This window comes from Terrapene carolina, unplaced genomic scaffold (assembly GCF_002925995.2).
Source record: "Terrapene carolina triunguis isolate 2854851 unplaced genomic scaffold, T_m_triunguis-2.0 Scaffold120, whole genome shotgun sequence".
Lineage (NCBI taxonomy): Eukaryota > Metazoa > Chordata > Testudines > Emydidae > Terrapene > Terrapene triunguis.
In genome coordinates this window covers 508,462-579,872 of record NW_020664471.1, presented here as the reverse complement: position 1 = coordinate 579,872, position 71,411 = coordinate 508,462, and the positions used below count along the sequence as shown (strand labels likewise).

General features: G+C 43.4%; 3 protein-coding genes across 3 annotated transcripts in view; 2 read left to right on the top strand and 1 right to left on the bottom strand.

Annotated features, from left to right (window-relative positions):
- LOC112105085 (putative deoxyribonuclease tatdn3-A) overlaps positions 1-11,847 on the top strand; it is a gene marked incomplete at its 5' end in the record, with an annotated part of 14,851 nt that extends 3,004 nt beyond the window's left edge. Inside the window, 6 exons of the mRNA XM_026652546.1 lie at positions 2,028-2,090; positions 2,878-2,987; positions 4,948-5,003; positions 6,064-6,176; positions 9,846-9,926; positions 11,666-11,847. Of these exons, the coding sequence (XP_026508331.1) occupies positions 2,028-2,090; positions 2,878-2,987; positions 4,948-5,003; positions 6,064-6,176; positions 9,846-9,926; positions 11,666-11,809 (567 nt within the window). The remainder of the gene's footprint in view (positions 1-2,027; positions 2,091-2,877; positions 2,988-4,947; positions 5,004-6,063; positions 6,177-9,845; positions 9,927-11,665) is intronic.
- Positions 11,848-13,521: 1,674 nt separating this feature from the next.
- On the bottom strand, positions 13,522-17,411 carry SPATA45 (spermatogenesis associated 45). Its single transcript, XM_024197753.1, has 2 exons — positions 17,171-17,411; positions 13,522-13,541 (listed from the first exon to the last, which is right to left on the bottom strand). The coding sequence occupies exons 1-2, from the start codon at positions 17,409-17,411 to the stop codon at positions 13,522-13,524; spliced, it is 261 nt and encodes an 86-aa protein (XP_024053521.1).
- A 5,434-nt stretch (positions 17,412-22,845) lies between these two features.
- FLVCR1 (feline leukemia virus subgroup C cellular receptor 1) lies at positions 22,846-53,598 on the top strand. The gene is made up of 10 exons (XM_024197733.2): positions 22,846-23,646; positions 36,456-36,600; positions 42,480-42,620; positions 43,617-43,684; positions 43,938-44,041; positions 45,334-45,444; positions 47,550-47,655; positions 47,907-48,018; positions 50,863-50,930; positions 52,262-53,598. The coding sequence occupies exons 1-10, from the start codon at positions 22,846-22,848 to the stop codon at positions 52,334-52,336; spliced, it is 1,731 nt and encodes a 576-aa protein (XP_024053501.2). The 3' UTR covers positions 52,337-53,598.
- Positions 53,599-71,411: the final 17,813 nt, after the last annotated feature.

The window sequence follows — 71,411 nt, the reverse complement described above, 5'->3', positions numbered from 1 at the left end:
GTTATTTTTAGTAAAAGTCAGGGACAGGTCATGGGCAATAAACAAAACTCCACAGAAGCCCGTGACCTGCCTGTGACTTTTACTAAAAATAACTGTGACAAAAGTTTAGCCTTATGCATAAGCCATCACCCCAGCACCTTGTCAATAGACATAAAGGCAGTTCCTTCACTGAGCTCCAGAGGGTGCTGTGTGATCATGATGGTCATAGTTCCCTTGTGCAGTGTAGTCTTAGCCATGTCGGTCACAAAGGTGCTGTAGTGCGCAGTGTGTCCACACGGGACGTTACCTTGGAGCATTCAGGGTGGATTTGGTTTAAATCACTAGTCGGGAAGACTCGATTTAATCATGGATGTCTACATAAAAGTGCATTCTTGTTGTTATAACCTTAATACATATTCTTCTCAACTCAGAGATAGATGTAGGTTTCATTTTTAGAAGGTACACACTATACATTTTTAAAACAGTGATTTATTTTGAAAACTTTTCAGATTAGTTTTACAGCTATATCAGAAAATGAATGATTGTTTGGTTCTTTAATTTACCAAAGGTAATTGAAGCAGATATTTATGAAGTCATTGGGAGGTGAACGATCTCCAATTCAACAGGTTAATCATTAATATTTGGAGGATTTTCTTGCCATGCTCTCTTAGGAGAAGAACATCACCAGACAGACATTTAAATTGTTTTATTAAACTAAAACAACAATGTTAAGTATTCTGGATTTTTTTTCTTCAACAGCAAACATATAATATTTTAACAAAACAAGCATATGTCCCTCGCTTCTCACATTTATCTCCAGACTTCTTCTCCTTGTCCAGATCTATTCCGCCCCCAACAATCTTCTATTCATTGAACTTTTTGAAATTTTGCACTTTTAGAGAGAGGTAAGGGATTGACTCTGTGTCCACAAATTTGCAGAGGGACAATAGGGTCGAGGTCTATTATTTCTCACCTCTATACATTATTTATTTATTTATTTATTTAAAAACATTTTTGCTGTTAACAAGCTTGTTACCTCTAGAGACACAAATCCACAGTTTGAGAACTGCAAAACTAAGCATCTCTGATGGTATCTTCTAGACTGAGCACTGAGTCCCATTGGGTAGATAGAAAGATTAACCTAAATAATCTATACAGAAGCCTGTGGAACCCCATAAGATTGGGTCCCTAATCCATGAACTATTGGAACTCATTTACAAAACTTTTCTTAAACATTATGTGAATATATTGTCTCACACTATAGAATTAGAATTTATAATCCCTATTCCATGATGAGATATCTTTGAGCTATAATGTATCTTAATTAAAAGTATCTTTAGATATGCTTTTGGGGGAAAAGAACTGTTATAGAAAATCAGATTTTTTAAAAAAAAATCATTGATTTTTATCCACCCTGGTAAATTCACACCCGAGCTTACACGCACTAAGTTCCATGTAGACAAGCCCTATGTGATAACAATGATGCCTTTTATTTATATAGCTGCGTTTGCACTTTGCAGACTGTGGCCTTGACTAATCTCTGCTGGCCCATGGGATGCAAATTGCAGCAGGAGAGGTTACATACTGGGGCATTCATCCTCAAGGGAGGACCTGTGCTATTCCCACTGCTGTCCCTGTTGGGGAGTCCATCAGTGGAGCAAGGCAGCTTTACACTTCCCCCAGGACTCCACAGGAGCCCTGCCATCTGAGGCTGCCTTGAAGATATGCTGAATCAACACATCTTCTGGCCATTATGGCCAAGCCCCATCCCAAGCCTGTACTCTCCACAGTAGTGAGGCTGGCTCTGAGCAGCCCAGCAGAATGATTGGGCTTTCTTTTCATTTTTAATTATAGTCATATTTAAAGAATGGGTACTTAAAACATTCAGTAGCTTTTAGACAATTCAGTATATAATTTTAATACCCGCCTTATACTGCTGTCCTCACCACAACTAATGCCTGTTTTTGCAATTTCATTAACATGCCAGGACCTCTTTTACCCCACTGTTATTTTAACAAAGCATGTGAGCTGTAGCTGGTTTATTACAGGACTTGGAACCTGCCCTTCCATTCTTTGAGAAGCACAAAGATAAGCTGGTGGCTATTGGAGAGGTAGAGTGCTTTATTTGATTTCATTAGTATCGGGGTTTTCTTGACTCAGCCATTGCTCTGGTAGGCCTGTGCAATATATTTCAATCTGCGGTTTATGGTGCTTACTTTTCTTTTTATAGACAGAAATCATATTTGCTGAGATTAAAAAAAAAACAAAAAACCCTAACTCCTCTCTTGGTGTGGGACTAGAATCAGGCCCCAGATGATCATTTTATGAATAACTATTGGAGACGGGTCACACAGATATGCTAGAATCCTGCAGCTAGGACAGTAGTAGGGAGACTAGATGAGCTGCTATAGATTTTTCCTAGCAAAGCATTTTTATGTTATCTTATATATAATATAGTTTATTCTGGATCCATGTACTACTGTACCCCCAGGTACAATACCTTATATAGAGATTGTAGTGCCTTCTAATCTTGTCTCAGTTATAGTGGCGTCTCATAGTAGCCTACAGCAGGGGTTCTCAAACTGGGGGTCGGGACCCCTCAGGGGATCGCAAGGTTATTACATGGGGGGTCGTGAGCTGTCAGCCCTCACCCCAGACCCTGCTTTGCATCCAGCATTTATAATGGTGTTAAATATATTTAAAAGTGTTTTTAATTTATAAGGGGGGGTCGCATTCAGAGGCTTGCTATGTGAGAGGGGTCACCAGTACAAAAGTTTGAGAATCGCTGGCCTACAGCATTTGAAGTTTAATGTACTGAAAGCAATAATCCTCCATGCATTTTGAAGTTTACTTAAGATTTCACAAACTCTATCATCCCCTAACTGATTCTCATTGCAGATCGGTCTAGACTTCACTCCATGGTTTGTGTCCACATCCCAACAACGTGAGGAGCAGCAAAAGGTCTTTGCGTTACAGCTGGATATAGCTAAACAACTAGACCTGCCAGTGTGAGTCAGAATCCCTCCAAGCAGAGTCTTCCTCATATATCAAATCTTAACTAAGCTCAGCATCTGTTTCCTAAGTCACAGCTCCTGGAGTGCAGGAGGGGTGGTAAAGCATATTAATAATGTTTTGACTAAAAATAATCCAAATATTCAATGGTTTAAGGTTAAAAAATAACAATAATAAAAGGCGGCTTATATCTGGGAAGCCTGAGCCTGTATCAAGAGATTAGGGTTGATAAATGTTCCTCTCTAACTGAGTCATCATTAAAATTGTGGGAGACTTGCTGGCATTTCTTCTGAAAGAGGAGTTGTTGAAAGGGGGTGTATTTTCCATCTGTACATGTTTCATCTTTTGGATAAGAACTGAGCTATGCTCCCCAAATAAAACTTCAACGGGGGTTAGACTTGTATTATTTCAAGGCATCATTTTATGTCGCACTTCTGCACAAATGAAGTCAGAGGACGACATTCTGACCCCTTGAAATGAATGGCAAAACTCCCCCGCAATTCATTAGGGCCAGGATTTCAACCAGAGAGAGATTTGCCACAGACTTCAGTGAGAGCAGGATTAGGCACATGCACCCACCACAGCAGAAAGAGACCCTCTTATCTAAACTCCTTGTTGTCCAAATTGAGGTTTCCTCCCTCTGTGTATGGCATTTACATCGCAAAACTCGCCCCCTTAACCAGAGCATTTATTGGAATAACTTCTATGGCTCAGATTCTGATCTCTGTTATGCAGGTAAAACTCCAGGAGTTACACTGGCATAAATGAAATCAGCATCTCTCCCAAAACTCTCTATTCCACTAGATAGGTGGTTTTCCACTGTATTTGGTAAGTGAACGTTTAGGGGGGAAATAAGAGTATTATAAAAATAAACTGAGATCTTAATTTGATGCTATCGAGTTCAGCATCAGGAAACAGGAAGACAAAGACCGTAATACTTTATTCTCTCCTCCCTACATGTGTAACTCTCTCTTAACTATCAACAGGTATTCAGCATGCCAACTGGTTGTGCTTGACCCCCTTGCAGCTGACTTAGCAGATAAAAGGGGGCATGGCTGGAGAAAGGAGTGGGGAGAGAAGCTAGAATGCCTCGGTGCCATGCTTATCCTGGACTACTGTTTTTTGCCCCTTATAGCTTTTCAGCTTAGGGATAATGGCCTGGACAGAGCAGCACCAGCACTGGGGCAGTGCAAAGGAGAACTTTAAACCACCTGTATCCCTCACCTCATTTTGCCCCAAAATGTTAGGAACTTTAAAAAGTGGGGATGGAGAATAAAATCTCTTAGTTTGTAATTCTTTCTTTGTTTCAATGAAAGTAACTTTGGCGTGGCAGGGTGCTGTGTTTATTTTCTCCTAGTGATTTCCAGAACAAATGTGTTCCGTTTACCAGTGAAAAGATGTTGGGTTTTTTTCCTAATTGCCAGCCCTCAGAGTCAACCCCTGACTTGAAAACCAAGCTGGGTTCTTTTCTTCTTTGCATCATCCCCAGTAATAAAAGTTCTGCAGGTCACACGATGCCCTCGGTGACTGTGCAGTGTCATTGTCTTCATTCAGTTTATGTCGGTGAAACTCGTTGGTACTAAGTAAACAATTCTGATGATGATGCAGTAGTAGGAAAGGAATCCAGCTCGCTCTCTCTTAGCTGTGTTGGCTCTGCATGGCAAACAAGAGTAACACCTTACTTTTGACACTAAATTCAGCAGATCTAACTCTAAATACACACGAGGAGCAGATCTAATGAGGAAGAAGGTGCCATTTTTCTGTTGTTGCTTTTTCAGAATAGAACCAAATCTCTTCACTTTGCCAGCAATGCCAGTTGTAACCCTTGTTTTCCTGAACAGTAATGTTTTCTCCTTAATAGATATCTTATTTTCTAAAAAGAAATCACTTTATATTAAAAAAAAAAACCACCAGTGTTTCTCTGCTTCTCTAAAGTATGTGTTTTGTAATGAACAGAAACGTTCATTCTCGTTCGGCTGGGAGACAAACTATTGCTTTTCTTAAGGAGCAAGGTAAGTCTCACTATCCATTCTGATCAAACCCTTAGAACCAGTACTGATGATTGTTGCAAGAAGAAATCCTTAACTGCTCTCTGGGCCTGTTTCTGCTCTTACACAAGTTATACGCTGGTGTACAGTAATTCAATTGATTTACCACTGTAACTGAGAAGAAAATTGAGTCCTTTACCTCAGTTTATCTGTTTGTAAAACGGAGCTAATAATGTTTCCCTACCTCACGTTTGGGTCATAGAACTCCATTCATTAAAGTCTGGAAACTATGAGTGGAAGATGCTCTAGAGCTGCCAAGTTTACGTATTATGCTCAAGGAGTGACAGTTTCTGCAGAGTGGAAAACCTCTGATGAAACATAGAATTGTTTCTTTTTTTTATTGTAACTTTTTTTGGGAGTGAGGAGGGAAGGAGTGAAGCAAAGCAACCTCTGTCAGCATCAACTTCCACCACACTCTTTTGAACAGAAGCAAGAAGAGTACGGTTTCCAGATAGATTTATTTCTCTTTATGATTTGTTTCCAGCAGATCTGTAGATTGAAAATTGGCCTATTTTGTGAAGAAAGATACAATTAAAATATGTTTAAAATATTTACTTATCTACATCTCTGTGCATATTACAAACACAATTAGTGACAGCAGGACAGAAATAAGCTGCTGGGGGTCAGAAAGGCTGCGGAGGTAGGTAATCGACTGTGGAGCCTTTCACCACTAATTACAGGCTCCAGTCTGGCCCCAGCAGATGCCAACTGAAAATTGTTACCACTGACAGCTCTCTGGTGCTGATATGAAGTGAATTTGGTGGTCTTGGTCTGGTTCCCAGTGGATACATGGGAATCAGAGTCTGCACCTTTGTTGGTAGGCCTAGCAGAGAGGTCACAGGAGGAATCAATTATGTTCTCACTTCTCAGGGAGGGATCCTACAAAGCCAAGGTTGATGCACATTTTGCTTGTGGATAAATAAAGGACTTCAGGACTGTTTAATCTTTACCGTGGTGCTGTTAAACTCTTGCAGCCTGGTTTTAGTGTCTTTAGGGTTTTTTGGGTTTCTTCTATGTGGTGCAGGTATTCGGAACGCACTGCTTCATAACTTTGCTGGCAGGCCCTCAGTTGCCCTGGAAGGAGTACAAGCTGGCTTTTGTTTTTCTTTTCCTCCAGCTGTCACAAGGAATGATCAGGTAAGTCCCTGGAAAGTTCACAGAATCTGCTTCAGCATAGTTTTAATTGGACTGCACGAGAACTGACGTTCTGCATTGGCTCAGATATTGGGAGATAGAATTTGGGCGGGTAGGGTGAGGCAGAGGGCAAGAATGACCTGAATTCTCATGCCCACCAAGGCCTCGTTATGCCACTCTGGCAGTAAATTGCCTTTGTATATTTATACCCACTTTAGGGCACATTTACTCCTCCAGAGCAATGTAGATGGGCCTTAGTGTAAAAGAGAATCGGGCCCAACGTGTGTAATAGGCACATGCGATACCCATACTTCCTAAGAGACACTTTCTCTATTATATATATCACAGCAGAATTAAAGACAAATGAAGAATGTCAGGTCTGTGCTCCAGGAAGCTTACAGTCTAAATCACACATAGCTCAGCAAGGGATGGGGGGAGGAACATACGTGGCCTTTTAGTTCTTGTTGGGGTTTTTTAAATGAGGAGTAATTAACTTACTATATTGCCGTGTGGAGCAATGATGGGGCTACAGCTAGAGTAGAACACTTAGCTGGAGAATGATGGTTGGGACATGATGATGGAGCTAGAGCTGGTGTTCGGGGTTAATGGCATTAATAATCTTTACACATTGATGTTTTAAATCCCTGACCTTTGGGTTTGGTTAACTAACTGCTGTGAGTTTGGAAGAGGGGTTAGAATAAGGAGGAGAGCGATGTGGCGTGGTGCACGGACTGGGTCAAGGATGGAGGGTGGCAAGAAAAAATGTGCAAAGCTGCTTCTGCAAGAAGGACACAAAGCCGATTCCCCTCTGGCTTACATGGATGTAAATCAGGAGTGAGTCCACTGAAACCAGTGAAGGTGCATGAGTGTGCAGCCAGTGTAAGGGAGATCATAATCTGGCCCAAAGGCAGAATCACCGTGAACTAAATTGGTCGTGGTATTGTTTGTGTTGCAGTAATGCTCCTAAGCACCAGTTAGAGGCTTTGCTGTGCTAGGTGTAACGCCGACAGACTCTGGTCGTCAATGGGCGGGATCGAACTTGGGGCCTCTGGAGCTTAGTGCATGAGCCACTACCTCATGAGCTAAAAGCCAACTTGCTGTTAGCTAAGGCTATAGAGCAGACTCATTTTATCTCTCTCTGTCTAAGTGGTCTCGGTGCCACTAGATGGGACAGAACACCACACCCAGAAGGTGTGTGGGTTACTTAAGCGCTATACAAATACATAGGGGGAGACAGTCCCTGCTGCCAGGAGTTTTACAATCAAAGGCCTTGTCTGTAGCACTCGTTACTAAGATCAGTTGAACTCTACTACACCTGCACTAGGTGTCAAGCCTGGAGGGAGGAATTAAAAGGCCTGAACATGGCTCAGTTGGGGACTGACTAGGAAGGAGAGCAGATCAGCAGGAGAAGGCTGGCCTGCTGGATCCTCTGAGCCTGGGACTAACTGGGGAAAAGGAACTAGCTGAAGGAGAAGGTGGCTGAGGCCCTGCAGTGGGCCTAAGCTACAAATCCAGCTCCAGAAAGGAGAGCTGGGGGAACTCCTGTCATAAGGAGGGAAATGAGAAGGACTGTTTAGCAGCAGCTGGGCTGTATTTCACAGGCTGGGAGCAACTTTGAGGAAGCTCCTTAGTAGCTAGCTGGGAAGAAGCTGTGGGGAGCCACAAACTCATGGCGGTGTTCCCAGATCTATGGAAGGTGTTGACAAGTAGGGAAAGATTGGGGCAACCCAGGGTAGTGGTGAGGGATTGAACGACAAGCCCTTAACCACTTAAACAGGGTCCCTGGGCTGGAAACCAGAGGAGAGGCTGGATTCCCCTACCTCTCCCCCAGACCTGGCATAGAGGCCACGAGACTTTGTGCTTTCCTGTTTTGAGGGACTATTGGTTTACTCCAGAAGGGGTGGGAGTCTAGGTGACTCAGCTGGAGGGTTGAGTTGCAAGAAGAAGCAGACTACTGCAGAACCAGACTGGTTGTCAGCTGGGGCCATTGAAGCATGAGAGCCTGCTACACCCTGCCCTGCCACCGGGGTGCCAGCTGGTGACTTAGGTGCTTACAGCACTTAAGTCATTTCTTGTGAGAATGAGTTAGGTGCCTGCCTCGATCCATGCAAAACCTGGGGCACTCCCAGGCTCACCTTATAACTTTTAGCCCAGTGGTTAAAGCACCCACTTGGATTGTGGCAGACCTGGGTTCAATTCCCTCCTCTGCTAGAGGGGAGAAAGGATTTGAACAGAGGTTGCCCCACCTCTCAGGAGAGTGCTCTAACCCCTGAACTATGGGATAGTCTGATGTGCACCTCCCACAATGTCCCTGAGTTTAGGTGCCCACAGTGTGTGGTGGGAGTTTTGTGAAGCATAAAACTGAGACTGAGGTGCCTACATCGGGGGATTAGGTGCCTATGTACCTTTGTGGATCTGGGTCTAAGAGCATAGAGCCCATGGGGAGGCGGAGCGGGGCAGACCCTGAAGGTCAGGAAGTAGGGTATGAATGTGATCCTATCTAAAGAATCTCAAACTTTGGAGTGGAGGAGGCTCTTTGCAGGTTGTCGTCTAGGGGCCTCATTCTGAACTCACTTAAACTGATTCTACCTCAGAGACACTCCAGTGGAGTTACTCTTGACACAAGAAGGTGTGACTGAGACATGCCAAGTACATAAGACAGGATTTGAGGTTCATTCCCCTCCCCGCATACACCTAGTACAGCAGCAGTAAAGCAGTTAATCTTTCATTTCTGTACGATGGGGTTTCCAAATCCCTTCCTGTTCATACGCAGGCCTGCTACGTAGTGCCAGCTGAGTTTATCCTTGTCCCTTGCTGCAGAGACAGCACACCTAGCTACTTGGTGAGAGGAGAGTGCCTTGACTTGCTCACAACCATGATTGATCTGATTGATCACCTACTAGTGTTAACTGACTGAGTCACGCCAGTGCATCTCAGACGGATGATTGGGCCCAAGCATCCAAGGAATCACAAGGCTGATCACTTATTGATTCCTACACCAAATGACCAATTCTTGTGCTGAGAGACTGGGCCCTCCTGCATTCAAGCTACCATCTGCCCCATTGTCCTTTCTCTGATCTTCTGGTGGAGTGAATCCCTTTACCTTCCACACCAGCCCTGAGAGGGGCTCAGATACCATGGCAGTGAGCATGCTATAACTGCCTAGATAAAGAGAGAGAAAACCACAACCCACCCCATCTACCTAAAGTCATTAGTTAATGGTTATGAGAACAGGAGTCCACAGGATGTTCTTGACTGTGGGTCTCCTACACTACCAGCCCAGCACCCGGTTGGCTGTTGTACTGTCTTTCCCAACCACAGTACCGTGTCATTCGGTGAGTGGATGTACTTAATAGAATGTTAAAGACAGCTTGCATTTAGAAAAGATTAATAGACACTTGAGGGGGGTGAATATTCACAATCCTTGTAGTATGGTAGAGGCTCTGTTGGCCCAGGACACTCTGCTTAACCTTTGTGTTTGCAGCTCACTGGAGACATAGAATTATCCCTAGTGGCTCAAACAGCCTATTGAATGCCAGTAAGGCAGACTTGTTACCCATTAATTGATTGTGTGTGCAGAATGTATAGTGTGCTCCTTTCTATATTGATTAGTGTGATGAGAATGGACTCTTACCTGTGTTATTTCTTGTTTTATTCTCCTGTCTTTACAAGCGAGCAAAGTTAATAAGACAGATTCCACTAGAGAACATTTGCTTGGAGACCGACTCACCCTCTCTTGGCCCAAAGAAAGAGGTACAGTAAGTAAAGTATGTAGCTTACTAGTTTAAATCCTAAATCCTTTCAACCTGCGTTTCAGAAATGAAGTGACTGACTCTTAGGGTTCATGCACTATAATGCATTAGGGGCTCATGCTCCCTAATGCCCTGACTACTAGCCATATGCAAGATGCAAAGAGAGGTCCCAGCTTCTCTTATTTAAAAAAGAAAAGCCAAAAGAAGTTGTCAGGAGAGAAAAATGATTCTTGGTGCACATACTATAGGATTAATTTTTGCTATCTCACTGGGTTTACATTGTTGTCGCTCCATTGACGCACACTAACAAATACACAGTTTAACCTAGAGCTCAAACACCACCCCCAGGCACCTCTGAGATCAAAGGGGCACTGTCATGTGAAATCAGATAATTAAAATAAATGTTTCCTTCTTTCTGTTGTTACCACCACAGGTAATTAACAGTACACATTTTAGAAATGAAATGTGTCATCATTAATGCTCTCTGTGTACATTTGGCACTACATTTAACTTGGAAAATAGACTAGTCAGTTTCTCGTTTTGCCATCTTGTGCTAATGCATGAGAGCCAGTGTTCAGGGTACCAAACTGCACAGGAATGTTTACATCCAAACTAAACCCCCCATTTTAGTTGGAATTTTAAAATTTTTTGTTGAAATCAATATGAAAATGTCTCTTTAATAAATTAGAGCCTGCAAGGGGCTGAACAATGTTTAAACCTTTTGTGTGTCATCAGTCCTTGTTGACTTCAGTGGCAGTTGAGATGTTAGGTACTGAGGGGGGCTTCTTACCAGAAGCATATGACTCCAGGATCTGCACTGGCTGTCCGTTGGTTTCCGGGTGGAGTTTAAGGTGTTGGTTATGACCTATAAAGCCACTAATGGCCTGGGACAGGCCTACTTGAAGGATTGGCTCTCTCCCTGTGCCATACTGCAATAGCTGTGGTTCGCAGGGGCATTCGAGATGGATCTGCCCTCATTATAAAAGAAAGAGCATCTATCTGAGAGCTCCAGGACTCTGGAACTAGCTCCCCTAAATAGTCCAAATTAGGTGACGTTCTGGCCATGCTTCAAAAGACATCGGTTTGATACGGTTTTTGGAGAGGGTTGAGGTTTTGCTTCCTGCAACACTAAAAGGGTGGAAAGGAGTTTCTGAACTCTGGCTGCCTGAGTTCCTGTGCAATGATTTTAATGCTGCTGGGATTTTATTGTAGCATCACTGATGTCAGAGTGCCTCAAGCCTTGGTTAGGTATCATGTTTATTACTTTAAATAAATAAATAACTCCCATGGGGTTTAGTTAGGCACTTGACATCTTGCAGGATCTAGGCTGATATATATAGAACTTCAAAGAATGCAGATTTCTTCCTGCTGATAATCTCCACAGAGAAGTTTCAGGAACTTCAAACTGTTGCTGAATATTTATTCTTTCTCAGCAATAAAGGAAGTAGCATTTCTTGAGCTTGATCCAGCCGTTGTCTTTAAAATGTAATGAAATTCCCATAGAACTATGCTCGTGTCCGATCCAAAACTGCACTGTATCAGGCTGACTCTTCCATCTAACTTATCTAAGTTGCTAACACCATAGAGCCTAGTTGTGGTTTAAAATTTGTAAATGCCAGTGATGACTTTTTTGAAGTAATTAATGGAAGGGAGGGACTCAGTCCTATGGGCCCTGGGTAAGCCAGGCTGATCTCACTTAATTTCTTGTATAGTGTAACCTTGTTGGCAATTCTCTTTTAGGAGAGAAATGAACCAGAGCAGATCAGGATTTCTTGTCAGTACATTGCTGCAGTGAAAGGAGTATCAGTAGAAACAGTCTGTGAAGTAACAACATGTAATGCCCTGAAGCTGTTCCCTAAAGTTCACCAGCGGTTGAAACAATGAACACTTGCCAAACAACAATAAAAAGAGAGCATCTGAAACACAGCTCTGCTCTGTAGTTTGTGGTTTGGGGCTTTATTTTATATTTTTTTTTACAGTGTACATGTACATATTTCATACTATGTATGATATCATCACAGGGGTATATGTGGAATTTTTGTATTACCAAAATGACATCTTAAAGAATAAAAGAAATCTTTGTTTGCCAATTAGTGTTGATAAGAAAATGCAATGGGCCTAATTTCTGACCTCCCATCAGTTTTGTACCAGGCCACATCTACCCTGCAGCTGTACCACTGTAATGTAGATGCTTCCCCTGAGCTGCGGGTGGACCACGGGGTCAATCAGAGGACTGCAGTATTTTTCCAACACATGCCTTTTGGAGGCAGTGCAGTCCAGTGGGTCCGGCAGTGGACTGGGAGGAGAGCTGAGTGCTATTCCCAGTTCTGCCACTGACCAGCTGGGTGACCTGGGGCAAGTCACTTCATGTTTCTGTATCTCCATTTCCCAATTTGTAAAATGGGATAATGATACTTATCTATGGATGACATGTGCTACATATGAATGAAGTAGTTTTAGAGATAACTGGCTGACAACTCCCCCCACCCCCACAGTGATTACCTTGCTCTACACCTTGTGGATCAGACAATTGCCTGGAACCCCCAACACTTGCCCACTCCCCCCGTTCAATGACTTACGCTCTAAACACCCCTCCACAGGAGGTGGGAAGTGATCGGTGACCAGATGAGTAGTGTGGAGGCTGGGCAATCAATGTCCTGATCAGGGAGGGAGTGGGAGGAAGAGGGAGGGCTACATCAGTCAGCAATCTGTTCCCCACCCACCCTTAGTCCAGGATATTGTACAAATTCTCTGGCTCTTCACTACATTTTTGTCACTTTTTTTATAATAAGCATGGCAGAAAACTGATTGTTAGCTAATATGAAATTTCAGGGGTTTTGTTTTAAAGTTATTCTGTTGCCCAAATTTGTTGTTTAAATTTAAAAAAATCACTTAGAGATAGAGGGAGCTAGCTGTCCAATGCATTTTTCCTGTACTATGTGACAGCATCCTGTGCACTGAAAACTGTAACAGGGAGTTGAATGGGGGTAGGGAGAGGGATAGCTCAGTGGTTTGAGCATTGGCCTGCTAAACCCAGGGTTGTGAGTTCAATCCCTGAGGGAGCCATTTAGGGATCTGGGGCAAAATCAGTACTTTGTCCTGCTAGTGAAGGCAGGGGGTTGGATTCAATGACCTTTCAGGGTCCCTTCCATTTCTATGAGATAGGTATATCTCCATATAAACATGCTTTGGAAATTAATTTTAACCTCTAGTGACTGAAATGTACAGCTTAAAATGCACATAAAATAAACTGGAAATCCAATCTGCACAGCACACACACATTATACTTTTTATTCAGTTTAGAAATAAACCGTAGGTTTCATGGTCAAAATTTTACAGTCTTAGACACAGTTCCAGTGAATCAACTTTTGTTCATTTCTGAGTCTTGTCCTGAGGAAGAAAAGTACATTATGTTGTTTTTAAAATGTACTTTAGAGTGTTAGTAATGAGTTTAATTGGGAACTGAGCTACTGTTGAAACAGTTTCTAGCAGTGTTAGATATCCAAACTCATTTTAAAAGCAGCCCTGTAATATCGGGTTTCTCCTTATTTTGTGAAATGTCCTGAGCTCAAACAAGAAGGCAGCTTTTTGGTGCTTCATCCAAAAATGGCATTATCTGCAAGATAAAAGTAAAGTTTGAAAATAGTTATGAAAACCAATTCCTCTCTTAGTAATATATATTTATATTACAGGAGGAGGAGCAGTAGAAGTAGCTGAATGTATAAGGTTGCCGTTTCAGTTGCTTTATAACTCTGACAAACTTGAACTGTTCGGAGTTAAAATGTCAGTGTTTGGTCTTTGATTGAGATTCAGTTGTTGTTTGGGATTTTTTTAAGCTTGAGCAAAAACAGTTCAGTGAAAGATAGGTTGTTTGGAAAAAAATCAAAAATTTAACATTTTAAAACATCTCTAGTACTTGTGGTCTGGAACAGGAACCTGACATTTAGCTGAGGGCTAGTTCTGAGGTTAGAGGTGCCTTTTGCTGTCCCAATGAAAATCCTTTGGAATGTGGCCAACTTATAAGCATTAGGGGAAAAAAGGCTGCTTGAATATATACGCTGGAACTTGTTCAGCTCTTGTCCCTTCAAACTGTGAACACTCCAAATGCACGTCACATGCTCCTAACTCCAACTACGCCTCCTCGCTTGTTCTGAAACAGAGCCTCACCCACACCTGAACCTCCATATGGGACACAGACAAAAGGAACAGGAGGATCCATATGTTCCCCCATCAAAATCCACTTTGTCCTTGGAGAAAGTGCCCTAAACTAAGAACCAGGAGACCGTGAGTTCTAGTCTTCCAGTGTCTGTAGTTGACTAGCGTTAATAAGAACTGCCTGACTAATGAGCAAATGAAAGCAGAATATGTAGTATTGGATAATTTTAATATAAGTGGTGTTATCATTCCACCTATTGCTCCTTATCTGGCAATAGCTACTGGGAATGATTCAGTAAAGGGTGTTACCAGAACTAAAGTAGACATGAGGAATGACTAAAAGAATGTGCCATTGTCTTGTGTTCCACAGATCTTCACTACATCATTTATCTGCTTGCACTCCAACTGCCATGCATTGTTAGCTGTAGCTGTATTGAATGGCAGAAAGATTACTTGGAGCAGGTTGCCAGAGCTGTCACTGTGATATGAGGAGTAGCTTGTACCCTATACATGTACCTTGAAGGATCAAGCATGCATCATTTCAGTGCTGAGTTGTATAGGTTGTATTAGTAGATGTGCACAAAATGTCTGCTTGCCATGGAGATTGTCAGCAGTGTGGTGGCATGCATGACATCAGTGTCTGGGGCTTAGTGAGGGGTAAGCGAAGGCAATGTCTCAGAAGGAATCCTTAGGCAAGGGTGAACCGATAGTAACATTTTGCAAGTCTGGGGTCATCTGTGTGGAGTAGACTTAGTATTTGGGTATAGACCAAGTGTAGGGAACTCCTGTTTGCTAAATGAGACCTAACTTGAGTTTTGCCTTAACAAAAAAGTGTTAGACTCTGTTGTATAGTGCTGTTCCCAAAGCGTTCTCGAGCACCTGTAAGGCTAGAGTGCTAGTGTGTGTGTTACTGGTGTGTTGGGACATGAAGACAGAGGTAAGATTGGGGGTGGGGTTGGTGTGTACCATACCTCATTATTTCCTAGTTTTCAGAGATTTAAGTGTAGGTGCCCTTGATCGTTCTAGAAGGGTATGAGGCACTGTCAGTCAATCTCAACTCTGTGTTAATGAAATATATGGGCAGTGAATAACCAATAGGTTTTGTTCTCTTTCATCCCAGAAAAGGAAAATATTACTTGTGGTGTGATCATTTATGGAACAACACCCATTTCATCCCAAAGAATCTCAAAGCACTTCATAAAGTTACTGTACATAGTGTAGCAGTGAACTAAAATCAGTTCACCAGCCACTGAAATACTTCCACCTTGGGGGTGGCATGAGGCGAGAACACCCACAATATCACCACTGCACGCTGGGGTGTTGTGAAGCTTAGCTCATTCATATTTGTAAAATTCCTTGAGTTCTTGGAAGGTCCTACAGAAGAGCAAAGTATTATACTGTTTACACACACAGGGCCAGATTCCATAGGTGCTGGAAATAGGAGTGCGGGGGTGTGTGTGTGCTGCAGCACCCCCTGGCTTGAAGTGGCTTCCACTGTATATAGCAAGGGTGGCCAACCTGAGCTTGAGAAGGAGCCACAATTTACCAATGTGCATTGCCAAAGAGCCACAGTAACATGTCAGCAGTCCCCCGTCAGTTCCCCACCCCAGTGTCTCCCACCCGCCAGCAGCCTCGCCGATCAGCACCTAACCCTCCATCCCTGTGCCTCCCGCCTGCCGCGATCAGCTGTTTTGTGGTTTGCAGGAGGCTCGGGGGAGAGGGAGGAGGGAGGATGGGGAAGGAGTGGAGTGGGGTCGGGGCCTGGGGCAGAGCCAGGGGTTGAGAAGTGAACACCCTGTAGCACATTGGAAAGTTGGCGCCTGTAGCTCCAGCCCCGGAGTCAGCGCCTATGCAAGGAGCCGCATGTGGCTCCGGAGCCACAGGTTGGCCACCCCTGGTATACAGGGTTTACAGTTTGGTCCAATGGCTCTCAGCACCCCCACTATACAAATTGTTCCAGCCCCCCTGACAGATTCTGGTCTGTCTGACTGACACCCATGCAAGCTGAGGCAGAATTTAGCCCAAAGACGGTAAGCAGCTTTGCTTTTTCAAAAACACAGCTTGAATTTAAACTTGGTATACAAATCTTCTACCTGTGGCTTAGGGTGACCAGACAACAAGTGTGAAAAATCAGGATGGGGGCGGGGGAAATAGGTGCCTGTATAAGACAAAGCCCCGAATATTGGACTGTCCCCATAAAATCAGGACATCTGGCCACCCTACTATGGCCTTTAAAAAAAAAAAAAAAACCCAATGAAGTGCTGTGGAATTCCAGGGGCTTATGATTTCCTATGAATAAAACTATGTAATAAAGTTTCTCATTGGATAACAGCCTCCTGCTCTGAAATAAACTTCTTGGGCCTGATTCTTATCTCAGGCTGATGTAAATAAGAAGTAACTCCATTTCAGTCAGTGTAATTATACAGGTTGAACCTCTCTAGTCCAGCACCCTCAGTACCCGGTGGGTGCCGAACCAGAGAATTTGCCAAACCATGGGTGGTCAATGCAGAGTGCCAGCGGGTCTCCATAGGCACAGGAAGTAGGGGTGCGGGGGGTGCTGCAGCACCCCCAGGCTTTGCGCCCAGCGTGGCCCCCTGCCCGGGGGTGCCGATGCTGGCCCCAGGTCCCAGCCACCGGTCCCTCGCCCAGGGTCCCAGCCGCCGGTCCCAGGTCCTCCCCCTACCTCCTGGAGCTTGAACGGTGTGAATCAGCTGTTTGTGGTGCTCTGGAAGTGCTGGGAGGGAGGAGGAGGAGTTTGTAAGCATGGGGCTGCCGGCACGCAAGAGGTGCCGGGGGGAGCTTGGCGCCGGTGGGTGCTCTGCACCCACTAATTTTTCCCCGTGGGTGCCCCAGCCCTGGAACACCCACAGAGTTGGCGCCTATGCCGGACCAAGAATGTTGTTGGATCAGGGAGTGCCGGATTACAGAGGTACCAGTGTGGCAGCTGAAGACATTTATCCTGTAACCTCATATTCCATTTGTCATAGTGGGCCAAATTAATCTCCGGTCTAAATTCACTGAGGTCAAGGAAGCTACACCAGGGATGAATTTGGCCCCAGGTGTTTCTTCTCTGTAATGCATATAACTTACTTCTTTCTGGAAAGTGCCTCCTCTCCTTGTGGTGAAGAGGAGTGAGTGCTGTCCAGGAGCTCCTGCCAGTGTCAAGCTCAGGCTCTTTTTCTCTGTAGGTCTCTAGTGAACTTCGATTACTTTGAGGGAAGTGTCTCCTCTGAGGTCTGAGCCAGGTTGAGTCACTTTTTCCTTCCACCATACACAAGGATTCCCTTGTCATGTTCAGTTCAATCAGGCGCTTTTTCTCTGCGTCACCCATTGTATCTAGGTGAGTGTCTTTCTTATAAGCAGAATTCCTAGTAAAAAAGCAAACAAATCCTCATGTAAACAGAGTATTTGGCTCTGTCTGCTTGCCATGGAAGTGAAACTTAAGATGTGTCCACAGTGACAAACAGCCTGATTCTGACTTTGCTTTGCTGGTGTAAATCAGGAGTAACTCTGAAGTCAGTGGAGTAACAATGGGGAAAAGCCAATCAGAGCAGAATCAGGTCTCGTATTTTCTTGAGCTTTAAAGATTGTGTCCTCGGATTAACATAGGGGACTCCCCAAACTTCAATGAGAACCACCCACACAAATTCAAGGGCGGAATTTGGCTAAATCAGATTAAAATATGTGAGTAAAATTTTCATGAGTTTAAGTGATTTAGGAGCCTATGGCTTGGCCTATGCTTAAAAGTTTTGCTGGCATAGCTATGTCTGTTACTAGTGTGGTAAAAAATCATACCCTGACAGACATTGCTATGCCACCAAAAGCCCTACTGCAGATGCAGTTATACCAGTAAAACTGTCTATTTGCCAGTATAGTTTACATTATTCAGGAAACTGGTATAAGCTGTATTGGCAAAAGCATGCTTTTGGCTATATAAGCTACGTCTCCACTAGAAGCATTTGCTGTTATAGCTTGCAAGTGAAGACAAGACCTAAGGCCTTCTATCAGTATATGCTGCATCTACACTAGGAGGCTATGTTGGCATAGCTATACTGACATAGACTCTGTAGTGTAGATATCGCCTATGAGTGCTTTGCTGATGAAGGTATACTAGTATGGTATACCAGCAAAGCACTCCCAATGTGGATGTAGCTTATACTGGCAAAAGTGTCTTTGATTTGAAAATGGGGCTTACATTCCTAAGTCACTTAGGTACATTTGAAACATTTACCCTGTATCTGTTTTTTACAAATCAAAATAGAAATAAACTATTCAACTACAGATTTTCTTATGAACAAAAAAAAAAAAAAAAAAAAAAAATAAAAATACAGATTTTAAAAAAAAAAAAAAAAAAAAAAAATCCAAGGTGCCTGATTCTAATCTAATTTACACAGGAGTAATTCAAGAAGATCTTCACTGAAGTCAGTGGAGTTAGACTGGTGTAAAACCAGAGTGAGTTTAGAATCAATCCTTAGAAGTCTAATAACATATTAATTAACAATACTTTGAAATCTTCAGATGGAGTCTCATAAATACAAAAAAGTCAATTGAAACTGCAGGGAAAACTTAGGCAGAATATAGTTCCTAGAGCTGGACAAATTATTAGTTTTGAATCATTTATTTAGTTAATTTTGCCTCTTCTGAATTGTTGGTGAGCAGCTTAATCCTTGAATAAATTTGAGAACAGCTTAACATTAAAAAATTCTTGGCTTGTAGCTTATTAACAAACAACTTGTACTTTATATTCAAAAATATTTAAGAATTGATTGGACACGTAGGTCACATGGTATTTTTTCTGCTCCATGATTGGATGAACATAATCTTTAAAGGTTTCTGATGCATATCTGTGTTCTATGAATTCATAATTCCCTTCCTCTGGATAGTCTCCAATATTCACTAAAAAGTCCTGGACTCAGCAAACATCCATGCCAGAACTTGTTTGCTAGAGTATTTTGGAAAAGCAAATGTAGCCAGAGAGTTAAAAAATTTTAATGCAGTATATATTCATAGAATTATTCTAGCTGTAATAATTACCTACATTTAAATAGTGCCAAAAAACCAAGGCTCAAATCCTTGATCTTGTCAAAACTGCCAGTGCATAAAATGTGAGAACTTAAAGGACATTTGTTGCAAAGAACATAGTTTCTTATCTAAAACAGAATGTTACTATTAGACCCATCTAAAAAGCTCAGAGGTAGCTTACAGAATATTATTTGATTAAATTCCTTCTGAGATCTTTCCAAAAAGCTGATCTAAAATTTCTAACATTACTCAAGCCTGGCTTAAAAAAAAATCTATCTTTCCCCTAAAAAAACAACAAGGAGTCTGGTGGCACCTTAAAGACTAACAGATTTATTTGGGCGAAAGCTTATGCCCAAATAAATCTGTTAGTCTTTAAGGTGCCACCAGACTCCTTGTTGTTTTTGTAGATACAGACTAACACGGCTACCCCCTGATACTTGATATCTTTCCCCTAAACTCCTTGGGGGTAGGGTCTGTTTTTTAAATCTGTGTTTGTATAGTGCCTACTTCACTGGGATCCTGGTCCAGGACTGGGGCTCCTAGGTGCTAACACAATACAAATAAATAATAATAGGGGGGCTGGAAGTGAAAGTCTCTTACAAGAAAAATATCTTAACAATATAAAAACACTACACACCTGAGCCTCAGCAGTGCTGTATTTTCTGGGGAGGGGGATCTATGTATGTGATGCCCAAGCCAAATTTCAGTGGTAGAGAGAAAAAACAAAGGAATGTTTGAACAAGGACTTTGGAACAAGGGGCAGTTGGTGAAGATCCATATTGCCTAGCAACTGACAATTCAACTGGTCATGGTTCCATCACCACTGCTGTCTCCCACCTATGCCTTAAATTACCAGGTAGGACCAGCTTTTCTCACTTCTGCATGGCAGCTACAATGAGCCAAATCCTGTAACTCCAATAGAGGCCAGTGAATTTCACTACACTGAGCCACAGCTAGGATACAGGTAGGCAGCATTGGAGTCCATGCACCTTGCATAATCCAATGATGTGCTATGTGGGGGAATGCACAGCACGGAGGAGTGATGGGGTCAGAAGGTCAGTGAGTACAGATCCAAGAACCACACCCTACTGGCACGGGTAGCTGCAGCCAAGAGCATTAGTATAGCACTGAGGATGCAGTGCTATTTCTGCTGAGGTTATGTGGGGGTTGTAGGTGACATTCCCCAGACTTTTGTCCATCACCCCCCATGCACAGCCCATATAGGCCCTGTTTAGACCAGGAAAAAAGGAGTGTTTTTTTAAAACATTAGCTAACATGTTTGAATTAACACTTTTTAAAACACCACTTATCATCTAATAGACAGGAATTAACAACTTTACAAATGTTTAAACACTGGGTGTTCAATATGAGGATTCTCCCTAGAAACTCTCTTTCCTAGGCTAGACATGCCCATGGAGGATTCTCTGAAGAACCAGCAGCAGGGACTGGAGCAAACGATGTCTCTAGAACTTCCCATCACAGTTCCAGCAGGATGGCCAGGGCATTCTCTGGCTACATTGTCACTTTTTCTGTGTCACTAGCAGGGCAGATGGCTCTCCCTGTTCAAGAGAGTTCTTTGGAAGGTGGAGAAGTTGACTTCTTTCCCCCTTCCTCCTGTGCTCTATCTCCAGGTGTAGGTCAGGAGCCCTGTGACAAGGCTGCTGAAGCATTGTCAATGATGGACATAAACTGAATATCCAGCCCGTTTACCTTAAGGAGTAAGCTAGAGATCAATATGGGTGCACTCGATCCGCAAGGAGGCTGCATCCCTTTGGGATTTGCCATGATGTGTGGTTGGCTTAGAGTGACCAGATAGAAAGTGTGAAAAATCGGGATGGGGGTAGGGGGTAATCATTGCCTGTTTACCATCTTTGCTGATCACGGATCCAAATTTTTGGATCCGTGTAGGGCTCTAACAGTGAGATTATGAGATAGGGTGCTGGTGCGAATACATATAAAAAGTGGGTCACAACTTTTAGTTACACACAAGTTAATTATCTCAGATGCGGATCCATTTTTTTTTTTATCTGCGCTGGGCTCTACACATACCTGGGAGGGATATAGATTGTAATGCACATCAACATGTTGTGCACTAACTGATCCATGCGGACCCTGCTGGTGCACACTGAAAGTTCTGTGGTGTGCATTAATGTAATCCTGTTTCAAACAGTACTATGTTAACATGCAGTAGGGAACTTTCAGTGCATGCCAGCAGGGTCCACATGGGCTAGTACACATTGGAGTTTACAACCTAATTAGTGTGGCACCATGTAGACGAGCCCTGACTCTTGGTTTTTGAATGCTTGGGATTAGCAATACTAGTGTGAGGGAATGGGACTGTCTCCTCTTGCAGGGAAGGGTGCTATAAGATAACAGGAGTGGTTCCTTGCTTTTTGGACTCTGGCTCTGCGTCTTGGGGAGATTATTTTGCAGAACTATCCTACATCTCTCTAGCTGTGCTCTGGCTCAGTGTATAGAGCAGAGGTGGGCAAACTACGGCCCGCGGGACCCTCCTGCCTGGCCCCTGAGCTCCTGGCCCAGGAGGCTAGCCCCCACCCCCTCCCCTGCTGTTTCCCCTCCCCTGCAGCCTCAGCTCACTGCGCCGCCAGCGCAATGCTCTGGGCAGCGGGGCTGTGAGCTCCTGGGGCAGCGCAGCTGCAGAGCCCAGCCTGACCAGGGGGCAGTCAGGGGCAGGGGTTCCGGGTGCAGTCAGGGGACAGGGAGAAGGGGTGGTTGGATGGGGCGGGGTCCTGGGGGGGCAGTCAGGAATGAGAGGAGGGGTTGGATGGGATGGTGGGGGGCAGTCAGGGGTGGGGGTTCCAGGGACAGGGAGCGGGGGGGTGGATGGGGCAGGAGTCCCAGAGGGGGGCATCAGGGAACAGGAGGAGAAGGGCAGGAGTCCGGGGGGGGCATCAAGGGGTGAGAAATGGGGGGGGGGGCAGGGGCTGGGCCACGCCTTGCTGTTTGAGGAGACACAGCCTCCCTTAACCGGCCCTCCATACAATTTCCGAAACCTGATGCGGCCCTCAGGCCAAAAAGTTTGCCCACCCCTGGTATAGAGGGAATGCCTTCTCTCATTTTTGGGGCTCTAGTTCCCCAAAGGGAGCAATAGGGCAGAGGGGTAGAACCTGAACCTGTCTCCCTGATGGGAGAGGGTTCCTGCAGGGGCAAAAAGGTTGGATCCTCTCCATTACTACTGGGATCTTCCTTGATGAGGCAGGGAGGTTGAAAAAGCATGTGGGCCAGACTTTCTTCACTCCTAGTCAGGCAGGATATACACTACAGTCAATGGCTACCCTTGCTGAAGCGCATCTCCCACCTGCTCCTGAGCATGGGTTGTCCTGGACAGTAGCTCTGCCGGCAGGCAAGAGGGGTTGGCACTTTCCCCCATCCCCATCTGGGCTCTGGCTCCCCCAGTTCAGAGGGTGTTCAGCAGGGAAAGGTCCCTGGCTCCTCTCCCCACATTTTCTGGGCTCTGGCTCCCTCTAGAGAAGTGGTCGTTGGGGGGGGGGGTGAGATGGGCTGGATCCTCTCCCCATCACTTCCATCTTCCTTATGGGGCAGAGACCATGAGCATGCGGGGAGGGGCTCCTCTCTTTGCGGAGTCTTGCTGCCAGGGTAGGGCGGCTGGAACCTCCCCCTCGTCCTGTGGGGGGCAGGGGGCTGGATGCTGCCTCCCTGCTGGGCTCCCAGCTTCCCCACGGGGGGAGACCACCTGCGCTCTCCATAGGTACCGTGAGAGGATGGAGTACAAGCTCCACCCCTCTCCTGTGATTGGACGACCGGCTTCGGAGAGCCTGCTGGGCCGGGGAAGAGCCGCGTGCGCAAGAGGACTGGTGCAGGGGCTCTCCCCGCCGGGCATCGGTGCCTTGTTTCCCGGCGAGCGGCGCGGGACGCTGGGCGGGGAGGGCGCGGCCATGGCTGGGGACGGGGCGGAGGAGGAAGATGAGGAGGGGGAAATGCCCCCGCCGCAGCCCAATGGGTTCCTCCCGGGGAAGGAGGCCGAGCGCGGCAGCCACGCGGCCGGGGCGGATGCTGGGGCGCTCCCGGAGGCGCAGGCCATGCTGCCTTCCCCGGGCTCGGGCTCGGGCGTGGCGCGGCCGCCCATCCGGCTCTCCCGGCGCAGGCTGGCCGTGCTGGCCGTGTTCAGCCTCTACTCGCTGGTGAACGCCTTCCAGTGGATCCAGTACAGCATCCTGAGCAGCGTCTTCGTGCACTTCTACCGCGCCTCCTACCCCCGCGTGGACTGGCTCTCCATGGTCTACATGGTGGCCTACGTGCCGCTCATCCTGCCGGCCACCTGGCTGCTGGACACCCGCGGCCTGCGCCTCACCGCCCTGCTGGGCTCCGGCCTCAACTGCCTGGGCGCCTGGCTGAAGTGTGCCAGCGTCCGGCAGGACCTCTACCCGCTCACCCTGCTGGCCCAGACCGTGTGCGCGGTGGCCCAGGTCTTCATCCTGGGGCTGCCCTCCCGCATCGCCGCTGTCTGGTTTGGGCCCAAGGAGGTGTCCACTGCCTGCGCTGTGGCCGTGCTAGGCAACCAGGTGAGCGGAGGGGAGAGCATGGGGGGACCTGGGGCAAAGGGGAGGGGAGAGAGCTAAAGGGGAAAGGGAGCAAAAGATCGGGGGGGGGGGAGGAGTGGGTTGTGTAGGAAGGTGGGAGTCAGGTTTGCGCCCTTCTTTTAAAAAAAAAGAAATGCCAGGTTGAGTCGTGGGGGAAGAGGGGTAGGTCAGTGTTCATCAGTGCAGCAGCCACAAATCCATGGTTTAGAAGGGAGAAATCAAGGTGAAGGAAATCCAGACAGAAGGAGGGGAAGAGAAGAATCTGGTTGAAATTGGGTAAAATCTCAGAAGGCGCTGATGGGAGGGACGGGACACACTTTAATAATGTTGTATTTTTGCGTGCTCGCTTTTGTAATATAGCATACAGAGTTGATGTTGTTTGAATGAGGAAAACTCAGACCCAAGAGAGATTTTCCATTGATACGCACACAGCAAAATCCTTTATCACAAGAAGGCGAGATTTAAAATCCAGTACTTTTTTGTGCATCCTCCCCACAAACTGAGTTTTTTTCCTTGCAGATGAGTGTGGCAGGCCTACATAGGGGAACATCTAAACTACTGTAGTTAGTAATTTCAATGCTGGCATTGTATCAGAAACCTGACTGCTCTGATCCAGCATCTTTTCTGAAGTTTTCAAGGGCACATGGGTGTTAGAGGCTCATTATAATTTAATGGAGGTTTTGGGTGATGTATTTCTTTTAAACTAAATAAATGTTATAGAAGCTAAATTATCTGTCCCTTATAATTCAATATGGCAAGTACTTAAACCATATCAAAGAATAAAACTGGGGTAACATCACCAAGTAACTTACAAAGAGCTTGTTTCAAATATGTACAGCATGGTTCCATTTTTAATAGAGTTTTTCACTAATCCAGTGAAAGGTAAGCAGTGAAGAAAAACTAATGGAGAAACAAGCTTTAGCTGAGACTTGTAATGAGGTGAAAGGTCTGTTTAGCTTTATGTTAAATGACTGTGATTATCATTTTCCCAAACAAAAAGCAGAGAAAATAAATACTATAACAAATACTACTATAATACTGCAGCATCAGGGGTGTGTGTGGGGGGGGAGAAGATGGTGGGGGATGAGAGTCATGTGGAGATGTAGGCAGGGCTTGTGGTCTGAGGGTGAGCCTGGGGCAAACTGTCATCCAGTCCTGAGTTGAGCCATCCTTGCATCAAGGCTCGCCTTTGTGTGCTAGGCTACTTAGGCATTAGCTCTGTGAAATCCCTTTAAGAACTGATTACCCCCATTCCCTGCGCACATCCATGACTCCACATCTCAAACCGTCATGTGTAGTTTCTATGGGGGACGCCATATGGAGGTGGGATGCTCGGGGTAGGCAAGAGGGTCTGCCCCATTCATGCTCCTAAACTCAAGTAGAAGTCTTCATTCTCACCAGCTGTAGTCCTGGTCTGATGAACCTGTTCAGGATGAACAGACTGGGATTGTCCTTTGGTGAGCCTCAGAAGTCTTGCCAGGACGACTGGAGAATTCATGAGAGGAGCTGGTAATTTCACTCTTGTGGAAGTTCAACTGGAAGTCTTCTTACCCCACCATAAGAGTGAGTTAGTTAGTTAGTACTAAGGCTACGTTTTAGTCACGGGTATTTTTAGTAAAAGTCATGGACAGGTCACGGGCAGTAAACAAATATTCATGGCCCATGACCTGTCCATGACTTGTACTATATTCCCTTAACTAACACTTGGGCCGGGGGACTGTGGGTGCACTGGGATGGTGGTCGGGGGGGCACCGCAGGGACTGGGGGGGTGGTTTGGAACCCCCATTAGTGCTAGGGCAGGGGGAGGTTTGGCAGGGCTGGCAAGCTCCCTACTCGGTTCCGGGTGTCCCTGCAGCTCCTAGGGGGAGGGAAAGCCAGTGGGGGCTCCCTGCGCTGCCCCTGCCATGAGCTCTGGCTCCGCAGCTCCCATTGGCCGGGAACCACAGCCAATGGGTGCTGTGGTGGTGGCACCTGCAAGCATGTGCAGCGTACGGAGCCCCCTGGCTTCTCCACTTAGGAGCTGCAGGGACATTCCGGCAGCTTCTGTGGAGCTTCCTCGAGGTAAGCGCTTCCCCGCACCCCAGCCCTGAGCCCCCTCCCACACCCAAACTGCCTCAGCAGCGGCCGGTGCTGCTTACCCAGGGGCTGCCTGATGTGCTCGGGCAGCCCTGGAGCCAGCCGCACCGGTCACTGCAGAAGTCACAGAGGTCACGTGACCTCCGTGACCGACGCGCAGCCTTAGTTAGTACCCATTATGTCTCTGGCGTTTAAGGCAGTGAGGAAGCTCCTCCACTCCTGTCTGTTTCTGGCAAGTCTTTCAGTGGTTCCCCAGCTGTGCCCCAGGTTTTTCAGCTCAACTTCCACATCTCTCTGCTGTTTTGGGGCAGCCTCATTTTTGCTTGCCTTCAGGTGTCCATCTTATAGCTATTCTGGTGATGGAATCAATTTCCAGCCGAAGCGCATGGCCAATCCATCTCCAGTGCCTCCTGGTAATGATGATACTCATATCTTCTTTGCTGCACTGTGTGAATAGGAGTACTTGTACTCCTGTTCTAACACGGCTGCTACTCTGAAACCTGTGTGAATAGGTCTCCCAGTGTGTGGGGGATGGAGAGGTAAAGATCGGAGGATGTAGACTTCCCCCATAACCTTGCTCCCCTGCATCCCCACTGTGTTTTGCCTGTGGCCACAAAATGGTAAAACTCCCATCACCTTCACTGGTGCGGGCTCAGGCCTTTGGTGAATTTGAAAAAGGTAACAGGGATTTAAAATATTTTCCCTTCCTGTGGCTCATAGTGACCTAAATTAGATATGCATTCTAGGTTATTACAAGCGGAGCTGGTATCGGTGTTTATAGTTAAGATTGTGTAAGACTTTCCATGATAAGACTTTCTTCATTTGCTTATAAGTTTTTAGTTTTTTATTTTGTTTAAAATTTTCTGGGAATTTATCAATGTTTATAACAAAAAATAAAAAAACAGGTGAAAATCATTCCCCAGAAAATTGTGAAGTTAATTTTCTGCAAATATTAGGGGATGGGAGGATAGAAAAAGGCAACAAATTGAGAAAAGTAAGAGTGTTGAAAGCAAAAGATTGGAGAAAGCTACTAGGGAAGAGGCTGTTCTAGATTTGATTTTGACAAATAAGGAAGAACTGGTTGAGAATTTGAAAGTGGAAGGCAACTTGGGTGAAAGTGACCATGAAATGGTAGAGTTTACGATTCTAAGGAATGGTAGGAGGGAGAACAGCACAATAAAGACAATGGATTAAAGAAGGCAGACTTTAGCAAACTCAGAGAGTTGGTAGGTAAAATCCCATGGGAAGCAAGTCTAAGGGGAAAAACAATTGAAGACAGTTGGCAGTTTTTCAAAGAGACATTATTAAGGGCACAAGAGCAAACTATCCTACTGCATAGGAAAGATAGGAAGTATGGCAAGAGACCACCCTGGCTTAACCAGGATATCTTCAATGATCTAAAACTCAAAAAAGAGTCCTACAAAAAGTGGAAACTCGGTCAAATTACAAAGGATGAATATAAACAAATAACACAAGTACAGAGGGACAAAATAAGAAAAGCCAAGGCATGAAACAAGATCAAACTAGATAGGGACATAAAAGGAAACAAGAAAAAAATTCTACAAATACATTAGAAGCAAAAGAAAGACCAAGGACAGAGTAGGCCTGTTACTCATAGAGGGGGGGAAAGACAATAACAGAAAACGTGGAAATGGCAGAGGTGCTTAATGACTTTTTTGTTTCGGTTTTCATCAAGAAGGTTGGTGGCGATGGGACGTCTAACATAGCGAATGCCAGTGAAAATGAGGTAGGATCAGAGTCTAAAATAGGGAAAGAACAAGTCAAAAATTACATAGACAAGTTAGATGTCTTCAAATCACCAGGGCATGATGAAATGCATCCTAGAATACTCAAGAAATTGACTGAGGAGATATCTGAGCCATTAGCAATTATCTTTGAAAAGTCATGGAAGACGGGAGACATTCCAGAATACTGGAAAGGGGCAAATATAGTGCCCATCTATAAAAAGGGAAATAAGGACAACCCGGGGAATTACAGACCAGACAGCTTACCCTCAGTACCCAGAAAGATAATGGAGCAAATAATTGAGCAATCAATTTGCAAACACCTAGAAGATAATAAGGTGATAAATAACAGTCAGCATGGATTTGTCAAGAACAAATTGTGTCAGACCAACCTGATAGCTTTCTTTGATAGGGTAACAAGGCTTGTGGATGGGGGGAAGCAGTAGATGTGGTATATCTTGACTTTTGTAAGGCTTTTGATACTGTCTCGGATGACCTCATAAACAAACTGGGGAAATACAACCTAGATGGAGCTACTATAAGGTGGGTGCATAACTGGTTGGAAAATCGTTCCCAGAGAGTAGTTATCAATGGTTCACAGTCATGCTGGAAGGGCATAACGAGTGGGGTCCCGCAGTCGGTTCTGGATCTGATTCTCTTCAATATCTTCATCAATGATTTAGATAATGGCATAGAGAGTACACTTACAAAGTTTGCGGATGATACCAAGCTGGGAGGGGTTGCAAGTGCTCTGGAGGATAGGATTAAAATTCAAAGTGATCTGGACAAACTGGAGAAATGGTCTGAAGTAAATAGGATGAAATTCAATAAGGACAAATGCAAAGTACTCCACTTAGGAAGGAACAATCAGTTGCACACATACAAAATGGGAAATGACTACCTAAGAAGTAGTACTGCAGAAAGGGATCTGGGGGTCATAGTGGATCACAAGCTAAATATGAGTCAACAGTGTAACTCTGTTGCAAAAAAAGCAAACATCATTCTGGGATGTATTACTAGGAGTATTGTAAGCAAGACACGAGAAGTAATTCTTCCGCTCTACTCTGCGCTGATTAAGCCTCAACTGGAGTATTGTGTCCAGTTCTGGGCGCCACATTTCAGGAAAGATGTGGACAAACTGGAGAAAGTCCAGAGAAGAGCAACAAAAATGATTAAAGGTCTAGAAAACATGACCTATGAGAGAAGATTGAAAAACTTGGGTTTGTTTAGTCTGCAGAAGAGAAAACTCAGAGGGGACATAACAGTTTTCAAGTACATAAAATGTTGTTACAAGGAGGAGGGAGAAAAATAGTTGTTCTTAACCTCTGAGGCTAGGACAAGATGCAATGGGCTTAAATTGCAGCAAGGGTGGTTTAGGTTGGACATTAGGAAAAACTTCCTAACTGTCAGAATGGTTAAGCACTTGAATAAATTGCCTAGGGAGGTGGTGGAATCTCCATCATTGGAGCTTTTTAAGAGCAGGTTGGACAAACACCTGTCAGGGATGGTCTAGATAATACTTTGTCCTGCCTTGACTGCAGGGGACTGGACTAGATGACCTCTTGAGGTCCCTTCCAGTTCTGATTCTAAAAGCAGTTAATGCTGCAGTTTATTTCATGACCCGTACGTTAACAGTATGTACATGTGTGTATCTTCCCCTGCATTGGCTTACTTTGACACCCTTGTGTTTACACTTAGATGTGTTTGTTAATTAGTCTACCTAATTTATTGTGTTTTCTTAACATAGTAAATATTCTCATGTACTTGTGTGGTCCAAAGTTCATGTGAAAATCAGTAAAAACCAAATCGCTTTTGTAAAACCTAGGAATTTTTCAGTAAAAATCAGTAATATTTGGGGAAGCACTGAAATGTCTCCTGCCAGTGTGAGTGCCTTGTTATGATGAAACAGCAAAACCATCTTCTCTAATGGTGTGGAGCTGAGGTAGACATTGTATGACCTGTGTTGACCCCAACAGTTCTTCAGCAGCTGTCCCACAATGCCCCATCCCCTGCAACAGCAACTGCTCTGGTCACAATTGTGAACTCTACGGCGTAGGGTTCATGGAGACCAGAAGCCACTACTCATCTTAAAATCCCTCACTTATTTTTGAAGTTCCTTTTCCTGATTGCCCAGCTTGGCGAGCACATTTAGCAGCGCTCCCTTCTTGTGTGCAACTGCCCAACCAACCATGCTGGCTCCACACACTAGATGCATTCCTGCCTGGAATAGACAGGAGCGGTATTGGATCTCCTGCGCTTGTGGGGAGTAGGGGCTGGGCAAGCACAGCCATAGACGAGGTATAGAAACTTGGACATATACAAGCAGATTACATGGGGGATGGAAGCAAAGGAATGTGAGAGGGATCAGCAGCAGCACCGTGGGAAAGTGAAGGAACTGTGGCAAGTGTCCCACAAAGCCAGTCAATCTGGTTCTGAGCCACAGACCTACCACTTTGCCAATGAGCTGCATGCCATATTTGGTGGACACCCCACCAGCACCCTGCTCGCCATCATGGACACCTTGGCGGAGACCCCTGCCATAAGCAGCGAAGAGAAAGAAGTATGTGTGTGGGGGAGATGCGGATGGGGGCTTCAGCCATGCCATGAGCCAGGACCTGCTCGAGACTCCACCACAGTCTGTCCAGTCCTGCCGGCTGAGCATGGATGAGCCCCAATGAAGTGGAAGGGACCTCGGGTAAGTGTGTGTATATATTTTTTTCTTTATAATCTTTAAATTTAAAGAGGGCACCTGGCCCAAGCTAACAAGACACACACATTAACTTTTCATTGTTTAATTTGCATGAGAAGAGGTAGGGGTATAATAAACAGGTGTCGTTTGCATGTCCTTTTTGTTTCCCCATAGGGCTAGGTGGGGGGTCGTCGTGCAGAACACTTTATGTACACACAATGTCCCTTGTATCCTCCTGAGGGATCTCAATGGAGGTCTTCATGGAGATACTCAGCAATTCTCTCCTGAAGGTTTCTGGGGATGGCTGCCTTGTTTTTTTCCTCTGCAGTAGGATACTTTTCCCTGCCACTCTGCAATGAGTTTGTCTGGCACCATTGCAGTAAACTGACTAGTGACATATGGGCCTCGGCAGCTTCAGGACACCAGTAGCAGCTATGCTTTCTGTGCCTTTGTCATTCTCAAGAATGAATATCAGCAAATCCACCACTGCCTGTGGAAGATAGTGCCATTGCCCTATACTCACACCCATGGAATAGGGACCAAAAATTTATTTCATGCAGCTGAATTTCCCCCTTCCCCTGGTCATATTCACCATGGCTGGGGCTGGAGGGCGGTGCTGTGCCGAGACACTCCAAAGCTGAAGGGTCAGTAAACATTCCTTATTAAGAGTTTTTATCAGAATGAGGGAAGGAAGTTTTGAAACTTGCCTTTTTGTTGTGACTGTGTAGCCAGTGATACATGTCTGTTTTATATGTAGCTTCTGCTATTGTGGCATTTAGGGGTGCCCCCTCCAGGCCCATAGAACGTCTCACTTCTGAGGAGACAGAAGACTGGGGGAAGACCTGTTCAGTGAGATCTTATAAGTCAGTGCTGCATTGGACTGTGAAGAGAGGGCCAGTGTGGCAGATGGCACAGAGAAGGAGAGAGCAGACAGGAGGAAATCCCAACAGGAAAAGGAGAGGGAGATGCACAGGGACATAATGGGTCTCCTCAGGCAGCAAACCCAAATGCTGCAGACCCTGGTTGACCTGCAAGTCTACAAATCTCAGACTCCCCACCCTTTGCAGTCCTTAGAGAACTCCATGGTTACCGCTCCCTATATCCCCCAGCATATCACATGGCATCTCATGCTGCATCCTATCCGTACCACTCCATGCCAGGGGATAGCAAGGAAAACTGCAATTTCACATACACTAATCATGGTTCTCAGGGGTTAGTGTTTGTGAAGTCACAACGGACTGTGTTTGTGAACTGAAAGCAACAGAAATGTTTGAAATTGGAAAGGCAGCAAAGTTGCATTCTGCTAATTTATGTTTTCAAGATTGTATTGCATTGCTTGTTGTATTTTTTCACATTGGTTTTTCTGCATTATTTTTGACACTCAATAAATTTCTATTTTTGAGAATAAAATTATCATTAGTAGTTCTCAGCACACACTGAAGAATGCCTATTGGTATTCAAAGCACATGACACTTGTAAATGTACAGTAAGCACCACACACTTCCTAGCAGCAGCCAAAGCTTACTCCTGGGGGAGTTCTGTGCAAGTGCAGAATTAATGCCCCCTGCAGATTCCCTGCCCCAGGCAGAATAATTGATTCCGATAGAGAGGCGAAGGGAAGCCGTGAGAGGGGTCATGCTGCAATTACATCTTTCACCCACCCGCCTGATGTGGCACCAGAAGAGAGGGCAGCTGGCTCAAGGGTGGGATCAGTCAGCTGTGGAAGAGAGAGGGGTGTGACAGTGCTGGTTCTGGCGGGACCCAACTGAGAGTGCCAGTTCAGGACAAATTGCTAAAACAGGGCAGTCACAGCCCAAGGCTGGGGTTTTTCCACCTCTAAGGCAAACCAAACCAGCCAGACAAAGAAGACTTTGGTCTCACCCCACTGGCTAACCACAAGTCACACAAGCAATTCCCTTAGACACTCCAGTTTCCCAGTATCACCACCAATGCCACTTGTTATGGGGACAAATGGGTTATGAAAACCAATACCCCAGTAAAAGAAAAAAGGTTCTCTCGATCCCAAAGGACCAAGCCCCAAACCCAGGTCAATATACAAATCAGATCTTACCCACAAATCACGCTGTTGCCAATCCTTTAGAATCTAACATCTAAAGGTTTATTCATAAAAGGAAAAAGATATAGATAAGAGCTAGAATTGGTTAAATGGAATCAATTACATACAGTAATGGCAAAGTTCTTGGTTCAGGCTTGTAGCAGTGATGAAATAAACTGCAGGTTCAAAATCAAGTCTCTGGAATACATCCCCAGCTGGGATAGGTCATCAGTCCTTTGTTGAGAGCTTCAGTTTGTAGCAAAGTCCCTCCAGAGATAAGAAGCAGGATTGAAGACAAGATGGAGACGAGGCATCAGCCATTTATAGTCTTTTCCAGACCTCTTTGTTCTTACTGTGGAAAATTACAGCAAAATGGAGTCACATGGGCAAGTTCCTGCATACTTTGCTAAGTTACAAGGCATACCTGCCTTCTCTTAATGGGTCAGTTGTATAGCTGATGGTCCTTAATGGGCCATCAAGCACGCTAGGCAGAACTAACACCAACTTGTCTGGGATATCTCCCAGAAGCATAGCATAAGTTTGAAATACAGACAGTATAGAGCCAATATTCATAACTTCAACTACAAAATTGATACACCCATATAGACAGCATAATCATAACCAGTAAACCATAACCTTGTCTTAGATACCTCATTTGACCCCCTTTATACAAGATTTGGTGCCACTACAGGACTTTGGTTGCAATCATGTTCTATATGGTCCCAGATTATATCAATAATGTCACAAGGGGGCAGAGGCTTCCTTCATTACAGCGCTCTGCCCACAGGGCCAGGTGAGGAGGCACGGGATATGGGGGTGGTGGGGGACACAGTCCAGGGCACACAGGGCTGCTGGGGGAATCACAGATGGGGGTTCAGAAGGGTTGGTGGGGGGCAGACGGGGGTGTAAGCACAGGAGCTAGTAGAGTGACAACATTGAGGCAGGAGCTGAATGGGAGTAGTGGTGCAGGGAGACAAGGGCAGCTATACCTGGCTGAGTGAGGGTACAGGGACACATGGGGACGGGCGTGAGGGTGGAGAGGCATATTGGGACGTGAAGATATGCCTGGCTGAATGGGGAGTGGGGGTACAGGGACACAGGGGCAGGTGTGCCTGACTGAATGAGAGAAGCTAGGGATCAGCCAGGGTCTTCATAGGGGAGGCTCCCTAACAACCCCTCCCCCCCAAAAAAACCCCTGCTCCATACTTTCCAACCCACACCCAACAACCCTCTAGGTTCACTCCCAGGTTCCTCTCCAGCAATTACTTCCCTCTTCCTCAGCTCCTCTGTTACTCCTGACTCCTTCAAGCCTTTGCACTGCTTCTGAGGGGTGTGGGAAATAAATTTCTGTGTTGTAGTTTAAATGAATTATTACTCAAAGTTCTGTGTTAATATGCCTAGTAAGGAATCTTTTTGTCTAAAACCATTTCCTGAATCTTTGTTGTCTGTATTGTTACAGACATACTTGTTGACAGGTATTTTGAAATAAATTACCAACATAATTGAGACTGGAGTGATTATATTTTGTTGTTTTGACAAATAAAATTTGCAGAATTTTAAAATGTTGTGTGTAAAGTCTTTTAATTTTTTGGTGCAGAATTCCCTTAGGAGTAAGTTGAGCTCTAGTAGTGGCCCTTTTGTCTGGCTGTTCAAACTCAGCAAACAGCCATTCCATCTCCACTCTGGTGCCAGATTTTCCTCCTTTGTCTCTCAGATATGCAGGGCCAAACAGGCAGCTATAACCATTGGGATATTTTTCTCCCTGGGATCCATCAAATGCACATTAATCTGTTATTCTGCACCTGCTGAGCTGATAGCTGAATCTTTTTTCTTGGTGATGTCAAAGTGGCCTGTGTATGGCTTCATGAGACGGGGAAGTCTGAGGCCCCCAGAATCAGTAGAGGGATTTCAGATTCACCAATGGTAATCTGCTGGTTGGGAAGAATGTTCCTGTTTGCAGCTTTCTGACCAGTCCTGTGCTCTTAAAAATGCGAGCCTCATGCACCTTCCCTGACTAGCCAACATTGATATTAGTGAGGCATTTCTGATGATCCAGCAACACTTGCATTACCTTAGGAAAATAGCCCTTTCTGTGAATGTACTCTGTGACAAAGTAGACTGGTGCCAAAATAGGGATGTGTGTATGTCATCTTATCACCCACTGTAGTTCGGGAGCTCCATTGCTACAAATCCATCCACTATGTCCCAGAGTCACAGGCCCGCATAGCAGGACACAGTTAATGTCCTACGCACTTGCATGATAATGGCTCCCACTGTGGATTTTCCAAAATTATTTCCATTGCTAGCTTCCCGGGTGCGATCGCTACTCTCTCTGCTGTCAATGCAGCTATCGTGCTGGACAGTTGAGGTGAGCTTAGCACATAGATCCAGGAATGTGGCTGCTTGCGTCTGAAAGTTTCGGAGCCATTGTTCGTCTCAAATCTGTATTATGTGATCCCACCGGTTAGTGCTCATTTCTCAAGTCCAGAAGCAGTGCTCCACCATCTCTGCAGCTGCTCGGTGAACGGCACCAACAACCTTAAATTGTTTTGTGTTACGTCCCTCAGTAGACTGTCCTTGGGGAAATCATCATGTTGTGGTACTTCCTCTAGGCGTCCATGTACAAGAGGTTCAAGTGTCCTGTATTGGCAAAATTCATAAGACTAGCATAGAACTCTGCAGGCTCCATGCTTACGTCAGAGATGGCGAACAGCAAAAAAATGCTGTGTGGGTTAGTGAGATTTTAAAATAAGGTGCGAAAATTATGGAATATGGATGGTACTATGGGATGGAGAATGTTGCATATTGGGAACTTGATCTCTAGCTCCCAGAGTTCTCTGGGTGAGTCATTTCTATCCCATAACACATGGCAAAAAATTCCCAAAAGGCATTGCACCAGATGGCAGTGCAGGACACACTGGGATGCCTCTTTTTGGTGCACCAATTTTGCATTGCCATAAGCATTCCTTGCGAGTACGTGCTGTGCTGACGCAAGTAGCCGAGTATGCATGTGCACGAGCGTCATACTAATTCTGGCAGCTGTACACCGATATAAATTGTGGGGATAAAAGTTTGTAGTGTAGACATGGTCCTAAGGTACTACAGTAAGAACAATATTAAAAAGATCCATGAAGAAAGTAATAATTCTGTATTCAATGCAGGTCTTGTGGAAAAAGTAGCATATGAGCATATAATTAAAGACTGTATCATAATGTATATGCACATGGGGGCTGTATTAAGATTGCACAAGGAACCTTAATTCTGGCATTTCCTAGCTTGAGTGCTTGACTTTGAATCCTTAGCATTTTTTTTAACAAAGATTTTCGGACATAATTATAGAAATTAAACTACTTGAAATAGTCACTGGGGTTTCTAGCCTGACGGACAATGTTTCACTTTTTACTGAAAAAGAAAATAGTTTATTTTTGCTGAAGTAACGAGACAAAACCAAGAGAAATTTAAAGAAACTATGCTATGCTTATGCCTGCAGAAATTTTCAAACGTTTTACATACCAGGAGCCAAATTTTAAATCACAGCCTTCTATTTTTCTTGAATTAGAGGCTGAATTGAAACTGGCCCAAAACATAAACCTGCTACTTTTGTATTTTATGGCACTTCTTACCAAGCTTAATAGTAACTGAAAATGTGTTTCTACAAAGGCATTCCCTTCCCCGTTGCCTTTCTCTTCCTGATTAATCCTGCAGTGAAAATATAATGCTGAACTTCCCTTTTATAACATCAGGCTGTGAAGTCAAATGCAGGATTTTGATCAAGAATGAGGGAAGACTGGTCTGTAAGAGAAACGTGTGTCCTGTCTAGATCTACTGTACATTCAGTCACAGAATGACAGGCCAAGTAAATGTGTGTGCATAAAGCAGTGTTCTCGTATGAAATTTCCTCCGTAAAGAAGGATTTCCATATATATATATATATATATATAAATTTATTTGTCAGTGTGTAACATTCCGACTGTAGCATTACAGTGAAGAGTAGGAAAACTGGTTTATGGAAATATTGGATGTGGGTTGTCAGTAAGATTGACAGATCAATAACTACTGCCCTTCGGTACAATGTAGAAACACTTTTCCTTTGTAATTCTTATTAATCACTTTCTGTGCTATAATATAAGCTCCGTATTCCACAGTGTAGGACTTTTTTTCTTTGTTCTTTTGATTGCTCGTGTTCACAGGAAAATGTACTTGTTTTTTGTTTGTCTTTTTACAGCTTGGCACGGCAATTGGCTTCTTGTTACCACCAGTTTTGGTTCCAAACACAGTTGATGATATTGATCTAATGGGGCATAATATCAGCATCATGTTCTATGGAACAGCAGCAGTATCCACACTTTTATTCTTATTAACAGGAGTTGGTAAGTGAAACATTTCATATAGTGACTGTGTGAGCAGAGCAATCTAATAGTGACTCTAAATTCCATGACCTTCAGCTTTTAGAACAAATTGCAAACCCCGCCTCTCTGACTTAGCTTTCCTTGGAATAAACTTATCAGTGTGTCACACCAAACATCTGCTTTCTGTCGAGATACTCTTAGCAAGTGGTGAATTAAATTTGCTTGTTTTTTGTTCTTGGGAGGTACTGCTTACTATAACGGTAAGGGCTGTATAAGTAGGTTGAATTCATGTGCAAGTTTTGTTTGGCTAAAATAGTATTTGCCTGCGTTTAACCATGCTATGCCATGTTGTGTGTTGGCCCTGAGCTGTAGAAAAAGACCTGAATAGACTTAGGCCTAGTGTGCACTAAAAAAGGTTTGCAGGAATAGCTGTATTGGCAAACTCTCCCAGTATAGATGCAGCTTATACCAAAAAGTGCTTTTGTCAGAATAGCGAATACCAGTTCCCCATAATTATATGAGCTGTACCTGCAAAAGCACTTTTTTTTGGCCAGTATAACTGCATCTAAGCTAGAGCTTTTGCTGGTATAAAACGTTATTTAAAAAGAAAAATCACAACCCTAACTGATTTCAGAGTAGCAGCCGTGTTAGTCTGTATCCACAAAAAGAACAGGAGTACTTGTGGCACCTTAGAGACTAACAAATTTATTTGAGCATACGCTTTCGTGGGCTACATCCCACTTCTTCAGATGCATAGAATGGAACATGTGTATATATATATATATAGCCCACGAAAGCGTATGCTCAAATAAATTTGTTAGTCTCTAAGGTGCCACAAGTAACCCTAACTGATGTTACAACACCAGAAGATGTTTTAAGAGTAGACTTCGCCTCAAATTCCTGTTTTAACTTTAAACCAGTTGAAATGCCATTGGAGCAAAAAAATTGAGAATAAGCTTCTATAAATTGTACACTGATAATACTTGAGGTGGTTTCTGCATGTTACCTCTTGTGGGTTGTGCTCCAAGGTGCTGCTGAGCTTTGGGAACTTGCTCAAAAAGCAGTGGGCGTTGGGATTGCACAAGCATCCCCTCAAGGCACTGAATGTTCACAGGTGAGATTGTAAGAGCCTGGCCCCAGTTGCTTCAGTATCTTCTTTTTCTGTGGCTAGCTGCAGGTGTAGCAATGCAAAGCTCCCTCAGTTTTGCTTCAGAGCAGAGATCGATGGAAACACATTTAGAGATGTGTTCTTGTTGGGACTGGAGCAGAATCCTCCTATTCTGTGGATTTGTATGTACATTGGTGATCAGACAGGACAAGGCCTGTGTCATTCTGATCCCTCCTGTTTGGGCCAAGTAGTAGAGGTCTGTGCATCTTCTGGATCTGTCATGGTTGTCTTCGGTGTGTTCAGAATGCCTAGCCCAGGAAGACAGCCTTGTTCTGCATCCCCAGGCCAAAGTCTCTTCATCTTGCAGCTTGGATTATGAGACATCAGCTTCTGATCTAGCGTGTCCAGTAAAGTTGCATAAAATCCTCCAGTGTTACTACCAGGTATGGAAAAGGTTATCTCTGTTGGCAGCAGATAACATGTCTTCATGCTCTGCTCCCTCTTAGTCTATTTTTGGACTTGTTATTATAACTGAAGTCTCTTGATTTTCTGCCATTCCTTCAGTTGACAACTGTAAAATCTTCAGCCATCCCAACACCAGGAGATTCCCTAAATGACTGATGTCGGTTCAAAGAAGTGTTCAGAAAGAGGATCTCAGCTTAATGGTGCCAGAGTTAAGAGTACTCCTTTTGAACCCTGGGGATAGTGTTCTTTATTCCGCTGGTTGCTAAAAACCAGTGCACAGCAGCAGCATCCGCGGCACTCAGACTGTGTGTAGCATGCTAGTGTGCAGCAGATTTACACCCCAGCTTGCCAGGCTCTAACCCACCAAGACAAGCCCAAGGTCAGTTACATCTATGATAAATGAATGAGTTGCAGGCTTTCATAGGTGATATACTCCCTTTGCTTTATTCCACATGGACAAATATGTCCATGTTCCTCATGTATAACGTTTACCTAAAGTTGAGCTTGATTTCCTCTTACACCAGATAGTTTATCTCCTGTTTTCTTGATAAAACCTCATCACCTGTCATTGGAAGGAGTTGTGAGGTTTTTAGCGGGGCTTGGTTTGCTAAAGCTTCAGGAGGATGGATAGGACATCTGATGTGGTTTTATAAAGCTGGTGAGCTGCTCTTATTTTTTCAGTCTTTGATATTGAATTCACGTTTCGCACTCACAGTCAATGTGAAAGCTGCTGATCAATACTGCAAATTGGTGATTGAGTGTCTAGTGATTACCAAATATCAATGTATGGATTTATCTAACCTGAGGATGACTAAAGTTTAAGGAAGTGGTAGGGGAAAAATACTAATTGAATAGATCAAAGTAATGAGAACTGAATCCTACTAAGATTAAAATGTAAACACTTTCAAGTATTGTTAAATAGCAAGTTAGAAAGGATTTGTGTTTAGACTTTATTTCGTAAGTCTTTATGTGCTTTGTTTTAGTGGTTCCACCTACAGTGAAAAAGGAAAAATGCTAAAGCATCAAATACAGCTGAATGGCACTTGACACTGTTTTTATATCCACAGGATATTGAGCTAGTATGGTGTTACTATGTCTTTAGAGATATATACAAAGGTCAAAAGGATTTTAAAGGGTTCATTGGCCTATTTGTATCCAAAAGATCCCTAAAGAAACTCCGGAGCCAATGGTATATTTACAGAAATCCAACTTTTAATACTGTAAATAAAAGAAGTTATACTACAGACTATTAAGGGTCTGATACAAACCCATACCAAAGCATGTAAATTCAGGTACCACTGAAAGTCTGTTCTTGCCCTATTCCAGGGGTCGGCAACATTTGGCACGCGGCTCGCCAGGGTAAGCACCTGCTGACGAAGCAGGTGGCGGGAAGCGGCGTGGGTGAGGGATGTGCTGGCCGTGGCTTCCCGCTGCCCCCATTGGCCCGGGACGGCGAACCGCGGCCAGTGGGGGCCGCGATCGGCCGAACCTGCCGCGTCAGCAGGTAAATAAACTGGCCCGGCCCTCCAGGGTGCTTACCCTGGCGAGCCGCGTGCCAAACGTTGCCGACCCCTGCCCTATTCTCTTGTGTTTGTGTGTTGTAGAATCTTTAAGGATTGGGGTGAAATTCACCCTTCTGTAGAGGGTCTGCATGAAGACTCTGTGTACCATTTAAGCCCTTTAAAATGGTGCATAAACAGTATAGAGGTCCTTGACAGGTCTTCTGCACAAAGTTGTGATTTTTTTTTTTTCATCTTGTGACCTTATGTCACAAATGTTGTAATACTGAGATATAATGGAGTTAGCATAGCAATGCACTTTCGGCCTTATAACTAAATAAGGGAGCTAGATTGACCCTCATTTTGCCACAGTAAGCAGAACATCTAAATACTTAAGGGCTAGGTGATCTGATTAATGTGATCCTGCTTCATTCCAGAGTGGATTGATTTTAATCATGATATAAATCAGCAAGCAGAAAACCTTGATTTAAATAATCACTTCTAATCTTGTTTTGCTTTTGTACTTTTTAGTTATTTTCCTAAATAATAGCTGAGTCTCATTGGTTGGTAACAATTGAAATATGTTGATTTGCTATTAAATATAGCCCTTACCCTAAGTTTTTGGTACTACTTTTTACTAAACTATATCTATTCACATTTATTTTAGCAATTTTATATTGTAACATATGTTCAGATTTTCTTAATTTTTATATTTTTATTGTGTTAGAAAATGAAGAATGACACATTCCTTGTTTATTGGATGATTTTTGTTTGTTTGTTTTTGGTTTTTAACTTGTGATTTGTGGCAAACTGAATTTGAATGGAAATTGAAATTCAGTTAAATGCACAAAAACAGCATTTTAAAATTGCTTTTATTAAACTTCTTTAAATATGCTGGATACATACAAAAACAAGTAAGTTAATCAAAACATGTTTTGCATTCAAACTGATTTATTAATCAAAGGAAGTACTGTCTGTAGATAGTGAATTGAAGTAATTGTTTCTTGTCTGCATGTCCTTCAAGATTTTGGGGCTAGTCGATCTCTGACATCTTGTTTTTATTCAGTCATTGGAAGAGGAAAACAAGCTTTCCTGCTTTTTCAGCTCCCAGTCAGTTCCTTACCTTTGAATTGACTAGTCATTGAACTGAACTAGTGGAATAAACTGAAATGAAGAAAATATTCTCTCTGCATCTGCAGAAGAAGCTACTGCTGTCAAAAGCTGGTTTAGCACTTCAACAAACGCTGGTTCCAGGTACTTAGCCAGTGACTTCCATCAGTTGAATGGTTTGACTCTAAAACGTAGGCAGCAAATGTACTGATGAAATATTATTTTTTTTAACGATTTTAATGTATTATAGTATGTTTAGACCTTAATATAGGTTGTCATAGGTTGTGTTAGCAATGTTAGCCAAAAAGAATATCTCCCATCTAACTAGGGTTCAAAGACGCTTTCAAGGAACGTCAGCTGACTTCCTCTTTAGTACAAGGACAAGATAGAGCATGAGAAGGAGCAATCAACAGTTTAAACACTGTTCCTTTTTTGCCAGTCCTCTAATGCAGGGGTTATTTAAGCAGTCTGCAAAACATTGTTGTTACTATAGAACAGTGGTTTTCAACCTGTGGTCCGTGGACCCCTGGGGTCCGCAGACTATGCCTAAGATTTCCAAAGGAGTCCACATCTCCATTCAAAATTTCTTTGAGGTCTGCAAATGAGAAAAAGTTGAAAATCACAGCTTTAATGTAAGGGGCAACAACACAAATCAGATTTTCTCAAGTTTTGTTCTTCAGTTATCTGTGGGGCCAATCAGAAAGAAGAGAACTGAGTTACTGTAACTTGACAAGTTTCCAGTGAAACAAAATGGTCTCCCTTGAAGTATATCCAGAGTAAAGGACTCTTAGGGCTTATTTACATGAACATTTAGTTCGCAGCAGGCTGGGGTGTGAATATCCTAACCTACCCTGCTGTGGATTAACTGTGCATGTGGACCCTGCTGACCCGTACCAGTTCATTAATGCGCTTTGATCTAGTCCCATCTCAAAGAGGACTAGATCAAAGAGTGCTAACAAATTGTTTATGTGCGGAGCAGAGTCCACATGGGCATTTAGTTCACAGCAGGCTATTGTGGGGTAGATTCAGACCCCAGCTACTGAAAACTAATCATTTGTGTAGACAAGCCCTTAATCTTGGTCCTTTACTCTCAACCAGGAGGAAAACAAGCTCTTTAAAAAGAAGTTATGGTGGAGGCTTACCGATATTAATGCTTCAGTTTCAGGATCTGAACTGTTGCATCTTCTTTCTGAACTGAAGTTAGCTCAAGGTGTATTTAGGAATGTGCTGATTCACTGGCTTGTTTACTTCTGGGACTCCAACTACAAACTGGACCAGGTCCAAGTAGAGTGGAAATGTTGACGCTGGTGTGGGTAAGCTGTTCAGTCATCTTGAAAAGAGAGAGACATAGTGCTCTGAATAGTGTGCCAATTAATTTATGCCACAGCATGACTTTGGCATTTGCTTGGACTAATTATATTCTAAGTTTTAAGGGCCCAAACATGTGACAGATGAAAAATGTCTCTAGGATATGTTTGTCAGTAGCGCTCCAACCAGAGTGAATGGAGGTGGCATGTTCAGACTGGCTAGCCCTCATTGGAGGATAAAGTCAGAATGGAAGATGTTTGTTTATGCTTTCATAAAAATCTACTTTACAATGTTCCTTAAACCGGAACATTTTTATTCACATAAAATCCCAAGCCATTACTCAAGGCAAACTGGTAAAGATAAGTAGGGTGAAAAATTCTTTTAATGTTGTTCTTTTCTGTTTGTTCTAGTGTTTGATGAAAAGCCTAAATTTCCTCCAAGCCAGGCTCAAGCAGTTCTCCAGGACATTCCTCCTGAAGATTACTCTTATAAACAATCAATAATTAACCTGTTCAGAAATATTCCTTTTGTGCTTTTGCTGATCAGTTATGGTGAGTGTTGCCTTCTGTCTTTAGGCTGGTAATAAAGGCTAGATACATTCCTAGAGTACATCTGATCTTTGCCATGCCATCACTCGTTTAGCAGCTTGAGATCAAAAACTGTGGGTGGCCTGTGGTCTTCTCAAAAACTATGAGCAGAATTCAGTGCATCATGGTACTTTTGGAGGAAGCAGGTAGATGAAAGGCTGTCATTAGCTCTACTCCTGACATCCTTCACCCACTATAGTAGAAGGACTACTTACACTGTTTGTACTAGCACTTCTGGCATTCAAATTGGGCCTGGAATGACTGAAGCTTAATTGATGTGAAGCCTTGACAAATCATAGTCTTTATAGCTGCTAAATGATTGAGAGAGTAGTTCTGAGGGGACAAATGTCACTTAGCATGGTAAATGTCTCTAGTGTAGACACAGCCTGGGAGAGCAAGACTTGCTGAGGAAAGTAGCTTTATTGCTTATTGCTTTGTTTTTCTCTGATGTGTGGAAGGCCTAGGGAAACAAACTGTGGGAACAATGAAGCTGACTGTGTACAAAATGCTTTTAAATGCACAAAGCAAACCCACTGAGGAAAACATAAATATATCTTCTCTAATCTCTTTAAGTTATTATCTTAATTATCATTTTTAAGAATAGGTAAAATACATTCAGACACGTGTGATTTTTAATTTTCGTCCCTCCTTTTAAGGAGTAGCTAACATAGACCCCTAAAGTTATCATTCGAATTCTCCTCATCCAGACAGATGGTGGCTTGAATGCTAGCCCTTGAGAGTCTGGGCACAGATTATAGGGGGAGGGTGGGGGCGCTTTAGGATACAGAGAAACCTTAAAAAAAAAAAAAAAAAAGTGTGATAAGTAGACATCGAGCTGGTGACTTACTGAATTTTCTGGTTGGGAACGTTGCTTCTTTAAATGTAAACGTTTGATTATTATTGACACTTATGATATGGTTAATGATATGGAGGGTACATCATGTTGTTTTTCTATTGCAGGTATGATGACTGGGGCATTTTATTCTGTCTCCACATTATTGAACCAAATGATAGTGACATATTATGTGGTAAGTTTCTCTTGAATCCTTTGCTTTTTCATTTGTATATCTGTAGAGTTAGTGTCCCAGATGTTTTATAGGCATTTTTGTGTGATCAAGGATTCAGAGTCTCCTTTGTAGTCCCTTAAAATGGCATGCTTCATACAGTTATGGAGGTGATAAGTACTAGTGTTTGTACTTATAACTGTCAAGAGGGCTGAGAGCCTGACTCCTTGAGTGGAAGTGAGTCATTAATAAAAACCATATAAATATTTGTTGAAAGGGAGAAGAAGTGAATGCTGGGAGGATTGGCTTGACACTGGTGGTAGCAGGAATGGTGGGTTCCATTATTTGCGGTTTGTGGCTGGATTACACCAAAACATACAAGTAAGTGAGTGGAGTTGGGATGGGCAGGGGTAGGCGGATGTGCAATTGTGTTAGGAAAAAAAAAGTCTTCTATAAAAATGCAAAGATTCAAGTGCACCTTTGTGGAAGGGAGAAGGGAAATGATTAAAAAAAAAATCAGTATGTCCATGATTTTTCTTTGTCCTTGAGGGAGTGCCATGACTGAGACTGTGGTAAGAGTCTTAGACTCAGTCTCATTGGTTTCTGGCCAGGATGAGGTTTTGGCAAGGGTGGGCTGAGTCCACTATAGTGTGATGTGAATTTGTAGGGGTTTCTGTCTATCCCTGTGGCTGGAGAATGCATGCATGATGTTAGCAAAATAGGAAAGGCATCTTGGGTTCCAGCAGTCCCACCGCTCTCCATTTTATCTTGTTCCAGCTTTGACCCAACAAGTCCCTCCTTTGGTGGAGCATACTGGCTTCACCACATTGTCATATTGTAAATTAGGAGCTTAATTTATTAATTCAAATTTTTGCGTCCTCTGCTGGATCTTTAAATAAGCACAACACAGCCTTTAATCCAGGGCATGTCTGTGCAGCAGAACACTGTTACAGGCTCTGTAGTATGCACATGCTGTGGCATTTAGCAAACATGTACAAGGGAAATAGGGGATGTTGATTTTTCAAAACAAGAACTCTCAGTCTTAGAGTGAAGTTCTTATTTCAGTGACTGTTTCTTTATCATAAATTATGTACAATAGCTTTAATAACCCCAGTGGATGGTAATGCAGTAGGATGGTTGCTCTGCTGCATATGATTGGCTAATAAAACAAGCGTGTGCCTCAGTTGCTCAGTCTGTAATACAATTTGTAAAATGAATAGTTCATTCTAATCAGATTTGGCTTGTTTTTTATCTGACTCTTCACTTTTATTGGAAATAGTGTTCAATTTGGCTGCTTGAGATTTGATGTAGTATAGCATGTAATCCAGTAGTGTCGTTCAGAGAATGCAATAGAGCAGGGAACTACAAAGGGCTTGACGTCATCTTCTGGTGTAACTACTTGTCCTCTGTGAGTCTGAGCAAGTCATTCCCCTCCATTGTGGCTTGAATAAAGCAGCCATATAACTAAGGGAATGAGAAGAATGGGGACGGACAGAGCCTCACTGAAATGCATGATATATCTGAGTTGGAATTACCTGAAGCAGATTTTTAAAACTGATATTTCAGTTGTAGCAAAGAGAATATGTAATATTTACATGACTGTTCCATGTTTGACAATATGTATTGTCTTCTCCAGTTTACAATGGATATTTTCTCTTGGGTTTTGTTTGCAGACAGACTACTTTAATCGTTTACATTCTCTCATTTGTTGGAATGACCATATTTACTTTCACCCTGGACACTGGAAACCTTGTAATAGTGTTTGTGACTGGAGGAGTGCTTGGGTAAGGAATCAAAGGGGAAAGGAAGACGTTGTAATTCTAGTTAAAAACTGTATTTAAAGGTATCTAAGGGCTTTTTTTAAACTAAAAGACTATACCTGTAAAACTCCCTTTCCATACATACAACCTATCTTCTGCTACAGATACAATGGGTGAGTGGATCAAATTCTAGTCTCTGCTGAAGTCAGTAGATTTACACTCAATTTTCACTGGTGTGATGAAGACCAGATTTAGCTTTCTTATGAGAGCCTGATCCAAAGCCCATTGAAACAAATGAGTCTTCCCATTGACTTCAATGGGCATTGGATCAGGCCCCCAAATAAACAAAAGTAGTGGGGTTGGGCATTTGAGCTCACTAATACTACTTGCTAATATGTACAATTTATATTTTCCTAGCATCCAAAATATGCTAGGCACATCCCAAATGCAGAGGAAGATGCAGTCCTTGCCCCCAAGAGCGTATAATCTAAAAAAAACCCCAGAGAGGTGAGGAAAGGGATATACAAGCGAAGCAATTGTGGTGATGATAGGCGTTAAGTCTAAGTTATAATTGTAAAAAGTAAGTACACTGAGTTCCCATCTGCCCTCCATCATTCAGTTCGCCCAATTTCCACAGCAATCCCCAGTTGCAGTTCTAGTGTCTCTACTGATGGTCAATCCCGTTCCTCCGCATAAATGAACAGCTTACTCATTAAATAGATTAGGTGACTAAATTGCCTGTTTAAGTCCTGCACTTGCAAGAAATTGGCCTTTTAGTAAAGGGATTTTAGTGAAGAGAGGGTAGTGGCTTTGTGGACCAGCTCCAGAAGGGAGCTCTATATATAGAGGGTGGCATGGAACAAAACACAGAGATGGTTATGGGAGAACATAAGAAAGGCCATACTTGGTCAGACCAAAAGTCCATCTAGCCCAGTATCCAGTGGCCAGTGCCAGGTGCCCCAGAGGGAATGAACAGAATAGGTAATCATCAAGTGATCCATCCCCTGTCGCCCATTCCCAGCTTTTGGAAAACAGAGGCTAGGGACACCATCCCTGCCCATCCTGGCTAATAGCCATTGATGGACCTATCCTCCATGAACTTATCTAGCTCTTTTTTGAACAGTTATAGTCTTGGCCTTCACAACATCCTATGGCAAGGAGTTCCACAGGTTGACTGCACATTCTGTGAAAAAATACTACTTTTTTTAGTTTTAAACCTGCTGCCTATTATTTACCTTCTCCACACCAGTCATGATTTTATAGACCTCTATCATATCCCCCCTTAGTTGTCTCTTTTCCAAGCTGAAAAGTCCCAGTCTTATTAATCTCTCCTCATATGGCAGCCGTTCCATACCCCTAATAATTTTTGTTGCCCTTTTCTGAACCTTTTCCAATTCCAGTATATCTTTTTTGAGATGGGGCGACCACATCTGCACACAGTATTCAAGATGTGAGCGTACTATGGATTTAGATAGAGGCCATATGATATTTTCTGTCTTATTATCTATCCTATGATTCCCAATCTATCTTAATGATTCCCAACATTATGTTTACTTTTTGGACTGCAGCTACACATTGAGTGGATGTTTTCAGAGAACTATCCACAATGACTCCAAGATCTCTTTCTTGAGTGTAACAGCTAATTTAGACCCCATCATTTTATATGTATAGTTGGGATTGTGTTTTCCAGTGTGCATTACTTTGCATTTATCAACATTGAATTTCATCTGCCATTTTTGTTGCCCAGTCACCCAATGAGATCCTTTTGTAGCTCTTCGCAGTCTACTTGGGACTTAACTATCTTGATACAAAATTATTCATCTGCAAATTTTGCCACCTCACTGTTTACCCCTTTTTCCAGATCAATGAGAACAAGACAAACGTGTCAGGACTAGAATCTATGGTGGAAGAATATGAGAATGAAATTGTAAGACAAGGGCAGATAACTAGGGAGGGCCAGATTAAGCCCTAAACTATATAAATTCTTGAAATCAAGCACATGACACTGTAACCTGATACTTTAAAATGACCTTTGTTCTGGTTTGTTTTTCATATCCATAACAATGGATTAGAGCCACACTTATGATACTCTTGTCCTCCCCCCCCCCCCCCCCCCCACTCCCTTTCAGCTTCTTCATGACAGGTTATCTCCCGCTTGGCTTTGAGTTTGCTGTGGAAATTACGTACCCAGAGTCTGAAGGCACTTCATCAGGACTCCTTAATGCTTCAGCACAGGTTATTGCAGGCTTATTCTTGTATATGAGGGTAACATTTAATAAAGCCTCTCTGCCTGAATTTTTGGGGAAACAGTCCTACATTTGGCTACTGGCATTTTATTGCGCTCCTATAATGTTTGTTTATTTACCAGTCTCTAGACTGGTAGATAAACTGCAATACACTGATCTGGATTTTTATAAGCTAAATTAGAAGAGATTTACTAAGTGAGTCTAATAAAATCTGAAATGTTTTATGATGATTGATTACAGATATTTGGGATTCTCTTTACGCTGGTTCAAGGAAAGCTCATAACAGATTATGACCCTCGTGCGGGAAACCTTTTCCTCTGTGCATGGATGTTTGTAGGCATTATTTTAACAGGTAACTAATCACATTTGCTATTTATCTTTATTTATGTAGATATTTTTGTTCTTTGTTGTTGAGTCAGTGTCTCCAACAGAGCAATAGAGTTTAAACTCACCGTTTTCTTATCTATGTCAAAGGATGGAAAATTATTTCTTGATTAAAGAATCGTTATTAATATTTACTGCATGCATACCTCATTCTAAGGACAACACAGCAACTACATATACAGTCATATTCCTGGCTGCATCTCTACAGTGTCTTCATAAATTTAGAACATTTGACTATCTTCAGTAAACATAAACGAGGAAAACATACATCAGTTTAAATGAGTACATTATTTTTAAATCCAAAGTATGAAAAAGCACACTTAAGGTATAGAGATTTTTGGATAGATTTGGTTAAATGGATTTACAGGGCGAAGTTAGTTTCACCAGCAATGTCTGTCTGTTTACAAGCCAGAGTGATTATTTAAATATGTGGGGTTTTTTTAGATCCAATCAAATACATTGCTCAGCAAATAACTGCAAATTAGGCTGGAAATAACAAATAAATGGTTAACAATGAGAGTAATAAACCATTTGAACAGCTTACCAAGGGTCATGGTCGATTCTCAATCACTGACAATTTTTAAATCAAGATTGGATGTTTTTTCTAAAAGATATACTCTAGGAATTATTTTGGCCTTGTGTGTATGGCCTGTGTTAAACAGGAGGTCAGACTAAATGATCACAATGGTCCTTTCTGGCCTATGCAAAACTCCAGGTTTTTTTAATAATTGATTTTAATGTTTTTGGAGTGAATGACTATCTCTAGTAGTTGCCTAGGGTGATCACTCTTCTAGAATAGAATGAACCAATAGTTGTATAAACGGACAGCACAAAGCTTTATTTTGTGAAAAAGAGGTTTCTTTGTATGAACTTGATCTGCCAGTTTGGAGGTGAAACCACAAATTCCTTCCAGCTGCCATAAGAAAAGGGTTGGAATTGCCTAGTTATGGTATTAGCCATCAGTGATGGCAGCTATCTCATTCTCTGGAGAGGGGTATTATTACTTACAAAATTATGAGAATAAGGAGTTGGCTAAAATCTGTAAAACTAATCCTCTAGAAATCTAACAAGAGCAACTAATGTTTCGTTGGGCTTTGCTCAAACCTGATGGCTCAAGAAAGCTCAAAGTTTTATGTGCCTCATCCCTATAGTGTTGGATTGCACATATCCACATGTGCACTAGTGTGCGTATTGGGGGATGGGGCTCTTGTGCATATTGGTGTTTGAGCGGGATAAGAGATTTTTGCCTGTAGGTGTTACTGACAAGCTTGCAAGGCTGTCTTATAAGATCTCGTGTTATCTGATGCCCTATATATGTGGGGCATAAGCAATTCTACTAGTAATTGTCTTACAAATTACTTATTTTTTTTAAAGGTTTTTAACGGTATGCTATTAATGTGCAAAACATTCATGTCATCTTGTAGCTGGCTTTTGAGAACTGATTAGGCATTCGCTTTTTAATGACTTGTTAAATTTTTGGATGGCATTGGCATTCTTCACATTTATTTTTTGTCTGCAACTTCTTTGTTAAAGGCAAAACCATCCATTATGGAATATAATAAGGAGAAAAACTAACCTTGTTAGCCAATTAGAAATACCCACCACTGAGTGTGTGCTTAAGATAAGAACCTTTTGATTATGAGGAATGCTGGATGTCAATTGGCTAGTGAGGAAATAATGGCATTTTATGTGTATGTGAAAGTTTTCTCTCACTAGCTTGAGTTTGATTCCTTGGCTTATAGACCTTTTTTAAAGGTAAATTATCCAATGAAGAACTAGAAATTTGGTTGTTAAAGCTTTATAGGCCTATATACAGTATCAGCTCATAAAAGTGAATAAGCACTGCTTCACTTTTGTAGTAATCCAGAACATTTTTGATACTGTAATAACCCTAGTACTTATGTAACGTGGTGCAAAGAAACTGAAGCAAATCACGCTTGTTTTATAGACAGGAGCTTATCTATGCCTCAGATAAAGTGGCTTGCTCAATGTGCCACAACAAGTCAAATTCATGGTTAGAGTGTGGGATTGTTTGATCTCGGGCCTGTGGTTGGTTCACTGGACCACACTTGTAATTTAATGCATTTGAATGTCAAAGCATGTTGCTTTGAAGAGAGGAACTGACTTGCAGGAATCTTACCTGAGAGTGATTCCTGGAGTACTGTGTCCCACTCACATGCTTTCATTCCCCAGTGGGTGGCTTGATAGCATTCTTCTCTGGTGGTCTGATGTTTAGTAAGAAATCCATGGACATTGTGCACTCAGAGGGAACATGGGAGAGGTGCTGGGGTATGGAAGTAGATGCTTTCCCTCTAGAAATAAAACTGTTCTGTTCTTCTTTCATAAAAGAGATTCTGTACATAAGTCTTCTATTCTGAGGGCCTTCTTCTGTGGGGATTTAGAGACATGCAAACAGCCTGACAAGATTTCATTCTGGGCAGCTCTAACATTCTCAGACTAGAGAAATTACTGTTTGGTTCACAAATTTATACCTGGGACTTACTTCCCGGTACACATGTAAACAGCTGAGTATGTGCCAAAAACGTCAACATTCACCACACACTTACCGATGGCTTAATGCGGCTAAGAAAATGTCATATGTAAAAACTGTTGTTAAATGACTTCTGTGAGGGGCAAGTTTAAAATTTGTGAATAATATGGGTAGGTGAATAAGTCAGAGTGCAAATAAAGAAATCTCTTTTGAACAAGTGATAAAGTAATTGCCACAACTGTGCCATAGTGGTACAGTCAGTCTCCTGGAATGGTCGTGTTATGGGAAAGTTGGGGGTTATAAATTTTTTCTTTGTTTCAGCCTTAATCAAATCTGATTTGCGGAGACACACTGTAAATTCTGGGATTTTGAACACAGACATTAAAGCTGTAAGTGATTTAACCTTTTTTATTTTGGTTGTATTATTGCACTTAAATATTTGACTTGTAATTTCATGAGTATTTAACATCAAAATACAATATGTGACTGCTTCCTAATTCAGCTAGAGCAACTGATACACTTCAGGACCTGCCCTCAGTTATCTGATTATTTCTCTATGTAACTGATATGTGTATATCTCTTAGCAGGATTACATGGCTTAGGGGTACATGCTGTACATTTGGCATTTCAGTGATATAATGGTCTTCCCTTTAAGTGCGGTCCACATGTGTCTTAAAGAAAGGCATGGTAGAGTTTCATGCCATGACGAATTTATTGAGTGCGGTTTTGGTGTATCCCAGGGATTGGCAACCTTTGGTACGCGGCCCGTCAGGGAAATCCGCTGCCGGGCCGGGATGGTTTGTTTACCTGCAGAGTCTGCAGGTTCAGCTGATTGCAGCTCCCACTAGCTGTGGTTCGCCGTTTCAGGCCAATGGGGTCTGCGGGAAGCGGCGCAGCGCGGGCCGAGGGATGTGCTGGCCACTGCTTCCCGCAGCCCCCATTGGCCTGAAATGGAGAACCGCGGCTAGTGGAAGCTGCAATCGGCCGAAACTGCGGACGCTGCAGGTAAACAAACTGTCCTGGCCCACCAGTGGATTTCCCTGACGGGCTGCCAATCCCTGGTGTATCCCTTTGTTACTTTTGAAGTGAGGGAAAGTTGAGCAATAAGCATTGCTTTAGGTTCTTTAGTAGATCACAAGATGTGTACCCCAGCTGTTAGCTTTGCAATATATTACATAGTCACTAGTTGTTTAAATGAGGGTAGACCGTTGAAATCTTTCCATCCTGTAGTTTTCTTGACCTTCAAGGAAATGAAGATGCCTTTGTGAAGTCTTACTGTAACAGCATCTATCACACAGTTTTCTGCCTACTTTAGGTAATTCACATGTACCTATAAGTTACAGCAGGATTTCCTTATTTTCAAGATTCTCCTCTATTGTATTTAAATACACTGGGGATGAGCTGAATGTTAATCTCAGTAAGATCCATGTCAACACTCCATCTGTAATATAGATGGGAAAATTATATAATTTATAGGAGATCTAAATTCCATATGATTTTTAATCAAAAATTGGAGGGGGAAGGGAATCTGTTTTTTATGCCTTTCTATTATCATCTAACAAACTAATTATTCACCAAATCTAGTTTCTAAAACAGTAATGTAGTCTAACTGGCTATATGAACTGTAGAATTTAATGATTAGTCTCATTGTTTCCAGGCAAACTGAAGTCAGGGACCGCTTCATTTGTATAACTACTTAATCCCTTAATTCTTTCTGCAGGTACCAGTTGACAGTCCTACAGAACATGAAAAGAATAACACTGTGTTAAAAAAACAGCCAGAATCAGCCATGTGAGGCAGAAGGAAAATACTCTAGAAACGCACAAGTTTCATGTAATAGTGAACTGCACTGATTAGCATAATCACTGGATTTGTATGTATGAGTAGTAAGAATGTTGTTAGAATATTGGTGTGAGAGTCGTGCAGTATTGCTGAATGAAGATGCACAATTCATTTTGCCTAAGGCATAAACGGTTTTAACTTTATATTGAATATTTATCATAGCGTTTTTCAAATTTGGTAGTCTCATTGGTAGAGGTTTCTTTGAATGTTGTCCACCCTCCCGAAAGCAGTGCATGCTCAGAACCACATGGTAAAGAAACTTGCATTTCAAAATATAAATGTCATAACAAATGGCCAGTCAGTTTTTAATGAAGTCAATACATTTGGTTAATTCATTTGCCCAAAGTCACACTTTCCTAATGCACAATCTGTTACTGGGGAGAGATGGACTGAGCAGACACACAACTGAAAGGGATTGATATTTTAACATTATTTTTAATATAAATGTGTTGCAAATTTTAAACCAGTCCTCCTGTTTGAGGGATTCTGTCTTTAGCACAATACATAGAAAAAAAAAAATTTGCAGGCATGAATGTGTCAATGAGTGAAATCTGAAGCTTTAATTGCCTTGGGGAAAACCACAGTGTATGAAACTTGTTGGTACCCCGATACAGGCAAGAGGAAACACTTTCTGCATAAATTCATCATAATACTTACAGGGGAGACTTAATAGTGATCTATTGAATATTGACACTCTTTTACAAAGGTAAAGTGTTCATAGGCAATGGAGTGCTATGACTTGATATACCTCCATAAAATGCTTTGAATGCTAATTTAGACAGCTGATGTGAGATGAGTACATGTTTACAAAAAGATTGTGCCTTTATTGCTGAACGTTGTAAACAAGAGCCTTGGCTCAATCTAAGTTATATCTGTGTTGTCTTACGTTGTTGGGGAAATTCCACTGTACATGTTTAAACACCTCCTCTGTGTATTTGCTGACTTAACAGAAAATGTCTTCCATCCTTACCATGTCTCTGCATCATGAACTGTAATGATAGTCTCTAGTTAAATGCTTGTGTTTATCATGTAACTTGCAAACAACTTGCTTAGAAGTAAAACACATTTGTCCTTCAGTCCGTATAGCTTTAAACAAATTGTGAAAGGGAAGTGCTTCACGGCGTCAGTTGGAGCATCTGCTCTTTGTACTGTGGGTCATAAATAAGGTTGATTTTTGTCACAGTGATCATGGAAATCATGAATTTGAATAAAGTCTGTGAAATCTTGGAAATGGTTGTAAAACATATTTGATTATGCCCTCAAGCAGAGTGGCCTTGCGACCTGGTGCACAGGATCACTGCGCTACTCAGGTTTGGCCCATCTGCCTTTCTTTCTCCATTTACAGACGGGCAGATGGACCGTAGCTGATTGGTGCTGTGAGCTAAATGCACTAAGTCACAACAGCTGGAGTGGGGAGCTGCTGCTGGGGGGTGAGCTCACTCTATAACTCCCCCGGGCCTCGCCTTTCAGCACCCCTCACTATGCTCTTGCATGTGTTGATGTAACGAAAACGACTGTTTGATTAACTTTCTGTGACTTATCACTTTTGCCCACACCTTTTCTGTGAAATTTACTGAATATTTCCATTCCCAAGTCATAGTATTGACCATAAATATAAAGGGGAATTAGGTGTTGCAATGCCTAACTAATAGGCGCCCTGCTGCCAGTGGAAATAACAGCCCCTGAGTTAATTGCCCAGGCTCCCTATGTATTGTATTGGGAGAGTTAGATCCCTAAGAAAGGGATTTTCAGAAGGCAGCAAGCTGAATGGGAACCCGTGTAAACTAGCCAGGAGTGAAATGCAGAGGAAGGGGGTGGTGCTCAGGGCCCAGATCCATCTCAGTATTTATGCATCTAACTTCCATTGATCCTGGTTGCTAGGCACTTATCTCAGGTTGGGATTCTTAGCTGTATCCCCTCTCCTGGATTTAGGCCACATGAGCTCATTGTCAGGAAAAACTGGTGAGAGCAAGAGAGGCCACCCCATTATTGCCACTATCCCAGTAGTTATGGCATCCACCTGGGAGACCAGTTTTCAAATCTCTACTCTGCCTGATTTGGAGCAGGGGCTAGAACCCCCAGGTCTTCCACCAACCAGGTGACTCTCTTACCACTAGGCTATTGGCTATTCTTGGGTGGATTTCTTTGTTACAGCTGTTCCACTTTGTATTAATAATGAAATAGTCGGGGGGGGGGAGGAGGGGAGAGAGCAAAAGCGAGAGTGACTATATAGCCTAGTCGTCAGGAAATTCACCTGAGATGTGGGAGACTTGCGTTCAAGTCCCTGCTCCAAATCAGGCGGTTTGGGGATTCAAAGCTGGGTTTCCCACATCCCATGTGAGTGCCCTACCCATTGGGTTTTTAGGTATTCTGGGATGCACGTATGCCAGCCAGCCCACCCCTAAAATTTTGACCTGTTCACTGCGTCCCTGGCTGTCTTCTGTGCAGGTTAGGCGTGCTTTATCACCTTGGGTCCTGCAGGTGCGATAGATAAGGGACTGACACATTTGAGAATCCCCGCTGGGTCTTAGGCGTGAGGTAGGGCTCTGAGCAGCTTATTAGCAGCATTAGAACTTAGGAGGCTTTGCACATGCCCCCTAGTGGAAACCTGCTTGCTTATGGGAATAGACACATTCAGGGCTAGGCAGCAGCTGAGCAGTGATTTTTGTGAATGTCAACGGTGCCTAAATGTTGGTATTAGGCACCCAAAGAGTCAGTTAAGCACATAAGTTCCCTTGTGAATCAAACAGTTTGTGCCGTAACCCAACAAAATGCAGGGAATTAAAATTTAACAGTAACAAATGCATTTGATGGGTAGGGAGGAAGAAAATGAAGGATCAAAGGAGGAAAGAAGGGTGAAGGGACAAAATGAGGATGTTTGTATTGTGAAGTTTTCTAAGTGAAATGGTAGTGTTTAGACTCCTCCTTTCCCCTTTAAACACAGCACATTCTAGTCTAGTGCACAGTCTCCATTCTAGCATCTTAAGGGTTTAATTTCTTGTTCATTTCTTGTGAAGATTTCAAAGGTTCCTGGTTTGGGATAGGGAGTTAATGCTTCTTTGTTATCTGGGCCCTGTTATAAAAACTCTCTGTGGTTGTACTTTTAAGGGTACGTCTACACTTACCGGAGGGTCCGGCGGCAGGCAATCGATGTTCTGGGATCGATTTATCGCGTCTGGTTAAGACGCGATAAATCGATCCCGGATCAATCCCGGAAGTGCTCGCCGTCGACGCCGGTACTCCAGCTCGGCGAGCGGAGTACGCGGCATCGACGGGGGAGCCTTCCTGCCGCGTTTGGACCCGCGGTAAGTTCGGACTAAGGTACTTCGAATTCAGCTACGTTATTAACGTAGCTGAATTTGCGTACCTTAGTCCGAAGTGGGGGGGTAGTGTAGACCAGGCCTAAGTGCCCAAGTTGCTGATGAAAATGGGACTAAGTGCATTTGAAAACGCGATCTCTATCCAAACAAAGTAGCAGTAACTGAAGCAGTTGCAAAACAAAGCACCACATAAATTAATTCTAAGCCCCTGTCTGTGCTACAAAAAAGACCTACAGTGAGAGCCTACAGATTTGATACTGTTGACCCTATGGCCTCTAAAAGCTACCCAAGTGGTTATTCCCAGACACAGTTTAAATTCTTCCCCTTCCTTCCCTACACAATGTCTGAATGGAGAGAGAACCCTGACCTAGACCAAGGGCGATATGCAAATAAGGAGGGGATATCCTGCAACATTACTTCCAGGGAGTGTTAGAGTGAGGGTTGTGCGTTCTAGACTTGCTAAGTGTAGAACCCCCAGTCCTGAGGGTAAATGGCACTGATAAGTAATCTACTCTGCCCTTTCTTTACGTAAGGCCACCACAGCTTTCCGGAAGCCCCTCAGCTTTAGGGAGTCAGCTAGCTTTATAAGAAATGCTCTGTCTGTACAGTTTTCTGAACAAAACCACAGGCTGAGCTGGGACTAGAACTGTGCATTAGAGATAGACAGTATTTGAATAAGATCAGCGTGTGTTGAAGCAACCCTCTTCCAAAACAGGCCCCACACTCTTTTTTTGCCAGTTATGGTGCAGGATGGAAACAGGCTCACTCTCCTGCTTTTGGAGAGATGGGGGAAAGGAATCTGTAATTGTTCAGCTGGCATAGAGATACTGGGGAGCGAATGGGGGCACAATGCTTCCATTATGCCACCCTCAGCGATTTAATTACTTGTTCCAAGGTGAATTGCTCCCATGCTTTTTGATTGAAATACAATCTGGTGATATCAACATTTCCGACCTGCACGAGCAAATTAAAAGTTCCAGAAATGTGCTTGTGGAAGCTGCCCTTGCATAATTCTGGCTGGCTTCTGCCATTCCACAAATGGTGCAGTTTCACCAGTTCATTTCCCCCCCTGAATCTAGATTTGTAAAATGCAGGTATCTGGGTCATTGTCTGCAGCTGCTGTGTACTTGTTCCATTAAAAACCTTCAGTATTACAACCCCATTCTCCCAGTGATCATTTTAGTCCTAGGCTGTGCTGCCCTTTTGTAACCCCTGCCACGGGAGACCCTCGGCAGGACACAACCCATACTAAAGACCTGTCAAGAAAGTTCAAATGACCAAGAACTGATTTTTTTCCCCTCCCTCCATTATGCCAGCATGTCCTTTTAAGAGGTTAGACTCATTCCTTCTGGCATTCAGTTCATTACCAATAAATGTTCTAGCCCAGCTTGTTCCCTTTGTTTTATCTTCAGCCAAATTGCTTGGCTGCCTTCTGAAAAGGCCGACAGTTTTCAGCATGCCAGAGTGCCTGCTGGGCTCCTGAAAAGAAAATATTCCCACGTAATGAGGGATTAATTACAGAACTAAATGCCCCTCCAAAAAGGAGCATAAAAGTTTATCTGCCAAATATTTCCTTGCAAAGATAAAGCCTATTAAATGTATGGACCCCGGTAACAAAACAAAAGAGCTTCTATAAAATACCAACTTGCTGCCTGACCTGTCGATCTAAATTGTTTGAAATGAGACAGATGAAATGGAGACTCGAGCAGATTGCTGGAATAGTTTGTTTTTTAATTAGGCAATTCTACTCAATCTGTGTATATCAGATTTTATTGGTTTTGTCTAGAGCCCTTTGAGGGACAGTTTTAAAGAGAATCCTCCTCATGCTCAGGTTCTGTTTAATCAAATGGGCCTTGAAACCCCCCTTTATAGCCAGCTCGCTAGCAGGGGGTGTGTAGCACAGCACAGACTCACCCCTGCGGCACCTCCTGCTGGTCATCCTTGGGAATTAGCTCTTCGACCCAGGAGCGCCCTCTGCAGGCCAGTGATCCACTTGCCATTGGCCCCCCGTGTCCCTCCCAGGACCCCAGTGCTCTTGTCTGGGTACTGCCCCCCTGGCAGTACCCCACTTTCTCTGGGTTTCCCCACCCACTATCCCCACTTCACCTCAGTTTTGGCTACTGCCCAGTCTCCATTTAGCCCCCATTCACTGGGGCAGACTGCAGTATCAGCCACTCATCATAGGCAAAGGGGTTTGGACTGGCTGCCTTTACCCACCCTCAGGCTGCCCCTCTGAGAGCCCAATACCTAGGTGAGCCTAAGACTAGGCCCTGCAGCCTGGGGAGTTGCTGGCCTAGGGCTTCCCAGCCCTGCCTCACTCTAGGCCCCAGGTGAGTTCCCCAGCAGCCAGGCCTGTCTCCTTCTCCAGTCAGAGAGAGACTGCTGAGCTCCTGGCTCCCAGCCTTTATATACAGGCCAGCTGTGGCCTGATTGGGGCGTGGCCCAGCTGCAGTTGCTTTCCCAATCAGCCCAGCTTTTAGAGCTGCAGCCCTCTGCAGGGCTGCTTTTAACCCCTGCAGCCCTCTTTCAGGGCTGGTTTCAAGTCCTCCAGGGCAGGAGCAGGTGTCCACCCCACTACAGGGTGTAGCTGCTAACTTTGGCCAAAATAGTCAAACCTGGGTACCTAAGGTTAGCCTCTTAAATAAATCTGGCCTGATTCCCCCTCCCTGTCACCCCACCCCACTCCAACGTGGTGAGCACTTGAGGCTTTCAGTGATTTCAGTGGGAGGGGTAAGCGCTTGGCGATCTGAAAAGCAGCCCGCTTCTATTTAGGAACCCAAATATGGGCATAAGGCTCCCAACTTTCAGCTCCCAGTTTGAACACTTTAGTCCTTGGCTTTCTTAGGGTATGTCTACACTGGAAACTTCAAAGCGCTGCTATGGGAACGCTCCCACAGCAGCGCTTTGAAGTGCCAGTGTGGTCGCGTGCGAGCGCTGGGATAGAGCTCTCCCAGCGCTCCTGGTAATCCACCTCCACGAGGGGATAGCGCTCAGAGCCTGTCTACACTAGTGCTTTAAAGCGCTCAGAGGGGTGATTTTTCACCCCCCTGAGCCAGCAAGTTAGAGCACTATAAAATGTAAGTGTAGACAAGCCCTCGGTAGTATTTAGGGCTGGTCTATCTACACTAGGAACTTAAATTGGTATAGCTATGTGTCTCAGGGGTGTGAAATTTCAAACCCCTGAAAGACGTAGCTATACCAACCTAACCCCCAGTGTAGACAGCGCTACAGAATTCTTCCATCAATTTAGGACTGGCCTACACTACGGGGTTAGGTCGATGTAAGCTGCCTTGCGTCGACCTAGCTGTGCAAGTGTCTTCACTTAAATGTGGATTCCGCTGACATAAGTACCTCTCTACGCCGAGGCCGATTCAGTAACACCACCTCGAGCGGTGTAGAGTCACGGTCGATGTAATTAGGACAACGCAGTGTCAGCATAGACGCTGTGTTGCTTACATCAACTGTTACTGGCCTCCAGGAGCCATCCCACAATGCCCCACACTGATAGAATTAATGCAAGCACTCCTTGTGAGGATGCGCATTGCCAAGTGTGCGCGCACACAAGTGATTTAATAACTCTGGTGGCTGTATGCTGATGTAAGTTACATCGACATAATTTGTAGTATAGACATGGCCTTAGCTACCACCTCTCTGGGAGGTGGATTACCTACATGGATGGGAGAGCCCTTCTTGTCGGTGTAGGCAGTGTCAACATTGAAGTGCTACAGTGGTGCAGCTGCAGCGTTGTAAGTGTAGGCATACCCTGACTCTCTGGCATCCTGTACTCAGAGTCCGTGAACTTTATAAGGTCTACAAGAACAGGACCTTCTCAAACTGGATTGCAGCCTTCCCCCAGGGCCATAGCATCATTTTGTCTTTATTCACCGGAATCTGCATTCCCTTCAACCTGTGTCACTGCTGACATTATCAGAGAAAGCTACAGTTATAGTTACTGAGTATCACACTTAATAGATTGATTATCAAAAGCTTTATTTATTAAGTAGCTGAATTTCACTGCCTCGGTTCCACCTTTTCCATTACTTCATTCAAATCTCGTCCAATTTCTAGGGATTCCACTACTGCATTTTAGGCCTTGTCTTAACTTTCCTGAGTGTCCCTGTGCAGACAAGTCAACTAAAGCTATGGTCAATGCACTAGTTAAAGCTTATTAAACCGCTGTGTGGCTGCTCTCATTCGAAAGTAAAGCAGCCTTAGTTCACTGTAGGATTAAGCTACAGAAACTAAGGCCTGGTCTACACTTACCCCCCAATTCGAACTAAGGTACGCAACTTCAGCTACGTGAATAACGTAGCTGAAGTCGAAGTACCTTAGTTCGAACTTACCTCGGTCCACACGCGGCAGGCAGGCTCCCCCGTCGACGCCGCGGTACTCCTCTCGTATAGCTGGAGTACCGCAGTCGACGGCGATCACTTCCTGGTTTGACTTATCGCGTCCAGACAAGACGCGATAAGTCGAACCCAGAACTTCGATTCCCAGCCACCGAACTAGCGGCTGGGTGTAGACATACCCTAAGGCTACTTTACTCCCGAATGAGCGCATCCACACTGGTTCAATGTGCTATAAATTATCCACATTGACGTCATGCCTTTAGCTGAACTTTCCTGAGTGTCCCCATGTACACTAGGCTGTGGGTTGCAAGGCAATTGGCCTTTATTGTAGTTTAGGCTTCATTGTAGTGTGGCACTCACTTCAACGTATGTTTCAGTCAAATGACCCAGTTTCAGAACCCCCCTAATTTTTTCTCTAATTATTTTTTTTTAGTATGATCCATATGGGTGTATTGGTGAAGATGGGTTTTTTGTATGGCCATTGGTGATCCTTCATTTCTCATAGCCATTTCCCCCCTGTGTTGGTTCCCTAGATTTGTCTTTGTATGCTTTTAGTGCATTATGTTTTTGAATTGTTGTATTTTATAATGTTTAGTTATAGTATTGAATTTAACACCTAAAATGTAATAACCTTGAGTTCAGTTGTTTGTCTGTAGAATTCACTCCATTTATGTTGATGCTTTTCTGATGAGGCTCCTCTCCCATTGCTCGGTGGCACAAGAATTCCTAATGTTAGCACTTCTAATCTAGATTCATCCCAAAGTACTTTACAAACTGTGTATATGTGAGGAACAACTTGCCAGTCACTGAAATATCTCTGGGGTAGACCACCATAACTAGAATGTGTCAGAAACGCTACCTCATACGTGGACGCAATCTCACAGGTTTCCATGATCTGCTCTTATGCAATTTAGTACCATACTGTGTATGGTAGAATATCTTTAAACAAAAGTGAGTGACTGTGTGGGTTTTTGTCTGAACTTCATACTGTCACTGTTTTTAAATGTTTGTTTTGATAAAGGTAAGGAAAGAATGGGGAAAATTGTGTGTGTGTGTGTGGAGTAAAAATAAGCACCAAATAATTTTGGATTAACACAGGCTTTCCCTAAACTATGTCTTCTAAATAATCTTTTTTAGTTCAGGATTTTCTATTATAATGAAATCCATCAGCCGTTGTACTAGAGGGCTGCTTAAGATGCATTCTATCCATTGTAGATTAAAATCTATTTTGAAAAATCAGATAATAAATTTTTCTTTTTAAAAATAAACCTATTTAAAATAAAATTTGAAATTGTCAACCTATATTAAATCCTAAACTTACTATAATCTATTAAAATCAATTAAATGAAATTTTAAAAATTAAAGAAAGTTAAACCACTCAGTTGGTTGAAGTCACTGGCTAAGTGCCAGAAACCAGAGCTTGCTGAAGTGCTAAACCATCTCTTGACAGTACTAGCCTCTTTTACAGGTATAGAGAATATTTTCTTCATTTCAGTTTATTCAACTAGTTCAGTTCAATGACTAGATCATTCAAAATTAAGAAACTGATTTGAGTGGAAAAAGCAGGAAATCTTGTTTTCTTCTTTCAGTGTTGAATAAAAATGAGGTGTTTGAGGATGAGATTTACTCCTTCTAAAATCTTGAAGGACAATTGTGACCAGAAACAATCAGTTCAATTCACTAACTAGAGACAATTTATTATTAACTTGCATTATTGTAGCACTGATGAGCCCTAGTCATGATTGAGAGAATAATAATACTTCCTCTTTTTAATAATCAGTCAGTTATAAATGCAAGGCATGTTTTGATAAACTTTGTTTCTTATGTAACCAACACATTTAAGATAGTTTTTTATTTAATAATGAAAAAAATAGCAACTGAATTCTAATTTCCATCCAAATAGAGCTTGACAAGAATGACAAGTAAAAACTTAATCTACTAAATAAGAAATGCATCATTCACCATTTTCTAATGTAATAAACAAATGTAAAAATTAAGAGTCTGAACAAATTCATAGATTCCAGTGTCAGATGGGACCATTTGTGATCATCTAGTCTGACCTTCTGTATAACACAGGCCATAGAACTTCCCCAAAATAATTCCTAGAGCAGATCTTTTAGAAAAACATCCACTCCTGATTTTAAAATTTCCAATAATGGAGAATGTACCATAACTCTTGGTAAATTATTTCAGTGGTTAATCACCTTCACTGTTAAACAATTTATGCCTTATTTCCAGTCTGAATTTTTCTAGCTTCAGCTTCCAACTATTGGATCATGTTATGCCTTTGTCTGCTAGACTGAAGATCACATTATCAAATAGTTTCTCTATAAGACTCTGCTACTTCCTGCCCAAGTCTGTGTTATCCTTGGGATATTAAAATATCTTTTCTCTGATATCCTGCTTCAGATACTGACCAATTCCAGTCTTTCAGGAGAAAGTTAAAAATCCCCATACCTATTCTAGCATGCAATGTTGTTCATGGGTAGGGAAAAATCTTCCTTCCTGACCCCTACAAGCTGTTAGTTTGTAAACTGAAACTCAAATTCCTCATCTTGTTTCAGCTGTAATATATATATTGTTAATGGTCAGAAAATAATCCAATTCTGTTAGTGTATCCTTTAACATGATAATATTTCATATGCGAGTGAATTCCATGGGTTGACTATACATTTTATGAAGTCTTACAGTGAAAAATTTCAGATTATTTCCATGCATTGCAGTAGGCAGATGCTGTTTTAATGAACCTCCAGTTGAGTTGAAGTTGTTCTGTGGGGGGAAACATTTCACCATTAAAAAGCTTATGGTGGCTTCATTTTATTCCCATTCAAGTCAACGATGAAACCGGATTCATCTTCAGTAGGAGCAAAGTTAGGCCAATGTTGAGCATTTCTGAAAATACCTCTCTGTCTTTTATCTTCATTGTAAATTTTCTGCCTTTTAATTTCAGAGGGGCATGTCGTCTGTTACATAATGGAATACCTTTAGCCCTTCTTATTACTGTAATTTAATGCCAGTGAGGATGACTACACAAGTGTAAATAGTTGTGAATTATTTGTAAGGGCTGTTATCTAGGGGAGATGCTTCACATAATGAGGCTAATGGAGTTTGCAGAACGTGGGAGACACGAGGCTTTTATCCACTGGCGTGGAATCCTTCCCCCTTGCCATGGAATAACTCGGCTATCCAGCCGAGGTTATGTGGCCATGGTGATCGTCCAGGATAGAACATGCTGTATGAGTTGGCAATTTTTTTTTCTTTTTTACCCAGTGATGTAGGGACCATATTCTTGATATAATGCTGCTGTGATAGGCCTCATATTGCATTCCTGTTCAGTGCTCTTATTTAAACATTCCCCCGGTGGGACAGGTAATGATTAGGGTGGTCACTACTGTCCAAATGCATATTTGCCAGCTCATCTGCCTTTCCCAAGGCTAAGCCCCAGAAACCCCACTGGATGAATGAGGTCATGGGTTCATCCTGACTGGTAAATTGAAGTAATTCTTGTGGGAAAAAGTCTTTTATGTTTCTTTCCACAAGGGAGGTTGACTCTGTGTATCCAAAATCAACCAATTCTATCCCTTTCATAAAGCAAGGGAGTTTGCAAAGGGATTAACTATGCAGGTGCTTTATGATAACACCTCTTTCCCAGGCAGGAAAGGTTTCTCAGGAGCTTGGTGGATTTCCTGCCTGCTGGGTTTGATCACAATGAGACAGCCTTATCCAACCATTATCAAAATCAATTGTTTAGAGCGTCAATTAAACACAGGGCGCGGGGGGCAGGGCCGCGAGCCCCGGCGGGGGCTCGGCTCTCCCCCCGACCCCGGCGGCCAGAGCGCCGGGGGCAGGGCCGCGAGTCCCGGCGGGGGCTCGGCTCTCCCCCCGACCCCGGCGGCCAGAGCGGCCGTTGGCCGGGGCGAGGGCGGGGGGGCGGCCAGAGAGCAGGGGGGAGGGCGGCGAGCCCGGCTGTGGCCCCGCGCTCCCCGGCGGCCGGAGCGCCGTGCCGCCCCCCTCCAGGTGCCACCCCAAGCACCAGCTTGGGTGCCTGGTGCCTGGAGCCGGCCCTGATTAAACAATATCCTTTGGAAGACAAAACAATAACATCCTGAGCTTTGAGGTGCAGGAAACTGCTTCGGGGACTCCTCCCTAAAAAATAATTGCTAAAAATACTGGCACTGCTGGACGCGCATTCATTTTACAGGGGAGGCTGGTAGGAAGTTTCTGTTTAAACTGCATTGCCAGCAATAGCTGTGTATTTTAACTAACCAAAAATTCATGTAGAACCAAATTCTGGCCTGTGAGCCATTCCTGAGACTTTCATGAGAGCTCCACGTACAAGGCTGAGACTAAAATACGACCCTTGAATAAGCCTGTTGAAATTGATAGGGCTGGAGATAACCTCTTGTGTTTCTCCTAGATCATGAGGATACTTGATTGCACGTATGGGAGAGGTGAGCATGCCACATATGTAGGTTGAAGATATATTGTCCAATCTGTGGAAAGCTTACTGAAAATGTGATTTACCTGCATGCTCTGATACCGTCAGCATAGGAAACAATACCATATATTGATCAGGATCCTGCTATAAGACTTTTCTGGATCTGAAAATTTTGCATTTCTAACAATGTTTGGGTAAATTTTTTAAATTGTATTACAGTACACCTCGAGGGCCCTAGTCAGGATAAGGGTCTTCCTGTGGTAGGAGCGATAGAAACAGCAAACTGGAGTCTACAAAGCAATTGATGCTGCACAGGTGGGTGAGGTGGGATTCACTTTCTAAATACTAGTCTAAGGAAGCCTTATATGAGCACAGAAATGATAATCATAGCATACAGTTCATTAAGGTCCAAATTCATCAGCTTGACAACAGAGTGAATGTGCACCCCCGAGGGATTTGATTTTAAATAAAAGTGTGTAATTGAGGAATGGAAAGAAGAGCTTCCTAAGTTTGTTTTATGATGTATATAATAGTATTGTAACTAATTCCATACTGTTTTTACTCTCCTTGTGTTGTATCTGTATTTAGCAAAATATTGAATAAAAATCACATGAAAAAGGGACTGTAATTGACTTCAGTTCAGTAAAATGTTATTGGCAATCTTGAACACAGCAGTTGTAAGGGAATGTACTACCTGACTGAAAGAACTTGTATTCAAAGATGGAGACATATACAGGTAGGTTATCTATATAATGTTTTCAATTTGTAATCTAGCTATTTTGGTATTGCCTGGTATTAGGAGGGGGAAATTATTTTACCCTAAATGAACATTTTAAAGAAGCAGTTATTGCTGAAATCACCTTTCAGAAATAAATTAATTTCAGCAACTAAAGACTGTCTGCTGTGCTTTTTTTTTTTTTTTTTTTTTTAATGTTATAGTTATATGAGGAATTGCTGAAACCTGGTTTACTGGTGAGAGCCATGGTCTGATGTTCTGACAGGCTTGGGAGATAGTTATTCCTGAGTTCTAATCCTGGTTCTGGCAGCAGTATTCCTTTGTGGCCTGAGGGTGACTCCATGTTTAGTACCATTACTTAACGCTCAGAAAGCCTTTAGCTTTCTCATCTCAAACATGGGTGTAGCACAGGTGTGTTGTGAAGATGAAGTAGTTTAATGTTTGTAAAGTGTTGTATAAACATTATAAGTATTGTGCTGTCCTTTCCAATAAACACCTTCATTATAACATTCGTCTTGCATTTATGTTTGCTGCAAAATCACTTATCCCGTTTCAGGTAGTTCTCAAGTTGAGGCCTTATGGTAAGAGAAATCTGAAATTTAACAGAACACTTTCTGTCCTTCCTAATTAGGCATGTCTTTTTTAAGGAAAGACCTTTACAAACAGTCATCATGACATTTGAGTCCAGCCTATGGTAGGGCACATTGGAGAATAAGTGTTTATATTGATTACTCTGGGTGTAATTTACCTGGTTTGATCAGAGTGATTCAGATGGTAAATCTGAAACAGACTGACAGACACTAGTAGAAACCTGACTTCTGAGCTGAATGAAAAGAAACAATCATCTGAAGAAAAGCATAGCCCCATCTCACTTATGGTCTAATTAACTGTCTCTGAAGAGCCAATTTATATCTTGATCTAGTACATCCTTTGCTCCCACAAAATGACTGAAATTCATTTAGGGCCCTAAGTAGGATGTCACTGTAGCTCAGCTCTTAGTTATAGTAAATCCTTGCACTACATAATCTCCAGAAGTGCTGCAGGCACTCAAATGTAATTATGAATGATTAAGGCTTTACTGCATTGATTTAGTTGATTAGTGGAAGAGGACTCTTTCAAAAAGATTCTGCCTCAACATAGCAACAGTATGTAAAGTCTAAAAGTCCCTCGGCTTCATGTGTTACTGATGCATGAAACCCTCAAAAGGGCAGAGAAGCCCCTACAAAAGTCCAAACCTTGGCAGAACCATCCAAAGCTGGCTGTCCTCAGATGAGATTTTTGAGAGCTGTCTGTTTCTGGTTAGACTGGTAATACAGCAGGACTTTGTGTTTCTTGTGGCAGGCTGGCAACTCTGCTTTTCTTCAGGGCCTAGCACAGAAGCCCATGGAAATGAATAATAATGTTGGAGAAGAGAAGACATTATTCAGAGCTCCAAAGTAGTTCATTTTGAGCTAAGGAGCTGATTTTTTGTCTGACTTAGTTCATCCATCCGTGATGAGCTGTGGTTGAAATCCCCTCCAATCCCAGTGAGATGCTAAGGCAATGCAGGGGGTAAGCGGGGGCTGATGCTACAAGATGCAGAGCACTCTCAACCCTTGTTGAACTCAGCAAGATCGTACTCATGGGGTGATTATTTAAATAAAAGGCAATCTTATCTAGCCACCTGCATGTATTCACAGTGGAATGACTTATTGTTCCAGGACATATGGTCAACTTTACACAAAGGAAATAGCCTCTATTCACAGTCAAACAGCTGAGATTCCTCAGGCAAATGCTTCGATTAAACCTGAGGTCTACGTTGTCAAAAGTGACTAATGATTTTGGGTGCCCAAATTGAGACCCCTTAAAGGGGCCTGATTTTCAGAGGGTGAGTGATCAGCACTTTCTGAAAATCAGGCCTCTTTTTGCCATGTCTCAAGTTGAGTACCAAAGAACTGAGTGAGGCACTCAAATCACTAGTTATTTCTGAAAATTTAGATGTTTCTATACATAGATATAATATACACTGTAGCAAACAGAGTGAAACTGACTGAAAGAAAAAGCTCCACTTTGATCCAAATGATGGTTCTTGAGCTAAGGGCTGTGGATTTTTAAGAGGTAAGAGGGTTTGTCTTCAAAGAAACTAACAAATGAGTGTTATTCACAGCTAAAGGCTACTTCTGCAGTGTGTGGCTATTCAATCACTGTTCTCTTTTAGAGAGCGGGGGTGGGGAGGAAGCGTTCTCATTTGCAGATCTCGTTCCTTTCCTTTAGGGCTGCCATTCTGCAGCCCTCACTTCCATGAGTGAGTTGCAGGAAGGCATTGAGGTAGGGTTACCATCCGTCCGGGTTTCCCCAGACATGTCTGGCTTTTTCAGCCTTAAATGGCCGTCCGGGGGGGATGTCTAATGAAGTAGAAATGTCCGGGATTTCCCCTCCTGCGGAGTGCGGCGCAGCTGATTGGACGCCTGGCCTGATTGAAAGCCGCTCGCAGCCACTAGGGCCTCTAGCAGCCAGAGTCCCTCCCCCTCCCCCGCTCCCTCCTCCCCCACAGAGCAGCTCGGAAGTGTTTGAGTCCACGTGGAGCCTGCATTTCTCCCTCTGCCAGGGCAGGAGGGGAGCAGGGGGCACAGAGGCTGCAGGGCGAGTGGGGAGCAGGGGGCACAGAGGCTGCAGGGGCGGGGGGGCACAGAGGCAGCAGGAGCGGGGCAGGCAGGGGGCGCAGAGGCTGCAGGGCGAGTGGGGAGCAGGGGGCGCAGAGGCTGCAGGGGCAGGGCAGGCAGGGGGCGCAGAGGCTGCAGGGTGAGTGGGGAGCAGGGGGCACAGAGGCTGCAGGGGCTGGGGGGTGCAGAGGCTGCAGGGTGAGGAGGAGCAGGGCAGGCAAGGGCATAGAGGCTACAGGGGCTGCGGGGCGAGTGGGGAGCAGGGAAGCACTTAGCAACCCCCAACCAAGATCAGAGCGGGAGGGAGGAGCGGGAATGCGGGGTGCTCAGAGGAGGGGGCAGAGTTGGGGCAGGGACTTTGGGGAAGGGGTTGGAATGGGGGCGGAGAAGGGGTGGGGTTGGGGCGGAGAAGGGGCGGAGTTGGGGCAGGGCCGGGGCCCCGTGGAGTGTCCTCTTTTTTAAATGTTTGAATATGGTAACCCTAATTGAGGTGAGTAAAAAGCTGGTGGATCAGATCTTAGGAATTTGTGTTGACATCTTTTCATACCACAGGTAAGAAAAACTCCACTGAATCCTGGACTCCAATCTTTGCAAACGTAATAAAATAACAAAAACTCAGTTTTTAAAAATGTATTTATTATTTGTAATTAAGACTTCACCATCCACTGTTAATTATCTTAACTTTTGACCTTTTAAAAAAAAAATTCAGTTCACCTTCCAGCAATAATATGCGATTCAGATGAGGACGTTTTATACTTTATATAATAAACACAACACTTATTCAAAATATTTCTCTCCCAGTGTGTTACCATCCACACTCGTATGGTTCATTCCCTAATATCATCATCCTGCTGGATCAATTTTTAAACAGCACTATCTACAGTAACTGTCTGCTTCCAGTCCTTAGTCAAGCAAATTCCTACTGAAATGTATTCCTCTTGTTGTGGGCAGTAGCAGCTCAGATTAAACTAATACTCTAATTTTGCAAGGGAGGTACACTATGGCCCTGATATTGGTTGCTGGATAGCTGCAGCTCCTGTTGAGGTTAGTGGGAGCTCAGAACCTCTGAAAATTAGATCCTGTCTATCTGTTTAGAAGCTGTCCTCGTTTAGCAGTTCCCCTGATTTGTTAGCTGCATTTTTATCCTGTAATTCCCAAGGGAAAGTAATCTAAATTTAATAGAAGCCACTCTCTGATTAAAGCTGCAGGGGCAAATAAGAAATCAGAGTTTTTTTAAAAAAAAAGTAGGGGAAATTGATTTGAGGGTAAAAGTGGTATATCCATGTTCAAATAAACATCTAGATATCAAGACAGAATTACATGGTTATTGTACTGGTCCCAGGGGGAGAGCATGACCCTGCTGGCTATCTGAAATGAGACGGATGTCTTCCCACCTCATAGCACTATTAAGGGTTAAACTCTAGGAACAAAACTGAAAGGGCTGAGCGTTTTTATATGGACGCTAACATGCAACATACAGATGCAAAGAATTCAAGAGATATTTATTACATTGTGAACCAGAGTGTGCAGTTACTAAATAAGCACAGAAAGAGAGGGGGCAGCTCCCCAGCCTTCAGCAAAGAAGTTAGCCAAGTAAAACATGCCAAATTTCATAAGGTGAAAAACAAACAAACTACACAATTAATTAGGCAGAGGTCCCTGGGCTAGACCATGTGTCATATTCAACACATCTATTCCCCAATCGAAGTAATCCTCTGCCTTAATCTATTATGTTTGGCCATTGGATCTGATCTTTCTTTTAAACTCTGCCTCTTAGATCTTGGTCATATAACAAATACTTCCTGGTGCTAGAAATATTTGTATATAGTGTCTTAACATTGCTGTGTTTTTGTTGTACACTGGGACATTTCTCATACTCAGAGATATTAATGCCAGAAAATACTATTATGATAATCTGGTTGTGGTGACGACGCAGGAAAGGAAACAGAATGCCAGGTCTGTGGTACTAGCTTCTAAAGCCTCAAGCCAAAAGCCTCCCAGGAAAAAACCTTTCCTGGGGTTTTTATTCTTCTCCTTACTTTGTTTACAACTCTTCTTAGTGGTTACATTTTTGTGCATGAAGAAAACATGCGGTGTACAATTACACAAGATAGCAAACCCATCTCTTGAGCGCGTGAACACCAGCTGCAAGGGTGATGTCAGGTTGCCAATAAGTTTTCCAAATACAGACACTAGAACAAGGTCACTCCTGCCTCGTTGCCAAGGGAACAGTTTGCCGTTCTCGTGGGCGTACGATTCGGGAACAACACATTCCTACATCTGGTCTGACCTCAAAAGTGTCCTGCCTCCTAGTCCCCCTCCTCTAACTACTAGATTATACTCCTTCCCAGAGCTGAGAATAGAATCCAGGAATCCCCCTGTGCTAACCATTGTATCACACTAGTGGCTTATGAGGGGAACATGTCTTCAAAAAGCTGTGGACCACCATATAGATTTGCCATGCCAAGTCATAACATTGGTCCAAATCCACTGTCTGGTCTCTGAGAGTTGCCCCTACCTGATATGCCAGGGGAATGAAAAAAAATGCATAGTTCAGTTAGTCTTCCAGTGCTATATGTAGTAACTGGGTATTCCTTTCTGACCCCCTTAGCCATCAGTGTGCACCCTGAAGTGTAGGATTGGCTTACCCTTCCCTTAGCAAGTGAAAACCGCAAGTGTTCTTAGGAGCAATAGAATTATACAGCCCCTTTAAGAAATTCAGTGACAGTATTTGATGCATTAACTGCCTGAAGCAATGAATTGCAGAGGCTGACTCAGTGGTGTCTGAGCCAGTATTACCTTCCACTCATTGCATTTCCGTGTTCTTCTAGTAGGGGATAGCATGTGTCACACTTCCTACTGAGCATCCCCTCCTGTCCATCCACTAGGAGTGCTGCGAGGGGAATCCAAGCCAATGGTGGTCTGGATCCCTAGGTGTTCCAAGTCCCTGGAGCCTGAATAGAGTTTAGCCACTGCTCCAATCTCAGGTCCTTAGGCACACTGTCAGGGTGTGGACATTATCTGGCACCCTCCTCTGAGTGTTGGAACCTGCTGTCCAGCTGCCTAGCTCCTCTGGGCGCAGTGCTGACCCTTCAGGTACCTAGTACTTAACACCCCACCTCTTCCAGAACTCCACCCAAAAGGTGTGAAGCACATACACACGCACACCCATGCTTTGCCCAGTCTGACATCTTTATGCTCTTTGATTTAATCCTGTTCAGCACAGGAGAGTACAGATTCTAGAAAACAATAAATGTACGAAAGCACGAATGTCCCCCGCTTTCTATCGCCCTTTCCTTGTGAGTCCTGGAGGAACCATCTGGGTCCGGGAGGGCAGGGTGTCCCCTCTTCGTGCTGGCTGTTGCACCCTGGCTGAGCTCTCTCTTATGGAGCCTCTTCCCAGCTTCTGTGACCTTGCTCACTCTTTCCTGCCCCATGCTTCCTCTTTCTGCCCCCTCTTCCTGTGTGTTCCTTCATTTAAAACCCATCCTGGTCCGCTGGTCTCTCTTGTTCTCCTCCTGGTAACTTCCATTGCTCCTGCCT

Excerpts from the sequence above, each read along its gene's own strand:
- SPATA45 (XM_024197753.1), bottom strand. The coding sequence starts at position 17,411 with ATGGGTGACGCAGAGAAAAAGCGCCTGATTGAACTGAACATGACAAGG. Across the intron at positions 13,542-17,170 it reads GAGGCACTTTCCAGAAAGAA|ATAATGCCATTTTTGGATGA; the intron begins GTAAGTTATATG and ends TTTATCTTGCAG.
- FLVCR1 (XM_024197733.2), top strand. The coding sequence starts at position 22,846 with ATGGAGTACAAGCTCCACCCCTCTCCTGTGATTGGACGACCGGCTTCG. Across the intron at positions 45,445-47,549 it reads GTGACTGGAGGAGTGCTTGG|CTTCTTCATGACAGGTTATC; the intron begins GTAAGGAATCAA and ends ACTCCCTTTCAG. Across the intron at positions 50,931-52,261 it reads TGAACACAGACATTAAAGCT|GTACCAGTTGACAGTCCTAC; the intron begins GTAAGTGATTTA and ends TTCTTTCTGCAG.